Below are 72,089 nucleotides of genomic sequence, written 5' to 3' on the forward strand. Positions count from 1 at the left end.
ACATAATTAAACTTTATTTGGAGTTCTACATGTGCACAAAGTACATTTTTTTATATTAAGCCTGAAATGTGTTTTAATGTCACTAATGACGAGGATTGTATGATATATATTTTTTTTTTATGATATCAGCGTTTAAATGCAAGATATTTAAAATGTAGCTAAAGCATACTTGCAATAGTTCCACTTTAGCACGATCAAATATACTTCAGTGGACTTCAGCCACACAATTAAAGTGCATTAAGCACAAAATATTTTTCCAAATGACTTGAAGTATACCAGTTTAGTATAATAAAAGTACAAAGGTATTTTATTAAGTACATGTAAATGTATGTCTAGTATACTTAGCACTAGAGAAAACACCCAGTTTTCTGTCACTAAGAAATACATTATGTTATGTTGTAAGATAAAAAGTTGAATACAGAAATGTATTAAGATAAAAATTATATTTGCACACTTTCTAAATTTCTTTGTGGAATATGTAATATCCAGAATGAGTGTGTTGTGCTACATCTGTTGTTTCTCTGCCTGGACATCTTTGTGCACTGGAGGGCAGTTTATTTCATGTCCATTATTAAAGTAATGTATGGCAAAAATGGTTCATATAAGTGGTGGTAGATCTGAGAAAAACTCAGATGTCACTTAGTTTGATGCAGTAGAATTAACACATTTGTCCGATTACAGTGCCCAAATAATTGAAGTTGTAATCAAATCATATGCGTAGAAGAACAGCTTATGTTGTCTTTTTTTCCTGCAGTCTTCTGAGATTTGTTTCCAAATTATGTTTAATTTAAATGATTTAAAGTTCCAATAGGTGTTAATCAACAAGCTTTCTACAGCCCAAAGACTACGAAATGACCATAAACAGGCCTTCTTTATGTAGGTCATTCTTTATTATTAAACAAGATTAGTCTGAGTCAGCAGGAATCACAAAGCCTGAATCCCCCAAAGATGAGGTCATCATCCAAATAATTGTGAGTATTCACAGGTTATCTTGAGTCTGTATTTGTTATTGATTGTGTGTGTGTGTGTGTGTGTGTGTGTGTGTGTGCGTGCGTGTTGTGTGTGTGTGTGTATGTGCACTTTGATGGACACAGAGCATTGAGTTTGGTGCACTCAGCTTCAGCATCTGCTTATAAATTGGATTTTTCTTAGTAGTCAATATATGTCACAAGCACATATCCTGACATTATCCTGTCATTTGTGTCCGTGAAAAAAAAAAGGAAAAATAGCTTGAGCTGCAAAATTGTGTATCCCACACAAGTCACAAAAAAAATCAAAATACAAAAAAGAGCAATTGGATGTTTATCGCCAATTAATGAGACTTTTGTAGCCAACTTTAGTTGACTAAGAATGTGATTGCTAAATATTTTCTACAAATATCCATGTTTTAAATTTATTGAATATGGCCAACTCAAAAAAAAAGACTTAATGAAAGTTAGTGTAGCGACTCACCTTTTTCCCAGCATCTTGAAACCAACTATTTAAAAGGTTAGGATTTATGTAAAGGATACCCTTCCTTGCGGAGTGGATAGTCTGGCTAAATGAACAGATGTGGACATGGGAGTGCAGTTTAGTCAGTATATCTCTTAACACAGCTCTCAATGGTCCATTTGCCTGAGTCCCAGTTATCTACTTATCGACCTTTGTCACCAGTCCATAGCATTGACTCACACTTTGTGGATGTGTTTGCATGACTGGGTGTGTCTGTGTATGAGGGCTGATTAACTGGGAGAGGGTTACAGATTAATTCTCCAACATGTTCAGTTTTTGTCCCGTGTCCCATAGAGCTGTGCTCCTCAGTGATTTTTCTGTATTGATGAGTCCTTTTGATTTGCTTTTCTCCTCTCCATCCGTGCACTGCTACTGAGATCAGGTATGACTTTTACCAATCATGTAGTTTTATATATGAAAGCAAACTTTCTCAGTGTAATAGCTCTTTTTTTATGGAAAATGGGACGATCCATTGAGCAGCATGAAACATAGGGTTATGTGACCTATAACGTATGCATGTTTTTATCTGCATTTGGGTTTTTTGTGTGTCTCTGCTGCCTGTGTAAATCATTGTTTGCACTTTTAGTCATCATAACCTTGTGTTTTTCAGGTAAAATGTTATTGCTCAAATGTCATTTTACAGATATGGATTACTGTGTACAATGTTACAAAAGATTTGTATTCCATTTCAGTTTTTAAACCTTGATAATAAGAGTTGTTTTTTTTTTTAGCACCAAATCAGCATATTAAAATGATATGTGACACTGAAGACTGAGTAATGCTTGCTGAAAATTCAGCATATTAAGTATTTACTACTAAATATAGTAGAAACTTAATTTTTCTGTAATGTAAAAATGATTTGTAATGATTTCGTAAAAAGCGATATAAAAATAAACTTGAATTTAATTTAACTTAATTTAATTTAACTGAAAATTCAGCTTTGCAGGAAATAAATAGCATTTTTAAAAATGAGTTAAAATCGAAAGTACTTATTTTAAATAGTTTATGTAAATGACAACATTTTTGATTAAATAAATGCAGCCATAAAGAAAAACTATTAAAAATTCTTACCAAGCTCAAATGTTTGAACTGGAGTTTGTGTAGAATAAAAGTTAGAAGTAGAAGTGAAATGATTTAAAAATGAGCGATGGCATTTATCTGTACTCATTTTGATGCATGAGATAATTTGATAAGACAAAACACTCATTATTACTGAATCGGATTTTAACATGATGAATATATTCATGTTCCTTGCTTCCTATTTAAGGGGTTCTGTGAGCAGGACCTATTGCATGCATTTTAATCACTGCAAGGTTTAGTAAAATGTTTATTTTAATAGCTTCATCCAATGAAAAGTAAAATGTTCATGGTGAATTAACGCTGACATTACTATAAATCCGAGTGTTGCTCCTAAACTAATGAGCAACTGAGAGAGTGTGAAGGAAAATGTCCAATTAACTTTTGTCAGTGTGGGTCTATATTTTGGCAAAAGGCGTAACATGAGAGAAAGAGAGCCAGGAAGACACTGGGCCAGTGCTGTAAGTGGGTTGAGTACAAATGGGGACCCATTGATTTGAGCCTGTGAGAATGGCCAACAGCGTTTCTCTTTTCCCCTCTTTCACCATTGTTCTCTCTCTCTTGCTCTGCTGGCCATGGGGTGTGAAGGACACCAGTGTGACAGCTAATTATCCCATTTGGAACCCAACAGAGCTAATCAAATGCAGCACCATGCTTCTTATTGTGATCTACAAGTTTACGCTTCCTCACTTGATTTTCTAACAGATTTAATGTCAGTGTTGAAATTAATGTAATGATTTTGTATGAATATAAAGTTCAGAAGAACAGCACTTATTTTAAATAAATCTTATGTAACGTTATAAATGTATTTACTGTCACTTTTGATCAGTTGAATGGATCCTTTCTGAATAAAAGTGTCACTTTCAAATGCTTCGGAAGGGTAATCGGTTTTATTTAAAAATTGCACAGTAATTACGAAATTAAACAATTTACACTGTGTAGGGTTCACAAAAACTCTGCTGCACATTTACTGAATTGTATCCATAATATTTGTAAAATCCTGAGGTGGTAATTCCACTTCATAATTGTAATTCAATCAGAGTAATTCAGTGCATAAAATGTATACGTTTAATTTGTGCTCAACAAAATAAGTGTATATGAAAATCATAACCTGTGAAATGATTCTAGTGGCTTTACAGTGAAGGGAAAAGACTGGCCTTGAGTTTTCCTCCTGGTCGTGTAATTATGTATCTTTCCATCGGTCATTTGCTCTGTTAATTATTTCACTATTGATCTGTTATTGGCAGCGATTCAGCAAGCAGCTCAATGCCCAGTGTGTGCCAATGCTGCCCGTCATGCCCCTGACCTTCTGTTATGCATGATCAAAACTCATAACAAGAAAAAGTGATGATCTGAAATATTTGCGATAGGTTACAGAAATACGCACTTGGTTTGCATTCTTTCTCACCAGTATTAGATCATGTTTTTTGTATCATCTCAGGATGGACCATGAACGAGGCATGGGCAACAGTCGTTACCGTTATGAGGAAGAGGAGGGTGAGTAGCCTTAGGCATGAAACCACACACACAAACAAAAATACAAGAGCTGAGTGATTAATCAGGCAATCAGCATGACGATAGTTACATGTGTATGTTGGGCTAATTGGGCCATATGCAATATTAGAAGTCAGTGGACTATCATAATGATTTGAAACCAATATTTCCAAGTGAAAAAAAAACATACATTTGCTTTAAAATGACCGTCATGACACTAACATGAAATTACAGCAATAGAAAAAGACAACGATCCAATCAATTCCAGATGGACTAAATTCTGCCCTAATGTGTGTGTGTGTGTATATTTTATATATATATTTTTTTTTTTTCTCCAAGAAGCCATTTAACTCTGATATACCCCTCTTTTTACCCACTTACTTTTCTTTCCATTATCTATTCATGATTTTAGAGACACAATTGAAGAAATAAAGTGTCGCATACATCCAGCAATTTTGCCTTCTCAAAGAAATAGAAAAGCAGACACTGCACAAAGTACATTATGTCCAAATTGGTGAGGTTATTACTGCACCAGCAGCTAAAAATATTTGTCCTCTTACTTTCACAATTAACCAGACAGTTTTATCGTCCTCCTCTTCACATCTCATAAAACATACTGTACAATAACGTGAGGGATAATTATATTCGAAATGACAAAAGTAACTGTTCGCCGAGGTGGAAAATACAATACAATAATACTCAAAAGGTCTGTACATTTTTTTGTAATATTAAAAAATATTATTAGAAATTTGAAATGCATGCTTTCTATTGTAATATATTAAAACATTTATTTTAGTAATTTGTTCCTGTGAAGACAAAACTGAATTTCATCCGCCATTACTCCAAGTCTTCAGTGTCACATGATCCTTCGGAAATTATTCTAATATGCTGATTTGGTGTTTAAAAAAACATGTCGTCTTATTATTAATATTGAAAACAGCAATATTTGTGTGCTCATATTTGTTTTTTTCAACAATTGCTTAGCTATAACAATTAGATTAATTATCATTTGTGAGTTAACTGGAATAGACGGCATATGGTTTGCTTACGGCTAGATATTCTCCTTTAGTAAGTGTTTGTACTTTGACAGAACTGGAAGCTTGAAGATTTTATTGCAAATGAATAAAGGCAATCTATTGATCCTACAATGTCAGTATTGAAGGACACTGTATCAATAGTTGAACCAGATCATGCCAATTTGGTCACTTGGTCCCATTTACTTGAGTGAGCAGAACATTTTCTGTGGAGCATGAAATTACCTTCCAAAATCAATGACATCCAAGACATTGAACAACATGTCATTAATCTTCTTATCAGAAAGTGTTCTGCCTTTCACAGACCATCAGTCTATCTACATTGGTGTGCCAGTGCCCCGCGGTTACCGGCGCAAACGCAGGAGGAGACGTACGTCCGTGTTGAGTCATGATGCAGACCCAGAACGAAGACTTCGACATGACCATCACAGACACGAACACTACGACTGTGATGACAGAGACCGCTACGATCTGGAGGCGGAAGGCTTGGATCAACCAGAGCACAATCTGCCACCAGACATCAATAGAACCAGTGAGTCCTTAATCAGCTCTGAAACAGAGTTAAAGTCATTCAAATAAGTGGTTTGTGAGTGTTTCCTGTATTACATAATTTGATTATACATATGAGTGAGCAGGATGCAAACTTAAACCTTTGCCAATACAGAACTTTCCACATACTTCTTTATTGCCAATATGGTGATCCAACAGACTTGTGATCCAAAAAACAAAAAATAGGTATAAAACTGCATATAGGTGCAAGAGATTGGAAACGGTTAAATTCAAATACCCAGTGAGGCAACAGACTCAAAGAAATGTATCTGAAAGTTAGAATGCAAATTCAAGGGGACTACAGGGAGCAATACCGCCATATATTTCTTTGTTTGTGTGTGAGAGATGGAGTTGTGCCGAGTTTATCGGATATACCCCGCTCACTCACTCTCAATCTCTTGGTGAGCCGAGGGCAGAGCCGTCACTGCAGAATAGAAGACCATGAAAAACAGTTATGGCTATGCATCTCTAAACGCATGAGAATAAACAACTAAAAGTTGCATTCAGCACAGAATAGAGAAATAAGACAATACAATTTCATTTGTTACTTTTATGCTGTATTAGCCTGTAAAATGGGCCATATTTTAGGTCAAAACAACATACCATGCTACACTGGATTATTTATGAGTTCTGATGTATAAGTTACATTCAGAATAGAGCTGATCAGTAATCCTAAAACCCAGAAGAAAAAAAAAAATAGCCTTGGATTTTCTAAGGATTTTCCAATGGGTTTTTAGAGAGGATGTTTTTGATTTTATGAGGAAAATTAGCTCTTTTATGATATACAGTCATACCTCAAACATGAATTTAATGGCTGTGGCTGTGTTTTTAGATGCTAGCAGGTGTTATATTGATATAGTATTATAACAGTTGTGTATATTTTCAATTAGCTTTTATTTGTATATTTTCAGTTTGGATTTTAATTTGAGTTTTTAGAATGTTTATATAGATTTTCTTTCTTTTTTTAAGTAAGTGCACATATTTTTTTAATAAAATAAGTATGGAATTAAGTCACTGCTACTTAACTGTGTTTTGTAAAATTAGCAAAGGAAATAAGTCAACTTAGCATGGTTGGTTTGGGTTTGATGAGTTAGTTCTACTCAGGTTTCCTCTGCAATACAATCACAGTTTGTCAACTTTTCTCAAACAATGTGGCACTGAAAAAAAGCATGCTATTAAAGTATGTGGTTCACTTACAAACATGTAAATAAGCAACGGCATGTTATTCTTTTTAATGTAATAAGTCTACTCAACATAGTTATTACCCGAATGAACACAGAGACCTCAAAACTTGGTACACAATATTTTGAGTAGAAATTGAACTCCCGATGTCAAGTAACTAAATCATAAAACACTGTAAATACAACTCAAAAACATTGAAAAATTTAAGCTTATTAATTATTCATGACCCAGCATGATGGGAACAATGGCATCATAACTTTGGTATTTACTTAGAGAATCTTTGTAAACACTTTATTCTTTCCTGAACTAAATTATTTAATGTAGAAATTAAATTGTTTTGCTGTAGTATTTATTTACTTCACTAAAAAATAATTTTTATTCATGCACTGCAGCTTCAATAGACATCACCATTTGTTTCAGTAAATATTTCAAAATAAATCTTTCATTACTGAAATCAATGCTGGGTTTATGCATTAATGTACTTTGTAACAGTTTGGCATTTATCTTTAATTTAGTCGACAGCTTCTTAACTAATCACGTGTTAACATTTCATACTGCTGAATTATGTTAATTGGAGTTTCCATGACAGCAGCAAATTTTGCATGTTTGCCTCTTGCCCTTTTAATGAAGCTGTCAGTTCCTTTGTCAGCGGTGTTCTCAAAGTTGAATTGAACAGGCTTCTCTTCACATACAGTATAATGGACGGGAGGTTTAAGGACCCTTCTCTCACACGTGTCTTCTTGAGGTATATCTTTTAATCTTCTGGAAGCATGTGTGTGGATGGAGGCAAAGATGATCAAACTGTAGTTGGAAATGAAGGTGTACCTAACAGGTGTTAGAGCTGAGAAATGCTGAGCATAGAAATGAAAACAAATAAAGAACAGAACGACCCAGACGTTGCCACACACTCCCTGGCATCACCTCAAACAAGCCCAGAAAAACAAGCACAGTGCAGCTTCAGTAACAGCTCACAGCTTTAGTCCTCACACTGAAAATTAATGAACAATGGCTTACGCCGCGCCAGTTGTTCCTCCAGGCGCATTCAGCCTTCACAACACCGGATCAAATAAACCTAGTGGGTGTCCTTGTTGTTTCTTCTCAACTTTTGGGCACATACTTTCGCCGCGTGTGGTGCTGCACTGCACTTTTTATTTATGAAGGCCATCTCATTCTGCCATCTGACTGAGCGTAATCCAAACAGGCAAGTTTTCAATCACTTCTCTTCCTGTTCATCTCACAGTGTCCCCAGCAGCAGAGCGACTGCGCTACATTTTGGGGGATGATGAGGAAACCATGCCCACACCCACTCTCTTCACAGAGATGGACACGCTGCAACACGAGGGTGACGAGCTGGAGTGGAAAGAATCAGCTAGGTAGAAAAACATACACACAAAGGCATCACCTATTGGAAATAAAATATTAAAGTACTCCTGCCTCAGTTTAATATGCATCAGAGATTGTTAGTGAACCGTTGATCCTGTGTCTCTGTGGCAATTGCTGAGCTCTGTAGCCATAAAGCTACCATGCAGGGCTAGTATTGTTAAATAAAATAAAAACTTTAACTGTTATAAACATTTCTTTTAAATGAAATAAGGCTAAAATATAAATATTAGATAAAAAATAAACTAAATGAAGGTTAAAAATGTTGCATATTTCTGGCACTTTATCCTAAAAATCTGCTGTAGTGCTGTAGTGAGACAGAAACTTCACATTTCATCTTAATATAAACAGCATTTGGACCTGAACAACATCAACATCAGAAGCTCGCAGTTCCTTTTTTCTCTGCTTGACTTCAGCTTTGTGTGTGTGACTGCGTATCTGCAGGTGGGTGAAGTTTGAGGAAAAGGTTGAGGAAGGTGGGGAGAGATGGAGCAAACCCCACGTCTCCACGCTCTCCCTGCACAGCCTGTTTGAACTGCGGACATGCCTACAGACAGGCACCGTGCTGCTGGACCTGGAGGGCTATTCACTCCCACAGATAGTCGGTGAGCAACCAGCCTCTTCATTGTGGGTGCTTGTCCTCTAACAGGGGATGCTTTCTAAACAATCTCAACCTTTGTAGCGCACATCGTCTTGCATACTGAAATGTTTCTTTTTCATGTTTTTTTTTTATGCATTTGAATGTTTTGCACTCATACCAGTGTACTTTTCAAAGCAAACCACTTGAACTTTTGTTTCCTGTAGATGACATCATCGACCGTCAGATAGAAGAAGGGTTAATCGGTCCCGAGCTGAGAGACAAAATCAGCTTTGTCCTGTTGAGAAAGCACAGACACCAGACAAAGAAGCCCATCCATCGCTCCTTTGCCGATCTGGGCAAGTCTGGCTCTGGAGGCAGTGAGTGTTCAATCTTTAAAACTGGTTCCTGTCTCTCCATCCATCCCTACACATATTGTGCACAAGAGGTTGAAAAATGAAGGAATACATGAACAATAACTAAGCATTCTGTTGTCAATTTGCAGATGTTTCTGTGCATCTTCAGGTTTAATGCAGCCTAATTGCTTGTTTTTCTTAAAATGACATTTCATCCGAAAATGATCATTACCTGCTCACTCATAATGTTCTGCAGAGCCAGCAGAACATTCAGGGTGCTCTTTTCCACACAAAATGGGTATCAGAATTTAGGAAAGGATAATTTTGTTGTTTATAAAAGACTGACACAGCCTTTGCTAAAAATTCAACCTGCTGAATTTTATGCTGAATAAACTGATATGGGCTTCAGGTGACATAAGGGTGAGTAGATAATAGACTTTTCTGGTGAACAGTCCCAATCCCATTTCACTTATTTCAGTGGGTTATTTCATTCCTTTCCTTTTTTCACAGTTCATTAACATCAACTTATATGCTAATGAACTTATATAGAAAACCATATTGTCTGCTTAATAGTTCATTTAAAAAGTTGCAATGTTGCTTGTATCTCAAAGCTCGGAGCCCAGGCCGATCCCCTGCTGCTGGAGCAGATTTTATCCGCTCAACAGAAGATCTGCGAAGCAAACAAGCAGCCAGCTATGGCCGACTACGTGAGTCTCATCTTTGATCCTTGTCTCCATTTTTTATTATTCTACTCCTCTAGAAAGTATCAGTTATCTGCTAGTTTGGTTGAAACAAGTTGAGGAGCTCATTCTGCTTAAGATAACGTGATTGATCAACATTTCCTGTTTTAAATAGCATTTTATATAAAGCTTTTTCATTAATGCTGCCCAGCAAGAGTTTGTAATTAGTGAGTGGTGTCAGATTAGTTGTCCAATAGCTAGCTGGTGAACTAAGACTTAATGAATAATTTTGAGGAAATATTTGAAATGACATTCTAGTGTATATTTGTGCATGTGTGTCTGCAGGCCACGCTCAAAGCAGGAGTATGAATGACATTGCAGAAACACCAAGCACCGACCAGGTGAGTCACATGCTTTTACAGTCTGTTTGCATCTATTCATAGAAAGAAGCCACAATTTGGCAAGGCACAAAAGCCTTTGTATACTGTAGCTCACAACAGCAGCTGAAAGGATCTTTTGTATTTGCTTAGAAGCTATTTTACAGAAACACTTGAACAAATCACCAAAATGAGAAATTCCCGCCATTCCTTTATATAGAATAGACATTTTACAATTCATGTCAAGTGTATTGCTGTATTTGACATACGGTAATGTTGATTCTGTCTAAGCTGTGCTTGTACTAAAAAGTAAATTACAGCATATTTGCTAGCATGTTCTTATGAATAGGTCACTGTGATTTTGTGTGGGTCTGCTGATCTGATGAGCTATGCTTTGCCGTGGCCTGGTGTCTGGGTCAGTATTGATCTGCCATTGGGGAAACGGGCCATCTGACTGTGTGGTCCTCGTGCTGGGCTCTCACATGCAGAGGGATACCCGCGAGCTGCGGCCTGATCCCTCTGGAAAATGGTGTCACTGTCTCAGTTTCGTCCATGGGTGCACAATGTTCTAGACTATAGAGTCATTCCGTGTCAACTCAACCAGAGGTCCCCAGCTCAAATTTTTGATTTTGCTAATATTTTTTTCTGAAGAAAGATTGACATGTAAAAGGGGGGTCAAAATGGAAATTTACACCTGCGATTCAGAGCCAGATTACAAGGGGGGAAATGACTTCAGAAAGATGGCAGGACCCTAATGTAATTTTTACTCAGAGATTGGTAGGTCTGTTGGTAAAATCTGTTGACTTTAGCAATCTTTGTTACATTATGTGCCAATGGTGACCAATCAAATTGGGGAAACAGCACTTTTCAAGTTTTTACTCCAAAGTTTGCATGTCTGTAATTTAAAAAGTAGTAAAGATATTTAAATGCCTGAGATGGGGACATTTCTGAAATTTGGTTGATTTGACAAGGAATGACCCTATAGCCATCTGTCATATAACTGTTCTGCTTTTGTACACAGATATTTCAGCAAGACTAAAACAACATGATTTTGACCCTAAAGGCTGTCACACACCTGACGAGAAGCGCAGTGTTATGCTACGTTTTAAAAGTTCATACACATTGTTTTCTATGAGTGTACACACACCAATGGCACCATTTGCCATTATTGAGTTCCACATTCGTATTATTGGACATTAGTACTGTATTTTTGACTAAATTAATGTAGCCTTGGTAAGCATAAGTGGCTTTCTTCAAACACACATGCATACAAAACATTTGACTGATAATGTAAATCTTTTAAATAATAACTGGACATTTACATCAAGACTTTCCAAATTTAAAACCAAGCCTTATTATAGAAATAGGAAACATAATTTCACACCCTGAAAAGGTGTGCTTCCAAAACTATTTCAAGCTGTTTATAAAGATAGCAAAATATAAAGCATTGCTTTGAGGAACTCCAAACTGTTATCATGATTTTTTTTTTTTTTTTTGGAATTGGCCAAAGTAGGAACACATTGAGCTTTGACTACCAGATAAACCAGCCTTTCTGAACTCTATTCTTATGCATGCCTGACATACAACATGAAGATGAGACAACATCATTCTACATTGTAACACCGGGGGACTTGCTTTAAGATTTACCAGAGAGAGAGAGAGACAGGAGGAAAGCAGAGAGATTAATCTAAATCCAGAGTGCATCTTATTCAAGGGCTTCAGATTGAATTGTTCTGTCTTCGAAGTGATAAAGGCTGCAAATGTTTTAGAGCTTAAAGTAGTACAAGTAAATGTGTGTGAGTTTCCACAAGTTTCACAGAGTGTAAATAGCAGTAAATCAACCTGTGTATTAAAATGTGCAGTTTTAGATGGTTGGCACATATAAAAAGCACAATTACAGAACATAATCTATAAAATATAATATTACATTATATTTTAATAGAAACTTTAATTAATAAACAGCAGCACACAGTTAAGGGTTAAATGATAGTAGAAGCATTCTATGATTGTACAGAAGGCATACATGATGACATGAGGGTTCTGTGATGGAATAGTAGGGTTAAAGGTAACATAAGTGTCCAGTGATGGAACTGAAGGGTGAAATGACAAAATAAGAATATTGTGATGGAACAGAAGGATTAAATTACATTATAAATGACCTGTGATAGAACAGAAGATTTAAGAGTCCTGTGATAGAACAATGGGTTAAATGACAGCATAAGGGCTCTACACTGAAACAGAAGGGTTAAACGGCAACACAAGTGCTGAGTCCCAGTAGCATATTATCTGTCCTAAATAGTATTTGAAAATAGAATTAATATGTCCCGAATCATAGTATGTTGAAAAGAGTATGCCAAAGATTCCCGGATGGTCTACTACTTGAGAAAATTTGAAGCTCAGATCGATGCACACGCTGACAATACTGCCTTCAGCACATTGTGCGTTGGAATAAGATTAGATTACAACTACAAACACGCATAAAAAGTGTTTAAAATACAAACATGGCGAATAAGCGTAACCGACGGACAGGCAGAGAAAGGGGTTTGAGTGATAAATAACCAATGTCTAACCTGATTTTAAATATTTAAATGTTATGTGCATTATATTTCATCTGCAGCAACATTGTGAACTTTTATACGTTTGGTTGTTAACTTTTAAATGCATCATTATGCAAACATATATGAAGAGAGTTCTTGTCATAATAGATGAGGATAGACAGAGGTGAATTGGGACACAGCAAAGGGTTCTGTAATGGAAGCGAAAGGTTAAAGGACAACTTAAGTGTCCGGTGATGGAACAGAAGAGTTAAAAAACACAAGGGTACTATAATTGATTATGTTTTTCTTTGTTCACTTTGATTCCAGATGAAGAACAAGTTCATGAAAAAAATCCCCAGAGATGCAGAAGCATCAAATGTTCTAGTGGGAGAAGTGGACTTCTTAGATAAACCCTTTGTTGCCTTCGTTCGGCTGTCTCAGGCCACCACTCTCGGGGGTCTGACAGAAGTCCCAGTTCCCACCAGGTAACAGTTTAGCACATTCAAAACAATATGCCTGCAGAAAGATGATGAAAATGTTGAACGTACTAAAAGTAAGTCCTGAATGTATTTTTTCTACTTGGACAGATTCTTGTTTGTGCTACTTGGGCCTCTTGGCAAAGCCAAATCTTACAATGAGATTGGACGGGCCATTGCCACTCTCATGGTGGATGATGTAAGTTTGAATGTTTTGTTTGATATGCAATTAATATTTGATTCTTCCAAATAAACTAGGCAAAGAAGATAAACTTCGACCAAAAAATGTATTGATTTTATCCACAGCTCTTCAGTGATGTAGCATATAAAGCCAGAGACAGAGAGGATCTGATTGCTGGCATTGATGAGTTTCTGGATGAGGTGATTGTGCTTCCACCTGGAGAATGGGACCCCAAAATTCGCATTGAACCCCCCAAAAAAACTCCCTCAGCAGACACAAGGTAAAGCTTATTCTTCTTGTGCTCATGCTTTGTTCTGCCCATAAATCTTAACATTCATCTTTGTTTCTATGAGAAGGAAGTCTGTGTTTTCCCTCAATGAGCTGGGTCAGATGAATGGGACAGCAGGTGGGGGAGGGCCTGTAGGCGAGGATGAGGTTATGCCTACTCCACATGAGCTTGGAGAAGAGTTGGCATATACGGGAAGGTGGGTTCATCCATCGTTCTTTACCTAGCATTATATAAGGCATACAAACATACAACGTACAAATGTACAAATTGTACTATTCTACTTTAGATGAATGTTAATGATTTATTTAAAATTCATTTTAAATCTGCTTATTTACATTCAAATTTGATTTCAAACTCTGCTTTCTGTTTGCCACCTCAATTCAAAATTCTAATTAAATTCATGAGTTTCATTGAAATATAAAAAAAAAAAATGATATCCACAATTTCTTAAAGGGGGGGTGAAATGCTATTTCATGCATACTGAGTTTTTTACACTGTTAAAGAGTTGGATTCCCATGCTAAACATGGACAAAGTTTCAAAAATTAAGTTGTACGTTTGAAGGAGTATTTCTGTTCCAAAAATACTCCTTCCGGTTTGTCACAAGTTTCGGAAAGTTTTTTCGAGTATGGGTCTGTGTGACGTTAGATGGAGCGTAATTTCCTTATATGGGTCCTAAGGCACTTCTCCCAGAAGAGCGCGCGCTCCCGTATAGCAGAGCACTGAGAGCACAACAGACTTCACTGATCAGCGCGAGAGCATCGCGAAATGTCACAAAAGAAGTGTGTCTTTGGTTGCCAGGTCAAGACAAACCTGCACAGATTACCAAAAAAAAAAAAAACAGCATTAAGGGACCAGAGGATTGAGTTTATTTTTACAGAGCATCAACGGAGTTGTGCAAGTGTTTGTGTTTGTTCCCCTGCATTTCGAAGATGCTTGTTTTACAAACAAGGCCCAGTTTGACACCGGATTTGCACATCGTTTATTTCTTAAGGATAATGCAGTCCCAACGAAAAAGGGTCACAATCGTGTGTTGTAACCGCATGTGGTGATTAAAACTGCTTCAACTATCTCTGTGTTGTTAACTTAGCTATCGGCGTGTAAGCACATCAAGTAAACAACATGCGATGTTGTCATCAAACTGCACTTTCCACATGTACAGCTTAAAAAAAAAAAAAAAAAGACGACATAAAGTGGAACTTAGTCATTTTCCAAAACCGCTAAGCAAATATATACAGTTTCAGTACATACCACATAGAGATCTTGTTGCTGATGCTGCTCTTGTTAAATTTCAGCCTCTGGATCTGTGTCACAGCTTCCACACGCTCTCAACGCAAAAGCCTACTCGCGCTCGTGATTCTTTAGCTCCGCCCACACGTCACGCCTCCAGCCGAGTTATGAGTTATGAAGGATGCAGTACTACTCTATAGGTACTCAAGATTAACAGGATATTGAGTGAAAACGAGCACCCCCCCCCCTTTAACAAGAATGAGCATTTACCTGCTGATCTTTAGTGTTGGGAAGGTTACTTTGGAAAGGTGATAGGTTACAGATTACTACTGAATTTAAAATGTAAGAAGTAGTGTCATTATTTCAATTACTTCATTAAAATAAGGTAATTGATTAGATCTGATTACTTTTTTTTTACTTTTCTAAATTTCTAATGCTTTCGACTGTTAATCATTTTCAAGCATTTAAACAGGGAGGGTTCACTTTACAGTATTATTGACACTGATTATTGTAAGACTTTCAAAAGCCTTCAACACTTGAATTAGGATTATGATAATTAAATTTTAAATCACAGCCACCAAATTGTAATTTTAACACGCCCCACATGTCTACGCCATGATGTGGGAAGATTTGCATAACACCGCCCAAATTTTCACATAAAGAAAGAAGGCGAAGCTTTTATTCTCGCTGTTGCCACTGCCATGTGAAGAAGCTGTGTGTTTTGTTGTGAAAACAAAACTACTAACTAGTAATCAGTGGTTAAGTTTTATTTACAACACTGTTCCGAAACAGTAATGGGTTTTCTTGGTTTTGTCTCATCGTGCTGGGACACGGCATCACACTATGGTAAAGGGCATAACATTTCCATCACAGGTTTGAGGAGTTCGGTTAATCACAACACACTGGATAGCTTGTCAATCAGCATATACCTCGAATTATGAGCTTTGTAAAAATCTATGCATTTCAGAAAGGTGGGACGAAAGAGGAGCAAAAATAATACTCAAAATAACTTTATTTTTTGTAAAGTCATATGACGGCTTTAACATTTTCATAAGAAGCTGTAATTCAAATTCACTTTTGTTTCTCTCAGTAAATGTAACAGATTGCAATCACATTTATATTGTGTCAATAAATTACCTAAATCCATTACATGAGACTAGTTACTAGTTACTGATCTTCAGGGCCTGGTGTTCTTGTACTTTGACCTTGCAGAATCTCTAAAACAATTCAGTTCAGCTATACCTAAAAAAACCTTTAGTTATAGCTTGAGTTCTAAGAGCTCATAGTGTTCTCGCCTTATCTGTCTTTGCAAATAATTGAAGGATAACTCTGAGCTCCGAGGTTCAGGAGAGTTCATATCTTGATCAATATGTCAAAAAAGAAAAAATGTAATGCGCTTTTTGGCACTTGTGCTCGAGGGTTTGTTAGGACGCTGAGATATAGAAAATGGGTACCAGTATTCTGTGCTAATAATCAAGATACAGCTCACCTTTGTCTGTCTTATACAAGCTAAAGAGGACAGGTCCCTGTTGAATAATGGATTAAACATCTGTGTTTACGGGACAGGTTCTGTGGTGGACTTATACTTGACATCAAGAGGAAACTTCCCTGGTTCCCAAGCGACTTTTATGAAGGCTTCCACATTCAGTCCATCTCTGCGGTGCTCTTCATCTACCTGGGCTGCATAACCAATGCAATCACCTTTGGGGGCCTTCTAGGGGATGCCACAGACAATTACCAGGTACAGCTCACAGAACATGACAGTTTGTTTAAATTTGCATGTCATCTTCTCTTCTGGAGCATTTTACAAGCACTCTTGTGACCTAGCTTCATCTATAGTTGTCTTCTTTTATGTCCCTCTCTCTCTCACCTTGTTTCCTTGTCTCTCTCCCTGTTTAACTCTCTGTCAGGGTGTGATGGAGAGTTTTTTGGGCACGGCTCTAGCAGGAACGGTATTCTGCTTGTTTGGCGGTCAACCCCTTATTATTCTCAGCTCAACTGGCCCCATCCTCATCTTTGAGAAACTGCTTTATGAATTCAGCAAGTGAGAGAGCCATCTGCACCCAATCCAACATAAGTCACAATCTATTATTGAGGAAAATTCAGTAAAGCCTTGATTTCTCACTTTCATCAACCCTTAAAAGACCCTCGTAAATCATCTCTATTCATGGATGCAAATAAGCGAGTTCTCTCTTAAGCTCTTGTGTGTTCACTGCTCTTGTATTTCTCTCTCCTGTTTGTTTTTTTAAACGTTCTTTTCCTCAGAAATAATGGGATTGATTACATGGAGCTTCGACTGTGGATCGGAATGCACTCCTGCGTACAGTGCTTTTTCCTGGTAGCAACGGACGCCAGCTACATCATAAAGTACATGACGCGCTTCACAGAGGAAGGCTTCTCTAGCCTCATCTCCTTCATCTTCATCTCTGATGCCATCAAGAAGATGGTGGGATCCTTTAAATACTATCCCATCAACACCGACTTCAAACCAGACTATGTTACTGCCTACAAGTGCGAGTGTTTGGCGCCTGACCCGAGTAAGTCCATTCTAGGTGTAGAGCATGTCAGCACATCAGTCTTAAATGTTAGAGAAGTAATTGACCCTTTGCAGGGAGTAACCAATCATAACGATGAATCTGCAATGCTTGTCAGACATACAAACCAGACCGGAGAGTAGATTAAAGTCTGTGGTCTTGAACTTGAAAGAATAGTGTGTATTGACATCTTTCCACATTTGAAACAAGATACCTTCTGATTTTCATTCATGTTTATTTCTGGCTATAACTTGGAAAGAGAGGATCGGTTCATGTGCCGCTTGAACTGAGGCACTACAGCGATCTGTCATGACACATTAAAGAGCCACAAAACTGTATTTGTTTTTTACATTCCTTTAAAAAAATTACAATATTTGAGAATTGAGACTTCATACCAAAAGTCACCTGCTCTGTCTTGTCTGTCGGCACATTGTCAGTTTCCTCTTTGCTTTGAAATGTATTTTATACTGCGTGACAACATGCGTGGTGTTAGAGCGCCATGGCTTTTCAGATGTAGCAACAGTAACTAAGGTGGGCAGGTCTTTGCGAAGGGTCAACTAGATGTAGAGCAAACATATTTATTGTGTCAGGATTTACATACTTAGAATAATGGTGACCCTGGACCACAAAACCAGTCTTAAGTATCTGGGGTATATATGTAGCAGTAGAAAAAAATATATTGTATGGGTCAAAATTATAGATTTTTCTTTTATGCCCAAAATTATTAGGATATTAAATAAATATCATGTCCCATGAAGATAAAAAATAAATCTTAATTTTTGATTAGTAATATGTATTTCTAAGAACTTAATTTATACAACTTTAAAGGTGATTTTCTCAATATTTAGATTTATTTTGCATCCTAAGATTCCAGATTTTCATATCTCAGCCAAATATTGTCCTACCCTAACAAACCATACATAAATGGAAAGCTTATTAATCCAGATTGATGTATAAATCTCAATTTTGAAAAATTTAGTTTTAAGACTGGTTTTGTGGTCCGGGTCACAAATGGTAACACTCTACAGTGAGGTGCAATTAGTTTATGTTAATTAGTTAATTTTCTATCATTTATTAATCTAGTATTCATTTCTGTTGATTTATAGATATGCTGTTCAAACTAATATTTGTCTGTATGCTATTAAAACTTATGATTTACTAATGTTAATCCAATTTGTACTTTTTACATGTATTAATTTGGCAGACACTTTTATCCAAAGCAACTTACAGTTATACAGTTGAGGAATACAGTAATCTTTTGTTTAGGTTGCGTTTAGTTATCTAATTTAAAATTATTTGCTATTTTAAATTGCAATATTTCACCATCAGGCAATTTGTAAAGCGCTATGAATGGCCATGGGTCTGTTGAAAGCGCTATATAAATGCAGTCCATTTACTTTAAAAAAAGACCAACCCACAAACATTAGCGTATATAATGTAGATCAATATGCTGTAAATGAATGAGTCATTAATATTTCAGTTTGTATCTATTAACTTATGTTAATAAATAAGAGCTTATTGTAAAGTTTTATAGTTTTATATTATCACTTCGGAGTCACTGCACTGTAAGTTTGCATAATTTAACATTTAATTTCTTGATTAAACCAAGTTCCTTTGGGCGTTTGAAAGGGAACTGGCTGAGTGCATGTGATTACTGTAACTTATTTGTGTTATGTTTGTTTTTGCTGCAAACCCCAAACGTGGCTTTCGATTGATGTGAGTACTTTTCAATGAGCATGAGTTTAAATCAGACAAAAGGCATGTTTTTTTTTTATTAGTTTGCACTTAGTTATATGGCTTGCAGCTGTGAATGTAAACTAGCAATGAGGTCCTTTGAAAGTAGTTTAGGCATGCAGAATTGTTTCAAAAACCAAATGATTTCAGAGGAGCTACTACACCTGCAGTCATTTTCAATTGCCAACGCTGGCTTTGATCCTGGATAAATCCTTCTAACACAGTATTATTCAGATTTCCATTTGTTCTGCTCATTTTCCTCTCTGATTCTCCCTCTCTCGGTTTGTTCAGTGGCACCAATGATCTTCGATGTTGTAGTCCCAGTGGCAGATAATTCCTCTGCTCTCTTTGGTGTAAGTGCTTTATGTCTTCACCTCACTCACATCTGTTAACATCTGTGTTAGCATGAGCTCAGATTAGATAACAGCTTTTGAATCCATTCTATTTGCACTAACTATCACTGATTTAATAACCCACAATGATACTTTGTGTTTTTGTATTATATCATTATGAAGGAAATATCAATCTGATGTAAATCCAATGATGTGGATGCTTTCTCACTGATCTTGGTCTGCTGTATTGCTGTATGGTTTTTTGTTGTTGTTGTTGTTGTTGTTTTGGCCCTGTCCTGTTTTATTCTCTTTTTCTCTCTTTTTGTTTTGCCATTTATCCACCTCACAACCCTTCCTTACTTTGCCCTATCTACATCCCTCCTTCCTATCCCTGACTTCTACCTTTTTCTCTGTGTTTGTCCCATCTACTCAGTTGAATGTAACAGCTCTGGACTGGACTCAGCTGAGTAAGAAGGAGTGTGTGAAGTACGGAGGCTCACTGGTGGGAAAATCCTGCAAGTTTGTTCCAGATCTTGCTCTCATGTCCTTCATTTTGTTCTTCGGGACCTACACTATGACTGTCGCTCTGAAGAAGTTCAAATTCAGTCGCTACTTTCCCACAAATGTAAGACTATGGAAGTTTCTTTTTTTTACTATTTCTTACTAAACTCTTGCAGAAACACGGTTTCACACTTTTCTGTCTTTCACTTCAACCTTGCGTCCCATGTCCTAGTATCTTGGACATGTCCTATCCTCTTTTTCTTTGTTATGCCAAAATCCTTAATACTGACCGTTGCTAGTTTAGGATAAAAGTAGGGGTGTAACGATACGCGTATTCGTATTGAACCGTTCGGTACGACGCTTTCGGTTCGGTACGCGGTACGCATTATGTATACCGAACGGTTCGTTGGAGTAATTAATTATATTTGAAAAAAAAAAAAGAGAGAAAAGAAATATAATGATATGCGTTCAACAAGGTAGCCCAATAACCCAAACAACGTAACAGGCAACGCCCCTGACACTCCCGAAGAAGAAAAAAACACCATCTTATATGTTTATGTTAGGCTACTCAGCAGGCGCTCGCTCACTCAGTACGCGCTGAAGGCTCGTTGCAAAATAGCCAATGCGTTTAACAGACTAGAAATGAGAAGATCCTCCAATAACCAACAGGTCTGGTGTTTGGGTGCACTTTGGATTCCCTTTAAGCTATAATGGTGATGGCAAGAGAGTGGTGGATAAAAAAACAACGGTATGTCGCATCTGCAACATGACAGGGTACACCAGCGGGATTACAAAAAAAAAAAAAAAAAAAAAACCAGCGGGAATATCTGGGATATATGCGTCAGTACTATCTGGGAAAAGACGAAAAAAAGGAGAAACATGCACGCAGCAAACTATCCCTGCAGCATTTAGAAACTATAGCTTACAGGGAATCCAACCCAAACACCAGACCTGTTGGTTATTTTAGGATCTTATATTTCTGGTCTGTTAAATGCATTAGACATTTTGCAACGAGCCTTCAGCGCGTGCTGAGTGAGCGAGCGCCTTAGGGGCCGTTCACATATCGTGCCTAAAAACGCATGGAAAACGCTAAGCGCGTCTTTCTCCTCCTTTCCAAAGCACTCGGGCAGAAGCGCTCATGAGGCGTCTGTCTTTGCTAAGCAACAATGACGTGCTCTCTCCATGAGACGCGGAAATTTCAGCGAAGGATAAATGGATTTGCAGCTCTAAAAATCGCTTGCAGTAGCTCTGCTACTGAATTTATTTCAAAATTGCAATCCATATACAACTATGATCAGCTGTTCCTTCATCTTGGCTGAGCTCTCAACGTTGTTACGGGAAAGGATGAAGCTGATTGGTTGGTTCTTGTCACATGACCCGCGGTGCGCTTGCGGCATTCTGAAAAGTTGAGATGTTTTTACATTTTGCTGTATCTAAAACGTATCGAACCGAACCGAACCGAACCGTGACATCAGTGTATCGTATCGAACCGAACCGTGAATTTTGTGAACCGTTACACCCCTAGATAAAAGTGATCTGTATTCTCTATTCTGCTGATGAGATTCAGTAAGATCAGTAGGATCTTTGATAGTGTTAGGAGGAAAGGAAAGGACGTGATGTTTGGCCAAGTATGCTGTCCCATACTTTGAATTTGTGCTCTGCATTTAACCATCCAAGTGCACACACAGCAGTGAACAAACGCACACACACGGAGCAATGTCCAAGATAATAACAAGGTCGAAGTGATAGACAAAATTGCAGGTCTGAAAACCTGTTTGGTTTTTTGCAAGAGGGATTTTTATTATTCCAATTATTTTTTGCAGAATTGATCTCTTCATCTTTGTATTCCTGTAAAGCTGCTTTAAAGCAATCTATATTGTATAAAGCACTATATACATATAAAAAATGCATCCTTGGTGAGCATAGGAGACTTGAATACAAACTGAATACAAGCTCACTATTTCATATTTTATGTTCTCTAACAGGTCACTTGACATATTTAGCTCTCTCAAAACTTTGTAGTAATTATTACAGCTGAAATGATATATATATATATATATATATATATATATATATATATATATATATATATATATATATATATATACAATTCTGAATTCTAAAATAAAGCAAGATCATACAGTATTAACACTGTCTGTTCCTCATAGATACTGTATTGCACGTATATGGCATTTTACATACTCTATACAAATTAATTTATTCTGAGGTTATTCTGTGTAGTCTCCCAGAAATTTGCTTCACTTGTGTCAGAAGCTCAGTCCCTGATTATGTGTCTGCCAAATATAAATAAATAAATATGTAACTAAAAACATTCCAGTTATCGTTTTGACATTTACTTTCGCATTCAAAACTGTCATAATTTGACAAAAGGTGGCAAGTTTGCAGCCCAGTATATTATACTGTATGTAGCTCTTCAATGACATTGTGCTCTATTTCTGCAGCTGCAGCTACCTGTTTTATTCATTCTTTTTCCATATGTATATATATTTTTCTGTCTAGCTAAGGAAGTTGATTAGTGACTTCTCCATCTTCATGTCCATCATGACGTTTGTGGGGCTGGACATGCTAATAGGTTTGCAAACACCCAAACTCATTGTGCCTACAGATTTCAAGGTGAGCGTAAATGAAATTCCACTGGAGAATAAAACTGGAAATAAAATCTTGTTTTTCCTGAAGCTTTTCAGTAAACCAGCTTCTTTAGTTTGTCTCAGTGTTGTTGTTGTTTTTCCTTTTCAAATCACATAGCCCACACGTGCCGGCAGGGGTTGGCTTGTGATGCCATTTGGAAAGAATCCGTGGTGGGTTTACCTGGCAAGCTCTGTGCCTGCGCTCCTTGTCACCATCCTCATCTTCATGGATCAGCAGATCAGTGCAGTCATCGTCAACCGCAAGGAAAATAAGTTAAAGGTATCCATGCAGAGAGCAGATCCTTCTTCACCCGTTCTATTCATGTCCATTGACTTCCTCACACTCTCGCTCCGTTTGCTACAGAAAGGCTGTGGGTACCACCTGGATCTATTGTGGGTGGGCGTTCTGATGGCAGTCTGCTCTTTTATGGGCCTCCCGTGGTATGTGGCAGCCACTGTCATTTCCATCGCTCACATCGACTCACTGAAGATGGAGAGTGAGTCTAGTGCTCCAGGAGAACAGCCGCAGTTTCTAGGTGTGAGGTGAGACAGACATAAACAACTTCTTTTTGGTCTGTCGTTGCCATCATTTCTGACTGGCTCATTACAGAGTCAAAATTCTCTCCTTTAATAACAGCCATATATTATAAAATGGTTATTGAGAGTGGGCTATTAAGACATATTACAGATTTTAATGTCATAAAATCTAATTTACATGAGGAGGCGGACCACATCTAAATCCTAATCGTATTCACTCCACACAGAACAGATGCCAAACCTCAAAACGTAGCTATAAATCATATGGATACAGTTGAAACCGCTGAAATAGATGCATGCATGTACTGTGTTTGGTGTGAATCAGGCACTTTGCTATCAGTATTATGTTTAAAAAAAAAAGCATATCAAGTAAAAGTAAGTAATACACATGATCATAAGTTGCCACTTTTGGTAGTGATCAGTATAGTTAAACAAACAAATGCACTAAAACTATGGCTGTGCAGTACATATCTGAGTTCTGCGCTCACGGTAAGCTTTTATTGTTTCTTTTCTCTCACTCTTATTGCTTCTCTTCTAATTACAGAGAACAAAGACTGACAGGAATCCTGGTCTTTGTGCTGACAGGAGTGTCTATCTTCTTGGCCCCCGTCCTGCAAGTGAGATGCTTGAAATGACAGAGATAATTAATAATGACTAGCTGTATTTCAAATGGGTAAAGAGCAAATAAATGTTATGTACCCTGCCGTTTCAAATTTGGGGTCAGTGCTGCATGATTTTCTAATGTTTGTGCAAGAAGACTCACCAAAGCTGTCTTTATTTGAAAATACAGTAAAAACATTAATATTGTGAACTATTATGACAGTCATGGCCTACTGGTTAGAGAGCCAGACTTGCAACATGAAGGCTGCCGCTTCGATTCCCAGTAAATTAAAATAACTGAATATATAATTGAATATATTTTCAAATGATAGTTTTCAGCATTATTACTCCAGTCTTGAGTGTCACATGTTCCTCCAGAAAACAGTCTAATAGGCTGATCACCGCTGCTCAAGAAACATTTACTGTCCCAATTTTAAAAATACTTTTGAGAAATTGTGATACATTTTTCTAAAATGTAATTCTAAAATTCTTATAATAGGAAAAAAAAAAAAGCATTTACCATATTTACGGACTATAAGTCACACTTTTTTCATAGTTTGGCTGGTCCTGTGACTTATAGTCAGGTGCGACTTATTTATCAAAATTAATTTGACATGAACCGAGAGAAATGAACCAAACCATTACCGTCTACAGCTGCGAGAGGGCGCTCTATGCTGCTCAGTGCTCCTGTAGTCTACACTAAAAACATAAGAGCGCCCTCTCGCGGCTGTAGACGGTAATGTTTTCTCTTGGTGCTTGGTTCTAAATAAATTCGACTTATAGTCCAGGGCGACTTATATGTTTTTTTTCCTAATCATGATGTATTTTTGGACTGATGCGACTTATCCTCAGGTGCGACTTATAGTCCAAAAAATACGGTATTTTAAATACTTTGTTACTAAAAAATGTCCATCACTTGTCCGTTTAATGCATCCTTGCACTGAATACTGAACATACTTATACTGCCTTGGCAGCTGAAGTCTATGTTTTTTTTCTGTTTATAGTTCATTCCTATGCCGGTCTTGTACGGAGTCTTCCTCTACATGGGTGTTGCTTCTCTTAGTGGCATCCAAGTAAGTGCCTTAGGGATCTAACCTTTTCCCAACCAGACTGATTGGAACAGCCCTGACAGCCAATGTACATTTATTGGTTTTGAAACTCCTGTTTTAATATCATACCAAACTTTCAAGCTATACAGGGAAAACATCACAACCTGCAGTTTGCGTGAGAATGTAAAACTCATTTGCATGCACGCCACAACTGCGTTTAGTGATTAGAAATGAGTAGTGTTGTGGGAATGAATATTTGCAGGCTGGCTGAGTTTACTGAGGCAATTTTGAACTGCATTTTGATGAGGCTGTCAGACTGCAGTGACGATCCACCTTCCTGTGTAGTTTGGCAGTGGCCTGGTGCTGCTTTGCTGTGCTCTGGTAGTTTAGTTTAATGTCAGGTAGAGAACAAGAGGAAGACAAAGGCAAACTGATGGACCTCAAGCACTTTTATTAGATGGAAAGAGACACTTGGGTTTGAAATGACATGAGAGTGAGTAAATAATGACAGATTTTTCATTTTTGTCCACTGCGTATCTAATTAAACATCCTGTCTTTTATAGTTCTGGGACAGGATCAAACTGATTATGATGCCAGCAAAACACCAGCCAGATTTCCCATATCTGCGTCACGTTCCGCTGAGAAGAGTCCACCTGTTCACACTGCTGCAGATTGTGTGCTTAGCTGTTCTCTGGATCCTCAAATCCACCTTCCTCGCTATCATCTTCCCTGTCATGGTATGATAACATTTTATATTGCCACACAAAAACATAAATGTATATCATGAGTCAAAACTACATTAAGTTTCCATAAAGCTTTTTGAATATAATCTATTCAGTAAGGGATCAGTGTACTTCAGTATATTGTATGATTTTAACTTGTATTTTAACTCAAGGTTTACCTCAAGAATAATAAATATTAACAATGCATTAAGCATACAAAAAAAAGTTTTTCCCCCCTCGATACCCCAGATACTTGGTCTTATGGTGATACGAAAGATGTTGGACATGGTTTTCTCTCAACACGATCTGGCATGGCTGGATGATATCCTGCCTGATAAGAAAAAGAAGAAAAAGGAGGAAAAGAAGAACACCAAGAAAGACAAAAAGAAAGGCAAAGGAGGGAATGACAGTGAAGAAGTAAGTGTTTTAGTAGTACGATGCAGGCTGCTGGCGTTGTAATGAGAGAAGTTTTATTTGACTTAAGTCAAGTAAAAATAGATCTATTTAAATCATTTTTGACATCCACATTGCTGTATGGTGTTTCTCTGGTGCCACCTTCTGGTGGAAAACCTCAGACAATCATGACACATTATAATCTTCATCCGTTCTTTGACCCATAGGACAAGTATAACCCCTATACAAACTGCTCCCCCAGTGATTCGGACTTGGATCGCAGGTACTGTGTGCTCAAACTACACGTTCCCTACCGTGACCTCTTACAGGCGCCAGACTCCAACTCAGAGTGGGCGGCACGATGCCAACCAGGCAGTCACTACTGATTTCCTTTACAATACGCACCTCCACTACATTTAATAATACTAAAGATTGCGTTCCTATGTACAATCAGTAGAAATAGATGACATAGTTGAGAATATTAAATGTGTAACTGCTAAGACCAATAAATAAGGTCATGCGAAACCTTGCATATGGGTTTTTAGCTTTAGCTTTATCTTTTCATTGCCCTTGCCATGCGCTTTGAAGCAATGCAGATAGAATTGTTTTCATGCAACCACCAGTATTTTACTCTGCATGCTTTTATATAAAAAAAGTGTATTTTTTGGTGTTATGCATATGTATTATTTCTTTTGCTTACATGTTCACACCTAAAGGAACAGCACACATAAATAATAATTACTGAACTTTTAATAATTAGATGTGGGAACAGTTTGTTTATATAAATACTTGGAAAGGAGCCAGGGATTAAAGTTCATATTTGAATTACTTTTTGCAAGCTTTCTAGAATACATTTTCAGTAGCTATAAAGTGCATAATGTAACAATGCATATTAGTTCTCTTAAGGAATTTTGGTTGTTTCTTTCCCTGTATAATTGTGGTTCCAATAAGAGTGCTTCTACAGAATTGCTTGTACTAGATTTTTCTAGGTTTTTTCCCCCAGCCTGGTTCCTCTGAAACTATATTCACGACCATACTTATCCAAATGTGTGCCTCTGTATCATTCTGATGTAAAATCTGCTTGGTTTCTGGTTTCATGTCTGCATTGCTGTTCAGAGGGCATGGTTTGGATGAAGTGTTCACTTTAACAAAGGTTCAATTTGTTCACATTAGTTATTGCATTAGGCATCATTTGGATTATTATCATATTAGACATTATAGCTATTGTTAACTGTTAACGATCATAATACTTTATAATTATACTATTACTATATATTATTTTTATATAAATAGAAAATATATATAGGGTTAGTAAGAAGTCATACTTAAGATTTAACAGTTTCAAATGTATAGTAAAGACTTTCACATTGTTACAAAAATACTAAAATAAATTTAAAACAAAAGTATTTGTAAAATTCTATTTTTCTTATCAAAAAAATCTTGAAAAATGTAGCACAGTATCCACAAAAACGTTTAATATTTTAATAAATAATCGAATATGATTTCTGAACTTTTCCAGCACAGGAATAAATTATATTTGAAATATATTTTGAATTATATATATATATATATATTATTAAAAATATAATGTATTACAATTTATATTATATTATTATTTTTAACAGGAATGGCAAAATATATATTATAAATGTCTAAATTAGAAATGAACATTAACCATAAACCAGAATTATTTCATAATTCCTAATGGATTAACTAATGTTAATGTTCTACCTTGTTGTTAAGGTCTACCATTGTTGCCCTAGTCTTTATCGCATTTAAACACTTTAATTATCTCCTTAACCCAGGACAAGCATACTGAACCTTTCTCCTGCTTTGGGTGTCCTTATCCCAGATCTTTCCCCTGGAGCACTTGTGCGGTCACCTGCAACTAACATCTTAATACAGACTGCTCCTCAGCTGTTCCTCTTTCCTCTCATAGCCCTCTCCTCTTTCTCCTCCTCACTCTTGTAACTGGAAGTTGCCATTCCACAGCATCACTCTGCACCTGAAGATCTCCTGTCCATCATCTCCGGCGATGCCGATGACCAGAGGGATGTCCTGCCCCGTGCCCCAGGTGAAGATTGAGATGGAGTCGGACTATGACGAAACTGATATTAACCCTAGAGGCAGACACAGAGATCACAGGGACATGAGCAGCGAAACAACGCTATAATGTTGGTTCTCCAGTTGTGTAGTGTGTTACACTGCATGCTCCGTCTCAGCGTGTTTGAAGATCCTGTGTGGCTAATACACAAGTTTCTGTTCACTTATGGATCAGACAGCACTTTATGGATACACATAACTGTGACGTGGCATAAGAAGATAGAGGTTGAATTATTTTAAAGGGCAAACATTGAGCAAAAATGTATGATTTATGCAAAGGATGCATTATGCAGGATTTTTGTTTTTTATTTTAAAAGCCAAAACAGCTGAAAATGCAGTCAGTTTTATTAAATGGAAACAATATAACACCATAGATAATGGAAAGGCAGAAAGATTATTTTCTTATTACGAATGAGAATATATTTTAGACAAAATCTGTTTATGTTAATGCAGGACCTTTGATATGACGGTGACAGGGATAAACAACTCTGATTTTGTTTTTTCTCTGTTACTGCTAACTCTGGGTCTAGTAGTGTTGGCTTTCTCCAAACAGTCATGCTTTTTCCTACCTTTCCCTTTCTTTTCCTGCCTAAATCACTCAAAAATCAAAGTTGTGGAAAAGAAACAACCAAAAGAAGAGCTTTGAAATAGCAAAAGGAAGAGGTTTTGCCCTTACATTTTGTTTCCTCCAAAGTTTCAGAAGGCTTGTGTGACTTGTGTTCAGAATACGTAAGATGTACTTTTTCTGTATTTGAATGTGTGTAAATGGAAAGGTTGCAAATGAATGCTACTGGCCGACATGAGATTTAACCTCTGGAGGGAAAAAAAGAGAACTTTTTAAGATGCAATAATTCTGTTTCCTGGCAACTTGAATTTTGGTAAAGGAAATGAGGTGGCAGATTAAAAATATTTACTGAAATTCATGTTTTTTGTACATATATGCCACAGAATTGTTATTCTTATTTTTGTTTATTTTATTTTATTGTACATCTCAAATTCCTAAATAGTAACAGTTCATCCTAAGATGAGACATTGACTAACATCAATAGCAGGTTAAAAACCAATACATTTACAACAAATTAAATATCCAATCAGGTCATTTACACTTAAAACTACCCAATAACATAAATCATCTCCTATACCTTTAGTACTGATTATGAAGAGGGCACCAAAATAATTTTTCTGGATTGCTGACTCATTGAGCAAAGCACCATGAATTAGACTCTCGTAAATTATATCCCATATGGACTGAACAACATCATGTTAAAGAACATGACACATTGCTACTAGTATCGTCAGGCTCCATGCTGTAGCCATCACTGAATCCGTCACTCTCCACTAGTGTGGGTCTCTTACCACACATAGGGCAGAGTTTGTTCCTCTCATGTGAAGCTTGCATCCATGTGATCAGGTCCAGCGTGTGCCTGAGGAGATGGGCAGAGCTCGTGCATGTGCTGGCCTCTGTGAAGCAGAGCTTCAGTTACGTGATGCTCCACTTCCACACACTTCGTCTCACTCAGAGGCACCTAAAACAAACGCACAGGATCAGGACACTGACTGTAAATACAATTTTGCTTGTGCTGCCCACTGTTTCATCCAAAACTGTTAATGTCTTTGTAAAGTAAACTAAAGTGATGTACAATCATGAAATAAAATCTCTTCTTGAAGAAAGTGTTTGCTTTAAGTGTTTTAGGGGGGAGATGAATGGTGAATGTGATATTATTTCATTTTATTCAACATTGTAAGAAGAAGATTATACATTAAATCCGATGTGGTTTCCAAAAGTAAATAACTGACACTTATATGTTCACTGCACATAAAGCCACAGCAAATGATTTCTATATATAAGTTGTATTGAGCATTTTTTCTACCCTATAGTCACTTAAAAAACAGGAAAAAACCTGAAGATATGAAAAAAATATATATACTTGCAGGTTAGGCAAGACTAGGTTAGACAGACTAGATGTGTCTGTATACAGTTAGATAAAACTTGAATATTGAGATATGAAGAAGTTTAACAGGACAAAAAATTGTCTAGGAATTCTCATAAGTTGTTTTCTTAACCATCACATACATTTCAAGCTCTATTATGAATTTTTACCCACAGCACCTCTCATGTCACCAAAGAACAAGTTCCCCACCGTAAAGTTTCTTCTGTAATTTGGCAGTCAACAGAAAACTGAGTAAAGAAGCAGCTCACCTGCCTCTGTTTGGATGAGTTTCATTAATCCTTCCGTGGTTGCATCACTTGAAGTACAGTATTTTACCAACTGTAAAAACTCTGGGGCCAGGAATGACTCCTTGCAAAGGAAAGATGATAGTGTAGTATATCAATAAACGAGTTTCAATCATAGACTACTGAATATAAATACCTGCAGATGATAAACATGTTGATGTAGTGGTGCATCTATCTCCCTAATGGTAGCTGCTCTCACTGCTGATTTAAATTTATGACTCTGGCGTCGATTTCGGCATGCATCTATAAATACACATCTGAATAATAAATAACCTCCCTCTTACAGCCTGGATCTCCATCGTTATGACAGGGGTGATTTCTGCTCCAGAGCTCACTCACCTTTCCAAGCACGTCTCTGAACTGAGATTCAGACACGCAGCCAAGGGATCTCAGGACCTTAAATGTCACGGGTGTTCAGAAGGAAATGGCGAAGTATTTAACATATATAACATACATTTGACTATATATCCCATGACTTAATATTAATAACCACATACTCTTATATATTTATACAGGTGTCAAAGCTATTTATACATACGAGAACACGTTTCGACACAAGCTCCGCCCACTGACTGAATGTTTTGGAACAACCAGAAATATGTCCGTGAAGAAACAAAAAGCGTCGATAAAATGAATAACTAATTTAAATAACCTGATTTAATAATGCTATGTAAATGTTCTATCTATATAAGTGTAAATATTCGAGACATATCTTGCATGAGATCCTATCTAAAAAAGAGCGATGAATACCATAGACAGTAAAAGAAATGGACACAGCGACCCCATTGGAACTCAATTGAGACAAATGAAGCCCAGTTTTAGCGTTTTTTAGCACTTCCGTTTCTGACGCGCAGACTCAAATGGAGCTTGACGACGTCAGCAACCTGTCTGACAGATGTAAATCTTCTAGTAGCTGTGCGTGCAAACTGCCATCGTTAATCTTGCAGAGACGGCGAGCTTGAGCGGGGAGTTCTTTGTCGTGAGTGAGCAGGAGTAAGTATTCTGATTAATTATTTTGTATAGGATTTTAAAATGTAACGCCAGTACTCCATATTAAGTTAATTGCCTGCGAGCTTCTCCTCCTGTCTGTACGGTAATGCGACAGAGAGCCGAGTGGTTATGACGCAATCGTTAGCCTATTTTTTACAAAAACTGTTTATACGGGGCCATAATGTAACATAGAAGGTAATGGAGCCCTTTATACATTGTCGTGTATCTTTAGAAATAAATAATGGACAAACAGAGTCTTTAAACGCCTCAGATGTAAAGTTATTCGCTGTCAAAGTGACGCCAAAATGAATGGGAGTCAATGGGAATGCTAACGCAAGTGAAGTTCTGCTAAAAGATGGCAGCCCCCACCCGACTTCAACTTCCGGTCGAGTTCCTTGCCCCTTGATGAATACCGAGGAAATGTTTACATCCTGGTACGTCACTTAATTCCTTCCGTCTGACTGTTTTTTTATTTGTGTGTGTGTGCGCAAGTTCAAGGCAAGAGTCGAGTTGTAATTGTGCACATTGTTTGGTGCGCATGTATTTATATATTTAAAATGGGATGATTATATAGCGGTGCCTTCTGTTATGTATTTAAACCCTGGGACCGTATTTTGCCAGCAGAATGTTGAGTGTGGACTCGTTGGTCGTGGAAGAAGAGGAGGTGGTGGAGTGCAGCTCAAACAGACTGGGGGACATTTACACGTTTGTTGCCGAGGGCTGTTATCCTCAAACCATGAATCCTATTCGTAAGAAAAATCTCAAAAGATATGCTCAGAAATTTATGATTGACGGTGAGGACAAATCTTGTATATGTTACATTCGTTATCATTTTAAGAAATTTCAGCAATCTTGGATGCTTTCAATGCTTTGCAGTACTTCCTGTAAAAATAAGTCAGAAGGCAATTATTTCTCAAGTTAATATGTTAACTTTGACAGACCAAAAACCTCTAACCTATATATAAAAAACATATCTTTATATGTTTATCAGTATGGCACTTTCTAATTATCATTGGACAATTTTCAAGTAAAAAAAAAAACAAAACAAAACATAAAAAAACTATATTTCCTCCTAATGTTTGAAGTGATTTTTCCCCTCTAATCCAGTCTATTTTGGTATGTAAAACTACTTTTAACCCTCTGGAGTCCATTAACGCATATATGCGTTTTGAGTCATTTTCTCCGGATAACCCCGAAAAGAACTTAAATTACACTCTCAATTTTAATCGTACAGATAAGAGCAATACATCAATCGAATCTGTAAAGGGTCTACTTTCTTTGGATACAGACATAATAACAAAACACCTTTGTGCAACATATCCAATTTCAAAACCTATTTAGTGGTTTAGCTAATCTTCCTGAGTAATTATTCCTTTCTTTATGTTTTGTTATCTCTAATCTTTCTCTATCTACAGATGGTCGGTTGTATTATGTGGGACAAAAGAAAGAAGAAAAGCGAGAAGTAGTGATTAAGGCAGAGCGGAAGAGACAGATATTCCTGGAGTGTCACTTCAATGACACTGGACATCACCTGGGACAGAAGAAGACCGTTCACAGGATTCAGAGTAAATACTACTGGCTTGGCTTTGTCAAGGATGCTGTGGATTGGGTATGCAGTGGATGTCATTAATCTGACTCTTTTAGGAATGGATACGGTCGTGTTTTTTGTTCACACCTTCAACTGACAATCACCGTTTCATCTATTTCAGATTAAGGTGTGTGAAACATGTCAACACGCAGAGTGGAATAAAAACTTGGTTAGAACGGTACGACCCATCAAGGTGGATGGTCCATGGGACATTTTGGCCGTTGAAATAATTGGTAAAAATTTGTAAGGGACTTTTAAGAAGTCCAATTTGTTTGCAGGACACATTTCTAAGGCGTAACCAAATGTCTTCACTTGTGTTTTTCAAAGACAGGTCCATTCCCAGGCACTGCACATAGAGGGAATACACACATTGTTATTATTACAGATTATTACAGTAAATGGGTAGAGGCCTTTCCAGTACAAAAGAAAGATGGTCTCTGTGTTGCGCGATGCATTTCCTCATCTACTTGCAGGTGAGATAATATTGCACCATTAATAAAAAAAATATATATATACTTGCTAAAATGTGACCCCCATCCCTTAGATTTGGCCTGCAGAGACAATATAATTTGTTCTCAAAGCGCTGACTTCTGTAAGGAGGTCAAATGCTTTCTGTCAAAATATACTAACCTTTTATGCAAAACAGGTGATTAATTGTATCTTAACAGCATTTTTATTGATTATATTAGGTTACAAAGCACTTGTGTGACCGGTGGAACATCGCAAAGAGTGTTGTCAGTAGCCCAGCCACAGCAGAACGCTCTATATGATCACAGCAGTAATCTTCTGAGAGATGCCATAAAACAGATGGTGGTGGAGAAACGGGTGGAGTGGGATGATTTTCTCGATCCAGTTTTGGCCACATTTAGGGCATCGGTCAACCCTACGGCAAAATTTATGCCACACTTTTTAATATTCAACAGAAAAGCCAGCCTTTCTAGTGAGGTAAGAGAATTAACTAATAAGATATGATAGTTTTGTGACATGAATGAATGATTTTATGCAACAAATAGTGTGACTTAGTGGAAATAGTTTAAAAAAAAAAAAAAAAAAAACTATCTCACTTTTTCTGTAGTTAATCATGATTTATGGCACCTAATGTTAGAATTTGTAATCAGCAATATATTTTCTCAATCTATCTTTAAATGACAGTAGAAACAAAACAAAGGAGAGCCAGTAGGTGGAGTTTGATGTCCAGCTTCCCTGGACATAATAGGTGGAGGTTGACACTCCAACCCCACCATAACCCTACTACCCTATTGCTAAACATAACTCCACCCATTACATCATTTGGCTCTAAAGTGAGCACTTTTTAAATGAAGATGGTATGTTTGAATGAAGGCAATTCATAAATGAAGTATCATTAATACCAAAACTGATACTGCTGTCTCTGGGAATAAAATTAGTAAATAAAACCATTCAACATTACAGTAAAATTTGTGCCATGTTTATTTAAACTGTTACAGAACATGAAACATATTATAACTTTTAATTAAAGTCAGTTTCACAATCCTTGCCAAAAACCCATTATAATAAATGTATTTTTTATTTGTGCTGTACTTTTGTGTGTGTTATAGTAACATAGTCAAAGTTTCTGTCTCTGTCAGTGCTTTGTGTATGAGAGCTGTCAGTTCATTTTTCCCCCACTAAGTTTATTTTGCACATTCAGTTTCACAATAAATAAGAAAAATGTTAGATATAACATTTGGTATTAATATTTTCATGTGCGTTATGTCGCATATTGCGCCCATCGTCCTTACAAAGAGGTGTGATTGGACTCAGTGGAGGTATTCTACATGCAGCCCACCATCAGCCAAACCCACCCACAGCACACAAAGTAAAAAGAAGTTACACTGACTGAATTGCTATTATAAATCCATTTTTCCCCCTTTTTTAAAAAAAACACAGTTTGATCCTCTTGGTTGCTATCAGGACCAGGAGGACAAAACCCTCAATGAAGAGGCCACAGATGCTTTTCTTTCCTCCTTGCAGGAGCAACAGAATAACATCAAACAGATGGTAAATCTGAGCATTTGTTTTAGTAAAAATCTCTTAGCAAAAATGTTATTTACTAATTGATCATTTAAATATTAAATTATGGTACATGTCTTACAAAAAGCATGTCTAAAAACTTTTTTCACACCATTTTTTTGATGTTTTTTTTTGTCTATACAGGTAGTTACAAATATGAATCTTGCATACAGACAAGAAAAGAAAAATGCAAAACGCAAAGCTAGAAGTATGCCTTCTATCACTCTCGCTGTGACCGACCCATTGTTTAGCACAGAGGAAATGCACTCCACAAAAAAACTCAAAGAAAGCCTCTACCTGTCTTTTCCAGCAGAGACAGTCCTAACCACAGTCCAGAATGTACCTGAAGCCAAGAAAAATGGCTTGGAATATCCTATGACAGACTCTGATGTGCGCTGAAAATCTTTTTTTGGTTTGACTAATCATAAAGCATTATCTGCAAAGTGTATTTGCATAGGCTACAGCTTGAAGACTTGACGTCTGAAGTGAGTGGTTCACAGAGAGCAGGTCAAGCAGACACTTTTTTGTTTCAGCACATAATGTAGCAGATTAAAATATGGTATTTCACCTCAAGGTGTTCATTGACACAAATGATGGTCTTAGGTTTTTTTTTTTTTTTTTTTTTTCCTACAGATCATTATTATATAACACCAAAGTGTTTCTTCTGTCTTTGACAGTGAGTCTGAATTTGCAAACAGCAGTTTTGCCTAATTGTTTACTTAATCACCTGTTCATCCATGTGTATGGAAAGGAAAGGTTAAGGTTCTATGTCAATAAATAGTTGTGAAGTTTCAGGCTTTATCTCATAAATACTTTTTGCTCCGTTATGTTTTAAATGATGATAAATGCTATCCAACAATTAACTTTTTTCATTTTTAATAAACCGATTTGTTTATCAGTTAAAATCGGTTAGTCTGTAGCCAATATGACATCTCACGCAACTTCCTGTTTGCCTTTGAAATAACGAGGGCTGAAACAAAGGTGCAAGAACGTGACCACAGATTGCAGCATATTTCACAATGAGGATGACCTCACCTTGTTACATGTCATGATGTAGACAGCCTGCCAAGTGGCAACATGTCTGAAATAAACCGTTTAGTGTTGAAATGCTGTGTTCTGGTTTAAAATAATTCATAAAATGTTGCATTTTTTTGTTACATTTTTGCTGTATATACAGTATATTTACAATATATATAAAACTAACTTATTGAAGCTGTAAAAATGGTTTTTACGTTCAACTGCACTGGAACAATAGAAAGTCAAGTGCTTATTAAAATGAATTCAAAGCCTCAACTGTTCTTATTTCTAAGGACAGACAGTGTTACTTTTTAGTCATTTTTTTTTTTTATAAAAAAAAATATATATATATATACATATACATATAAACATAAAATAAATGAACAAATGTAGGAATCTTATGAATGCACCATTCCTGGATGTAGCTGGGTGAATGGGTGTGACTTTCAGATACTTAAATGCATGCTATTTACAATTAAATGAAACTGTATTATAGTGCAAACTGATATGTAATAAGTTAATCTTGAAGTTTACTGCCAACTGTACTAATAATTATAGTAAACTAAAATATGCATGTGCTTTTTATTATTTTTTTATTTTATTTTTGCACGTGCTTTAGTATGTTAGTCAACGAATGAAAATAAGTGTGACATAAAAATGAGTATTTAGGTAGTCTTTTATTTGATATGTTAGGTTTTAAGTTCGTAACTTATAAATATGTAACGCAAATACAAACAATTATACACATTCAAAATTTGCCTATATAAAATGTCGAATTAAAATGTCCTCACGTCCTTTCCTTCAAAATATGTAAATACTTGTGTACAGTATTTCATCACAACGTTATCAGAGTCCTTTCTGATTGGGCAGCTGTCACGGAGGCGGGGCTTGAGTACTGTATTCTTTCCCTCTTCCTGTCATTGCATCGAGCCGGTAAGAAGAGGCGATGTATATTGCCTGGAAATTTGGGGATTAAGATAAGTTCTGTTGTCGTACTGGGAATATTGATTTACGAAGGAAATAAGGAGCTGATATTTAGACGGAAAATGCATTTTGTACTGTCCCACTGAATGGGTCTGTCTATGATAATGCCGGTGTAAGCTACGAAAGGCCAGCGAACCAACTTGACAGACGCAGTACATTCACATAGACTTTGTTTCAGGCGAGCATTTTTTAGTAATACACCAGACCTGTCAGTCTGGTTTCACGCTTCTGTGTCTTTAATATGTTTACTCGCCCTATAGAAATCACTAACATTTAGAATTCTTGCTGCTAACATTTACCGAGAGCATTTGTATTTCAGTAGCTTCAAGGCTCTTCAGCAGGTGTAGAAATGAGGGTTGCTGTGATTATTAGTGGCAACCTGGTTTTCACTCTGGTGGATATCGTGGTCACCACAATCTTGTATGTTCATGGATCAAGTTTCGATATATTTTCAGATGAATTAGAAGACTTTGACATACACTGCTCAACTGTGGATTTGTGGGGAACTGTTCTCATCCGGGCCACTCTTCTTTTCGGGGCCACCATCGGGGTGTTCTATAACAGGACTGATGGTCCACAGAGGGTTTCAAACCTGGGGACGTTGGTTTCTCTTATATGCCTTACCATCATGACTTATGCTCTTGCCAAGTTGTTGATGCTTTCCGAGGAGGGAACTCTGATGTACGACCCCTGGTTCCTAAGTTTGTTCTCCTGGACTTGTGCATCAGCAATAGGCATCATGATCTCATGGAAGCTGCTGTCACAGTCTCCCAATTCTGTATCTGAAAGAGAGGACAGCGAGGAGACAGAGAGGCTGGTGGATGGTATCGAGACCGAAGATGAGTCCAGTAAGAAGAGCAGAAAATCAAGGAAAGAGCCCCCCGATTCAGGGGCCACAATCGGCCGTCTCTTGTCGTACTGTAAGAAGGACTCTGGTTTGCTGGCCATTGCTTTCTTCTTTCTTCTCCTCTCTGCTGTGTGTAAGTTGACTCTCACAGTTATCACTTAAATATTGCAGCAGTCATTCCTAATAAACAATCTCATGAAATATAGTGTAAGGTTGTATATGTTAGCATTAGTGAACACAATAACCAACAATGCTTTTAAGGGACTAAGAATGAACACTAATATGATACATGATTTAAAATACATGATTTGATATGATACATGATGCAGTAAAGAAAGATTGTTACTGCATAAGACCTTTGTAAAGTGATATGAAATGTATTTTAAGTATAATGTAAATCTAGCTTTTGAGAGTTCGGACTAGAATGGAAAATTGAAATGTTTTAGAGAATTTGTTGGTAAGTAATCAAAACACACACTTGCTTTCTTTTTTAATAACGTATGCTCATCAAGGCTGCATTTATTTGATCAACAATAAAGCAAAACAGTAATATAGTTAAATATTACTACAATTTAAAATATCAGTTTTTATTTTGTTATAATTTTAATTGCTGTTTATTCCTGTGATGGCAAAGTTGAATTTTCAGCAGCCATTACTCCAGTGTTTGGTGTCACGTGATCGACACTTGTTCTCATCTCTAGAGGTTATCAGCTCATAGTGTTAATATTGGATGTTCCTCCCCACAGGTGAAACTTTTATACCTTATTACACGGGGCGAGCAATAGATGGCATAGTTATCCAGAAAAGCATGGATCATTTTGCCAAACCACTGATTACTCTCTCTATTTTGGCTTTGGTCAGGTGAGCGGTTCTGGATTTCACTTTTCTTTCATTTTTATACACAGTAGAGATTGATTTCTTTTATATACATATCATATAATACCATTTATCTTTCTTTTTTTTTTTTTAGCTCCATAGCCACTGGGTTTCGTGGGGGTGTCTTTTCTGTTACGTTTGCTAGGTTGAACATTCGACTTCGAAACCTTCTCTTTAGATCACTAATGCATCAGGAGATTGGCTTCTTCGATTCTAACCATACAGGTAATGTTATGGCTCCATTTATATCTTCTATTTTCTTATATTTATCCTTATAAATCCTTTTATTTTATATATGTGTGTATATATATATATATATATATATATATATATATACAGTTGCAATCAAAATTACTCAACCCCCTAGAGACTACAGTACTTTATATATTAAAGTACTGTATTTTAAATACAAGCTTTTCTGAAGATCCAGGATTAAATAAAAATTCTATCTATAACAGTACACTGGCATAATAAAAGTGATATTGTCAATATATAATGTAATACTTTTGAATTCTAAGATTTTTTCATAATACTGCTATGTCATAATTATTCAACCCCTATTCAACATTGCTGTTTTTAAATCACTTATTTGCATGGTGGGGAATAAAACAGTCTCAAAACACAATTAAGCCTTTAGAAACTCTATTAAAAACAGAATTAGCTTGAGCCGTTACACATACAGTTAGCCCATGCATGTGTTGAAGTTGAGTAGCAAAAATGTCAACAGAGACCTCACAAAAGCTAAAGAGAATAAATATCGTAGTACTTTAGAAAGGCTAAGGCTATATGAAGATTTCCAAGACATTGAAAGTTCCTAGAGACACAGCTCTCAGCCTTATTCCTTAGCTTAAAGTGTGTTTTACCAGAAAATCTTTGAGGTTGTGGAAGAAAAAGCACAATATTGTAAAATGTTTAATCAGAGCAACTGAGAAAAATCTGCAATGTTAAGCCAAAGACTTGCAAGATGACCCGATGAATGGAGGAAACCCATTTCAAAGCAGTGTGTAAGAAGATCACTAGACAAGTATTGCCTTTATGTTGAGACATCTTGCAGAATACCACTCTTGATCAAGAAGAACAAAGGTCAATTTGAACTTATGAACTTGATAAAATTCATTTGTGTAGACTTGTGTTAGCTCTGGAGGAATGTTATATGGAGTGATGTGACCAAACTGAAACTTTTTGGACCCATGGATCAGCGGTATGTCTGCTGCAAAAAAGGCAAAGCTCATAAGCAGAAGAACACCATCTCCATCCTCAAACTTGGAGGTGGATCAGTCCTATTATGGGGTTTCTTTACTGTAGAAGCAAGTGGAAATCATGACTGTATGAAGGACATCATGGATTCTTTAAAGTGTCAGGCCATTTTGTCAAGAATTGTGATGCCTTTGGTGCAAAAACTGAAGCTGATGATCAATGGACTTTCCTGCAGGACAGTCATCCCAAAGTACACATTCACATCTACTTCTGCTTGGTTCAGGGATCAGTCATAGAATGTACTTGAGTGACCTGTTCAGTCTCCAGGCTTAATTCTCATTTCAAATATCTGGTTGAATTTGAAGAAAGCAGTGGCAATGTGAAAACCAAAGATTATCAGTGATCTGAAAGCTTTTTCAGGTGTGGAATGGGCCAAAACTGTAGTAGAGAGGTGACAGAAGCTTCTAAACACTTACAGACAGTGTTTATTGGTGATTTTAAAGAATAAAAGATTCTGCACAAAGGGGGTTGAATAATTTTGAACATCAATGTTTAGAGCCAATTCGAATTTTATCATGATTCATCAATGTTCCATTCTCAGAATCAGTCAAAAGTGTATTAACAAACTTTCTCTAATACTTTACTGATGCCTTTGTTAAATTGATTTCATAAAATGTTATCCTCCACAGCAAATTGTCTTGCAAGTCAAGGGGATTGAATAATTTTGATTGCAACTGTATATACGTGTGTGTGTGTGTGTGTGTGTGTGTGTGTGTGTGTGTGTGTTTTAAGCAATTCAAGATTTGAAAATCTCTCTTTGAACTACATTTATAGAATGGTCAGCATTCAAACTGTACCCAACAGCAAATACATCACCATAAAATTTGCATACTAAATTGTGGTTGGTTTTTCTCTTTGCATACTTGATTTTTGTATTGTGTTGATTCCTGTGTGCATTCCTGCGTGTCATTATGCACCATTTTATTTAGAGAGAAACCAAAGCCTAAAATCTTATACCTTAATGTTATTATTTGTTGGCATTCGAGGAAATGCAAATCAACATTACTGTGTCAAAGACCTCTCTGTACTGGTTGAAGTGGAGACGACATAAATTATTCAGCTCTCAATGGTTTGCCTTACAGGTGACATTACCTCTAGACTTACTTCAGACACTACTCAGGTGAGCGACCTCATCTCACAAAATGTCAACCTGTTCCTGCGCAGCTTTGTGAAAGCTGTGGGCATCTTCATATTCATGTTTGGGATGTCATGGAAACTGTCGGTAGTCACCATCATGGGTTTCCCATATATAGCTGTGGTCTCCATGCTGTATGGAGAGTATTACAAGGCAAGTTATGCATATGCAAATATATTGCTTGAAAAAAAAAAAAAAAATGTTGTTTATAGCAACATATACTCTATATTGTTTTTGATTTCACAAATGCACATTATAATCGCATTTTTAATGCACTTATACAAAACATGTACACATACATTTTTTATGTTTAACAGAAATTAACCAAAGAAGTTCAGACAGCACTGGCTCAGGCCAATAAAGTGGCGGAGGAAACAATATCAGCCATGAGAACAGTGCGAAGTTTTGCAAATGAAGATCAGGAGGGAGACTCGTACTACAGCCGACTGCAAGAGATGTTTGTTCTTAATAAGAAACAAGCAGTTGCCTATGCCTGCTTCATGTGGTCCAGCTATGTAGGTACCTTGCAAGCATCTTGAAGCCTTCCATATTTGTTCTAACAAGATTCTCATTTATTAAATCAAAATTTTCTTTCCAATATAATGATAAAATTTCTCTTTTGGGTCATTTGAAGTATCTTGTAGATCCAAAAAATAAAAAGCAGCATTGTCAGTCCGAACAACAATGCTAATTTTTGATTCTAATCTTTAGATCTCTGAGCTAGCCTTGCAAGTAGCAATCCTGTTTTATGGAGGCCACCTAGTGGTGACAAATCAGATGAGTGGAGGGACCCTTATATCCTTTATCATTTATGAGCTGGAGCTCGGTGAGGCCCTGGAGGTATGGTGTTTATATTTTAATATGTGTGCGCGTGATATTCATACGATGAATCTGAAACACAAAGTTTAACTTTCTGTTCTTTTTTCAGAGTATATCGTCAGTGTACACAGGTCTGATGCAAGGCGTTGGCGCTGCAGAGAAAGTGTTTGAATATATCGACAGGAAACCTAAACATATCCTTGATGGTCAAGAAGCTCCAGAGACATTTGAAGGGCAGGTGGAATTCAAAAATGTGACATTTGCGTATCCAACACGGCCAGAGATGGATATATTAAAGGTATTCTTCAATGAAAATAGACTTTAAGATAGAAGGTTACCAACTAACAGTAAATTTCAACACCATAATCTAACCAGACTTCTAAGATAATTTATTACAGTTGTGCCCCTGTGTAAAGCTTAAACTGGGTTGCTATGTTTGATGTTACTAGGATGTATTGATGGTGGTTGCCTTGCAATTAGTGTGTTGCAGGTACCTTTGCATGCAACGTTTGTTTGTTTTCTTTTAAACTGATATGCTTGTGAATCAGTAACAGAATTCTTAGACACAGGAAAGAAAACTAAACGCACGTTTTCTTCCCAGAATGTTTCCTTCAGTCTTCGCCCCGGGCAAGTAACTGCACTGGTAGGGCCCTCTGGTGGTGGAAAAAGCTCATGCGTGTGCTTGCTGGAGAACTTCTATGCTCCTCAGCAAGGCCAGGTGCTAGTGGACGGCCGACCTGTGAACAGCTACCACCACAAATACTATCACTCTAAGGTGGGACTTATGCTGAGGCTGACCTGGATACATTATTTAAGAATACTTATGTCGTGAAGCTTGTAATACATTCTACGGTCTTAAGAGGGCAGTAGTTACTGATAATGAAAATGTTTTATTTTATTTCAACAAATTTTTTTTACAGGTAGCACTGGTGAGTCAGGAGCCTGTTTTATTTGCCCGCACAGTTCAGATGAATATATCCTATGGTGTACCTGAAACCTCAATGGATTCAGTCATTAGAGCTGCTATTAATGCCAATGCACATGACTTCATAACAGGCCTCTCCAAAGGCTATGAAACTGGTTAGTTATTATATTATATTATATTATATTATATTATATTATATTATATTATATTATATTTTATTTTATTATATTATATTATATTATATTATATTATATTATATTATATTATATTATATTATATTATTGTGTTTATTGTTGCAAATTATACTATATATTTTTCTTTTGTTTATTTTTATATTCATTTATTAATATCATATAACTAATAATATTATATTATTAATATTATGACTATGTATACTAAAATGCACTTAAAATTTTTACATTTTTATGTGAATGCTTTGTGCATTACAATAATGACAATAGATATTCAAATGCATAATTGCTTGATTTGATGTTTTTTTTTCTTATTTGACATCTATTTGTACCTAAGTTTATTATATTATATTATATTTTTATGTTTATTTTTTAGATTTTACTATATCTTTTTTACATTTGTATATTTATTAATATCTTATTACTTATATTATTACTATAATATCAAAATTATGAATATGTATATAAGTTTGTTATGCTCAGAAACTTATATTTTTCTATGTGAATGCTTTGTGCATATAGATATAGACAATAGATATTTAAATACATAATTGCTTGATATTATATTATATTATATTATATTATATTATATTAAATTATATTATTTGACACATCTGTTTTGTACCAGAATTCATTCTGCTGCTCTGTCCTCTGTTATAGGGGTTGGAGAGAAGGGTGCTCAGCTGTCTGGTGGGCAAAAACAGAGAGTTGCCATTGCTCGGGCTCTTATCAGAAACCCTTGCATTCTTATTTTGGATGAAGCCACAAGTGCACTGGATTCAGAAAGTGAATACATAGTAAGCGATGACTATTACTTTGAAATGATGGCTTTAGTGAACATTCATTTTCAGTCTTGCATTAGACTTCATTTGTGTCGTTACTCTGTTTGTAGGTTCAGCAGGCTCTGAACAACTTGATGCGAGAACACACGGTTTTAGTGATTGCCCATAGACTGAGCACAGTGGAGAGAGCAGATAACATCCTAGTGATCGACAAAGGCTGTGTGGCAGAGCAGGGCCCACATGCTGAACTTATGGCCAGGGGAGGCCTCTACTGTAAGCTGGTGCAGAGGCAGATCATGGGGACTGACTTAGATGCAGATGTTCACAACCCATCGCCAGCCCCAGCATGGAAGCTGAAGGAGGGAGATAAGGAGAGTACAGAGGACTGTAGCGACACTGAGTATGAAGCACGCTACTAAGACAAATATGCTTGAATTTGAAATAGTCCTTAATTCTAGACAGATATTTATTTTATTTTATTTATTCAAATCTGGGGATATATTACATATTGTGCATGTCCAACAGTATGTAACTACTTGACTAGAAGAGTACTACTAGGAGTTCTGCACTGAATAAAGCTTTAAGAAATAAATATTCAAATATAAATATCATAAATAGTACAAACATATCGCCAACTTAATTATGGAAATAAAATGAATTAATGGACAAATAATTGTTTCATTCTTTAAATGTCCCATATACTACTAATACAGTTAATAGTGTGCCGTTTATAGTATTACTTAATATTTAGATCTTTTGTTTTAGATTTATTTTTATTGAATTTAATTTACATTTTTTTGCACTTTAGTTTTAGTTTTCTAATTTGAATTTGTGCTTAATTTTGATTTAATCCGTATTATTTTATTTCAGATTTATTTTAATTAAAACAACTTTTAATAGTTTTAGTTTAACACTGAAGATTGCAAAAAAATTATATAAAACTTTATTTAAAAAAAAAGTATTTTATCTCTTTTATGCAGTGTGATACAGACCTGTATGATTTCATAATTTGAAAGAACATGTAATTATCCTTTTGGAGAAAGTTCGTGAACATCAAATGAAAAAGCCCTTAGTGATGTCCTGGTTGACGTCACAGATCTCCTCCTGTCGTCTTCCGGGCTGAAAATAGGAGCTTTTCCCAAGTATCCCAGAGTGCAGTCTGGACGATGGGGCGGGGCGACACGTTGGGGCGGAGCGACACGTGTCGCCCCGCCCACCTCAGCGGTTATTGGTTTATGATTAAAATGAGCTTATTGGTGTACAGATGAGTGACGATTTTACAACTTATTGGTATAGAGAATTATGACGCTATTAGCAGGATTGGAATGCGGAAGTAGACACTCAGATGAATAAACTTTTAATATAAATTAAAAAGTGAATATAAATGTTGTGTTTTTGCATTTATTGTTGCATTTCCACAACATCCCGTATAAATACAAAGAGTTTTGGATTACGACGAACAGAATAGAAATAAATGGTCTACTCCCTCAATGGCTGTAGTGTAGACGCTACCTCGGCATTACTCGCTGGTTTGAAAATGACACGGCAATATTATGCGAAGTATGGTTATGTAGATAGTCATGGAGTACCTTGATTTATATATTCAAATTATATATACATACATATATGTATATGTATATGTGTGTGTGTGTGTGTGTGCGCGTCGTGTGTGTAACAAATTGTCACCAGTCTCTGAACGTCACCAATAATATTCTGAACATTCCCTTGGCCCCTACGAAAATTTACAATGGTTCTGCTACAGTAACTATAGTAAAACTGTAGTAAAAAAGTGTTTTTATAATTACAGCTCACAGTAATTAATATGCCAACAAATATTTTTACTAAATCCATGGTTACTTTTTGCAAGGAAGGAACTATGCAGGTTCTAAAGAACTTGCCCAAAAACACTTGTTACTTTCTGTTATTTGTTTTCTGAACTGCACTACTGAAAACGTCTCCGGTTACTATCGTAACCTCGGTTCCCTGAGAGGCGGGAACGAGACATTACGTCAGCTAAGATGTATATGGGAACTCTTCCCTTCTCCACTTTCACTGAAATCTTATTGGCTAACGCCAGCTGGGGACAGCTGGCCAATTGACGCGAAGCATGCAAATACTGGCGGGTCAGCGGGCAGTATAAAATGCATGGGCGCGAAAATTACGTCAAAATCACGACTGAACGCTAGCACAGCTGATCAAACAGCGACCGTCCACGGCGGCTAACGTAATGTCTCGTTCCCGCCTTTCAGGGAACCGAGGTTACGATAGTAACCGGAGACGTTCCCTCTCGAGGCGGTAACTCAACATTACGTCAGCTAAGACGTATATGGGAACTGTATAAAATCCCGCCGTGAGAGCAGTGAAGAGAAGCCCTGAACGGAGTCAATCACCCCCTCACATAAGCAGTACAGTTCTAGCCAATGGCCGTGTCGCTAAGAGTGCTTGCATTTGATAGGCGGAACTAGACCAATGAGACATCTGCTTCGAGCCTAACAAAATTTGCATAATTTCAAGCAATATATCCAAATCTGCACTAGCCAGGGCAGACACAAAGCAATAAGCACTCAAGCATGTGAGTTAAACAGAGTCGACGGCGTTTGCGGTGACTACTGCATAAACCATATAATCCATAACACAGAGTTAGCAGCCATGGTAACTACTGTATAGCTGGTTATAACAGAATGAATAAAACTTAACTCACCGAAAGTATATGTGACGCTACAGAGGGTACATCCAGCTTGTAAAACCTGGCGATTGTGTTCTGGGAAGACCAGCCAGCAGCAAAACATAAAAACTGGACAGACATACCTCTAAACCAGGCCCATCAGGAAGCATTTATATTGACCTCGCAGAATGAGCTCTGATATTGAGGGGATAATCCTTCCCCTGGCATTCGATAGCGTCCACGATCCAGTGAGAAAGTCTCTGTTTAGAAACAGCACGTCCCTTATTACATCCACCAAGCACACGAACAGCTGGTCCGACTGACGAAAGGCGGCCGAGCGATTCATATACATCCGTAAAACCCTAACAGGGTCCCGGCGCTCTGAGCATCAGCGTCACGCGAGGCTAAAAGCTCAACAGATAAGGGGGGCGGGAAACAAAACGGTGTATTGAGTGACTTCGGAACGAAACCCGGTCTTGGACTATTGTAATGCTCTCCTGACGGGCCTTCCTGCATGTACTGTCAAGCCTCTGCAAATGATCTAGAATGCAGCAGCGAGGGTTGTCTTCAATGAGCCAAAAAAAGCTCATGTTACTCCTCTCCTCATCAGGTTACCCTGGCTACCAGTAGCTGCTCGCATCAAATTCAAGGTACTGATGCTTGCCTACAAGACGACCACTGGCACGGCACCAACTTACCTAAACTCACTGGTTAAATCCTATGTGCCCTCCAGAAGTTTGCGCTCTGCAAGTTACAAAGCCTTGTGGTGCCATCCCAAAGAAATTCAAAATCACTCTCACGGACCTTTTCCTGGACTGTGCCCAGCTGGTGGAATGACCTCCCAATCTCAATTCGTACAGCTGAGTCTTTACTCATTTTCAAGAAACATCTAAAGACTCATCTTTTTCGCCTGCACTTAACCTACTAACACCAGTACTTTTCCTTTTCTTGTCTTTTTCATTTAATAAAAAAAACAAAAAAAAAAAAACAACAAATTTATATACACCTGGCTATGCGTTCTATACTAGACTAACTGAGACTTGTCATGGCACTTGTATTCTGTTGTTGTTCTTTTGTTGACCTGACTGCTTCTATTGTTCTCATTTGTAAGTCGCTTTGGATAAAAGCGTCTGCTAAATGATTAAATGTAATGTAATGTAAATGTCTTGGCCGGAGAGTGACATTACAGTCGCCAGGCCCGAAACCAATTCAATATCGTTCACCAAAAACTCATGAAGTAGCCATTTAGCCTCCTTGTTAGTGCGTCCGTCTCCCATGCCGGAAGACCCGGGTTTGAGCCCCGCTTGGAGCGAGTGCGAGGAGCATCAGAGAGGACCTGGGTGAGAGGGGTTACATTGGTGCCGTGACCCGGATGGGAGTGAGGTTTAGGAGGGTGAGTGTAACGGAGGCCAGCGAGTAGTGCTGTGCAGGTAAACCTCACTCCCCGATCTCAAGAGACGCACTAGCGACAGACGCTAGTTGCTGTAGCCATTTAGCCTCCTTGTTAGTGCGTCCGCCTCCCATGCCGGAAGACCCGGGTTCGAGCCCCGCTCGGAGCGAGTGCGAGGAGCGTCAGAGAGGACCCGGGTGAGAGGGGTTACATTGGCACTCTCGCGAGGCCATTAGAATAATCATGGGTTGTGGCTCAGCGCTGCTATGAGACAGGGCGAGTGACACAGTGTTGAGTGTAAGAGGAGAAAGCTCTTTTGTTGATTGTGTACATGCTTCTATTGTGGAACTCCCACAAACGGCATTTAAACACACATAGCAATGGTCGCTGGGGGGCGGGGCCTCCCGCGCACTCACTCTTTTACCGTCAGGGAGACGGCTCGATGGCGCGCTGGGTCTCTCGCGGCGCGGTGTCCTCAACTGACCCTGACGTTTCCTCCCAGCCTCTTACCATTGCTGGTTTCGGCCGAAACGAGCATCCGGTTCAGAGCGGGGTGCCACTGCGGTCTATTTTAGCTGGTTTCAGAGCCTGGCGAGGTGCATAATAACCTTGCAGAAGAAGACTGGAGTGAGAGACCGGGCATCACGTGGCTCATTGCCTTGGCGCGCTTTCTGCGTCTCTGAGAAAAGCTCCATGACGTCATCAATGAGGCCGGAGGGAGCAACTGGAACGTTTAGGGGTGTCCTACGGTCCACGTCTTTCAGGACAGCTAGGGTAAGCCATAGGTGCCTGTAAGGACGACCATGAGCCCCATGAAACGGCTGAGCAGAGCGCTAGTAGCCACCAGCGTGAGATCAGTTGCCGCGCGCAGATCCTTGATGACGTCAGCGCTACTGTGCCGCCGTCTGCCTGAAACACCTTGAGTATTGCCCTGGCATGAAGAACAGAAGCGGTCTTCCCTCAGAAGTATAGGCTTTGTTCATCTAAGGGCCGTGAACTGCACGGCTTGGAAGGCAGGCTGTGGTCCGAACCTAATGCAGAGGGAGACGGGCACAGGTGCGGTAACGGTCTCCTCGACAGGGGGAGGGTTTCCGCCCCATCCTCGTGCGTGAACATGGCCTGCGTAGCAGAGTGGGTGCGCGCCGATTGGGGTGCAGCCCACGACTTCACCACGAGCTCTTGCACGCCTCAATGCCGTCTGGTAGCAGCTCGACTGGAGGAGCCACGAGTCCAGTTACCTTTCACAGGCTCGTCAGGTGCGTTGTAAGTGAGACCCAGCTCCGTGACGGCCTTTCCGATGACCCTGATGAGCTCCTCCTGGAGGTCTGCAGGGCCCTCTTGGTCGGGGCGGTCTTTTTTCCAAACCTTTTCCGATGTCGAAAGCGACATGGAGTCGTTTTCCTCACCAGCTCCGAAGAGGACGAAGTTCGCAGGGCGGAAGCTTATCGTCCACCACGCCTTCGGGCGGGGGAGGGCCCACCAGCGGCTCGCTGGCGGCAGTGGGCCTCATTCCCGCCATTTTCCGAGCCACTCTGGCTCTGAGGGCGCGCACTGGCAGCTCGGCACAGTGGGCGCACGTGTGGTCCGTGTGAGAAACCCATTGGCAGATCACACAGAACTGGTGAAGGTCCGAATCTAGCATTAGCAGCCATCGGATGCGGAGAGGAAAAACAGGGTGAGTAGTCCTCTATTGCAACTTCCACAATGACTTAGATAAGACTTCTAGCGTGAAGAAAGAGATTCTGACGTAATTTTCGCGCCCATGCATTTTATACTGCCCGCTAACCCTCCAGTATTTGCATGCTTCGCGTCAATTGGCCAGCTGTCCCCAGCTGGCGTTAGCCAATAAGATTTCAGTGAAAGTGGAGAAGGGAAGAGTTCCCATATACGTCTTAGCTGACGTAATGTTGAGTTACCGCCTCGAGAGGGAACCTCATTAATCCTCACAATCCTGTCACAACTAAATTAAGAATCCATTATGAGCAATGCATAGCAAATGATGTTATCATCAAATATGAGAAACCTTAAAGAATGATAGACTGATGTAAATGACTGAAACCTGTTGTCATGCACGTGTTTTCCATAGCTTTTTTATTAAAACATTATACACTGCAAAGTTTAACTTTAAATGACATCAATTAATACATCAAAACCAGTTGATCTCAGTCCATTCTCTATTTCCCTTCAATGAACTTAACACACAAATGTGTTTCATGCCACAAAAAAAAAAAACAGGCCTTGGAACAAAATCCTGTGTAAACAAAAGCCCAGAAGATCACCATGCCGGTCTCTTCCCTGTTAGCCTGACTACGTCAGACTTCCTACTTCCGCTCAATTTCATTTTGCTTCTGTACTCAGTCTGATACAGCGTCAGAGCTTTCTGTTTGCCACCGGTCTGGAAACAGCCGGGCCAATCAACGAACAGAGGGCGGGCTGAGAGCAAGGGGCAAGGAACTCGACCGGAAGTTGAAGTCGGGTGGGGGCTGCCATCTTTTAGCAGAACTTCACTTGCATTAGCATTCCCATTGACTCCCATTCATTTTGGCGTCACTTTGACAGCGAATAACTTTACATCTGAGGCGTTTAAAGACTCCGTTTGTCCATTATTTATTTCTAAAGATACACGACAATGTATAAAGGGCTCCATTACCTTCTATGTTACATTATGGCCCCGTATAAACAGTTTTTGTAAAAAATAGGCTAACGATTGCGTCATAACCACTCGGCTCTCTGTCGCATTACCGTACAGACAGGAGGAGAAGCTCGCAGGCAATTAACTTAATATGGCGTACTAGCGTTACATTTTAAAATACTCTCTTTAAAATATGGCTCTCAGCCATAGACAGTAAAAGAAATGGACACAGCGACCCCATTGGAACTCAATTGAGACAAATGAAGCCCATTTTCAGTGTTTTTTAGCACGTCCGTTTCTGACGCACAGACTCAAACGAAGCTTGACGATGTCAGCAACCTGTCTGCCAGATGTACATGTTCTAGTGGCTGTGCGTGCAAACTGCCATCGTTAATCTTGCAGAGACGGCGAGCTTGAGCGGGGAGTTCTTTGTCATGAGTGAGCAGGAGTAAGTAATCTGATTAATTATTTTGTATAGTATTTTAAAATGTAACGCCAGTACGCCATATTAAGTTAATTGCCTGCGAGCTTCTCCTCCTGTCTGTATGGTAATGCGACAGAGAGTCAAGTGGTTATGACGCAATCGTTAGCCTATTTTTTTTACAAAAACTGTTTATACGGGGCCATAATGTAACATAGAAGGTAATGGAGCCCTTTATACATTGTCGTGTATCTTTAGAAATAAATAATGGACAAACAGAGTCTTTAAACGCCTCAGATCTAAAGTTTTTCACTGTCAAAGTGACGCCAAAATGAATGGGAGTCAATGGGAATGCTAACGCAAGTGAAGTTCTGCTAAAAGATGGCAGCCCCCACCCGACTTCAACTTCCGGTCGAGTTCCTTGCCCTCTGGGCTGTACAGGGACATAACATACATCTAAACTAAACTTTATTGTGATGCTAACTTTTATACATTATTTTAATCATTTAGACATATTTTTGGTTGTCAGTAAATAAAATATAAATATTTGATCCATTAATCTATTAATTGCTTGACTGAAAATGGATGTATTCACATCGACTGCATTTATTTAACTAGTGTATATATTCATGTATAGCTGTGTCACAAAAGAAAATACATTTGGCTTCTTTTACTAAAATTAAATTTTAAGAAAAAAAATTATATAATTATTGGTTGGCATTTATCGTTATTATTGCATGGTAAATGTTGGGGTGGGCAAAAGATGCAATTCATTATGGGGTAATGTTAATTTTCGAGTAGTAATACTTACATTTTTAGAGTATCAAATCAACAGTCTTCTCCAAAGATGAGATCTTCAAGCAGCTGATTGAAGTACACTTTGTGCAGATATTCCAGTCGCTGTGAGGTGTTTGTGCACCTGACCCACTTTTTTATTATTATTGCCAAATTATTACATAAAAGATCATGGTAAGAGGTTGTATCTGACAATAAACAATCATAATGCCATAAAACAGTAAATAAAAAAAATATGTGTTCATAGTATGAGATGCTATAACGTTTTTCACGTAAAATTATTTAAAAAATATTCAAGAGATAACGATTTTGGGTTTTCTAATAAAAAACAAATGTTTTAAGGATAACACTTGATCACATTAGTGGAGTTAAATATATATATATATAAAAAAATCAACAGTATTGGCTATACTACAATCACAAAATAAAAAGGCAGCCGTTTCTGCAACGTTCTTCATTATCAAGATAATTACAAATACAATAATTAAACCTGTCACTTATATCTTTTACGTTTTTGTGCTTGTTAAAACTTTGTAGGTCACATGATCAACATAGCGGATGATGATATACAATTTGGATTCATACTTCGTACATACGCATTTAGGCTGTAGAGTATAAACTCTTTTAGCGCTCCTTAAGTTAGTACTTATTGAAATTAAGTGCCTAATTAAAGGGTATGCGGTTTCGAACGCATCCCGACAAAATCTCGTTTTGAGGTCTCGCGTGGTTCTGTGTGATTTGAACAACTTCAAGTTACGCCTCCTACTTCAAGTTACGCCCCCGTCTTGCAGTCTGCAGACAGACCCTTATCGGTGAATTTCCTCCCCGACACGTGTCGCCCCGCCCCGATGTGTCGCCCCGCCCCATCATCGTCCAGACTGCACTCTGGGGTTACTCGCTTTTCCTGGTCAGACCGCGATCTACAGACACATTTCAAAGTGTGACAGATAACGCGGTGCCAGACATGGCTGCCTTTGAGAATAAGTTGAGATCTTATACCTTAACTCAGTTAAACGAACTGCTCGAAGATGACGAAAAACTCAACAAATTTATCGACGACTCGGAAGAGGTAAGTTTCTTTTACTCGTGAAGAGAGTGGCGAAGTTACCGTGTCGAGTTAATGTGTATTTGAAACAGCACCATTTTATACAGAGGGAACGTAGGCCGTGTTTATTTTTATTCTTTAAAATAGTTTGTTTTACCATTACGAGGTAATTGACTTTTTTGGGGGAATTGTCTTAAACGTTTCTGCGTGCCAGTTTGGTTTGTTTTATGACGTCGCGGAATGACTAACGTTAAGTGATGTCATTCGTTAACCGACCGTGTAAAATATTGCCCATGACTTGGGAATATTCATTTCCTCTATAGAATTTGTTTTGTTTGTATTTCACCCATCAGTGAAGCAAGTCATTTTCTCGTGATCATGTTTTGTAGAAAGTAACACGTTGGACGTTGTATTTTCTATTTTTTATTAGTGATGTATTTTTTGTAGAGCTTCACTTTTTTGTCACTTGTGAAAACATCTCTTTTGACATGTGTAGGATGAAACCCTGGGAATCAGAGCATGAGTCTTTTTATGCACATTTTAATGCCAAGCACTAGTAATGCTTACAGTAAACATTTATTGATAGTTTCCATAATACATTTTACATTTAAAAGAAACGTATTTTTTTTTTTTTGTATTTCAGTATATTTGTGTACTATTTTTTTTTATTAAAACAGAACTTTGACAGATTATTTTTGGCCATTTGATTTTTAAAAAATGTTTTTTATTAAAGTTTCATATGAATTATAATTGCCGATGCATGACCATAAATGCATTCACATCTCATGAGACCACAAACTGAGATTTGCCAATGCACACAATATCAGTACCGCTCAGTTGCGTTTGCATAATGTCAAATAAATAATACTCTGCTCTTGTTCACAGTTCTGAGTTGATTTGACCTCCAAATTCATGGAAAGATGTTAACCTTGTATCAGTATGTGTCAGAAGAGCATGTTTAATCTGGCAGCAGGTGATTTTTATTTACCAAGGCAAAAAAAAAAAGTTATACAAGAGGATTTTTTTAAAACTGCTTATCTGTTGCCGTTTAAATAATCATCTTTCTCAAACATATGCATTCTTAAAACTTGGCTTTCACTGAAATTGGTGACTAAAAGAAATGTTTTTTTGGTGGCATGGTGCCCCAGAAGCCATATACAGTAACATTTCATATAGACTGTAATTATTTGCCACATAAAAACAATAGTTGCGGACTCGTACACTGGTCAACATGTGTTTTAGAAGGCTATGTGCATGTATGAGGTATTTGAGATTCATGTGTAAGCTCTCACATCGTCCTGCTATGCGCTGACACATGATCTGTAAACAGAAACTGCAGAAGTGTACCTGTTTGAAAGGGAGGAGTCTGGACAGTTAAATACTGTTAAATGTTCCTCATCATGGCAGTCACAGGGTTGTGCGTCACTAGAAGTGGCATGTTGCAATGTATTGTGTTTTTTTTTTTTTTATGAGGTTCTTGGAAATGGGATGTGCTTCCTGAAGACAGTTTTTGTGATGTGTTTCTCTGTGTTGTGTACGGCTGGAACCCATTACCATTGGGACTGTAATGTTGTGCCTCTGTTGCAGCGGTTAAGTACATTGTGATCGTCCAGTACAAGGATAGGCTTAAGGTGGGGTGACCTATATATCAAAGGATAGCTGATTCAAATCAGTTTGATTATAATCAGTGATAGTCTCTACACTGGATGCGGCACATCATGACAGCACAAATCCCTTACAGTAAACTGCTGTGTTCTATTTATGACGTGCTGAGTGACACAAATCATAGCGCAACTTCGTGATGTCTATCAGCCACTGGCGATGGACGATGGCAACGTCTATTGGCCCAACCCTAATCCCTACCAAATAGGCGACTATGACTGAAACTACCTGAAAGATCTCCATGCCTCTAACTGAACACCTTCGGGATGAATTGAACTGTGAACCAGATCATCCCATCGACCATATCGCCGCCTGACTTCTCTTCTCTATTGTGTCTGAGTGGGAGAAAATCCCTCCAACTTTGTTTAAACATCTACTGGAACATCTACCAGCGAGTGGGAGTTTTTATAGCAGCAAAGGGAGGACCAACTCCCTATTAATGCTTGTTTTACATTTAAATGATTACATATGAGTGTGGTGTTAAAGTTTCTGCCTCTTTTTGGTTTTGTGGTGTTTTTTGATTGCATGCTTTTAACTTTTGTAATTATATTGGGTACAAGACCAGAAATGGTCAATGATCATTTACATAACCTTGTTACTTTGGCATTTGAAAGGCTCAGTTTTGGAGCCCCCCACACACATATATGCTGCCCTTTAGTAATTATGAAAGTAATGTACATGGGTTATATGTTTAACTTTAACTTTACACTGCCCTCATACCATGTTGTTCAAGCTTAGAAATGTACCTGACAGTTAAGCAGCTGCAACATGACACTGTGGGACATTTTAAAAACTGTCATGCGAAAACATTTAAGGCTTGTTCACACTGGGGCATATATCAAGCATGATTATCGCCGACATTTAATGCCTTGTGACTAAACAAATTGCACCAATGTGAGTGACACACCGATGCACAAAACGCATAAAAAAATAAATAAGATCTGCTGATCTCATTTGTGTTTGAACACAAAGGGCTTTATGACAAACGTGAAAGCGACTACAAAAATCTCGATAAGAGGGAGTTGTTATAGAGAGGAATTGCAGATCAAATAGGATTCGATCGATGTGTACTGGGGTATTTCTGTTTTTCATTAAGATCCATCTAATGTCAGGGAGTGAGTTTGCACGTTCACTCTGCAAAAATTGCTTGGGTATGAACTAAAAAAAATTCCCAGGGAACACATGATATGTAAAAATTGATAGCCTGATTGCACTGTTAGTCGCTTTGGATAAAAGCGTCTCCTAAATGCATACATTTTAATTTTAATTTAATGTCCCGGTGTGTACGAAGCTTTACTCTTGTGACAGATATTGTAGTGATTCTGCAACTTTTCTTTTTCTTTCACATGTTCATCATAACTGCATTTATTTAAACAAAAAATACAGTGAAATCAGAAATATTTTGAAATTTTATTAATATGTAAAATAACTGTTATCTATTAGATTTTTTTAAGTGTCATTTATTTCTGTGATGTTAAAGTGTCACGTGATCATCCAGAAACTATTCTAATATACTGATCTGCTGCTCAACAAACTTCTTTTATTATTGTATTATGTATTGTTTTAGAAACTAAGATAGTATAATTTTTTTTCAAGATTCTTTGATGTATAAAAAGTGCAAAACAACAGCATTTATTTGATATAGAAAGCTTTTGTAACAATGTTGAAACTTAATATTTTTGTAGAAGCGGTGATCTTTTTTTTTTTCAGGATTCTTTGATGAATATAACATTCGAAAGAACAGCATGTATTTGAAATATATATATTTTTGTAACAATGTAAAAGTATTTACTGTAACTTTTATCAATATGTCCTTGCTGAAAAAAAAACATCTTACTGATTCAAAACTTTTTATTGGTAGTATATGTTGAAATGTATATGTACTCATTGTTTACGGAGTTAACATGTTCCTTGTGTTTTCTCAGATTAAAGGACTACAGCAGAACAAGGAGATGACCCTGGCTAGTAACCGTCTTCTGGCTGAGCAGAACCTTAAACTGCAGCCCAGACTTGACCACCAAAAGAATGAACTGACCGGTCGGTACCGGAGCCTACAGGAACAGTTTGAGGCGTATCAGCTGCGAAAGTCTACTCTAGGTAAAATACTGGGAATAAAATGTAACATGTAGCCTTTCTGTGTATCATATGTATCTTACAATTACAAACTTGTTTTGTATATTGAGGTTATGTCCTTTATGGACCTGGAACTATTTCTACAATATGTAATTTTGAAAAGCTACAAGTGAAAACTGTGTGAAGCGTCCCTCTACTTGTTTATATTGCTGTGGCATGTGAACATATGAACTTAGTCATCTTTTCCAGCTATAAGATAACCCCCTGAAGGGCCTGTTTTTCAGGTTTTACTTGTAATTTTCACAAATTCTTAGGCTTTGTGCACTACTGTATGCACCACTTCCCCTGTATGTCTTTTCCTCATGGAAACAGCGGGCAGAACTAAATGGTAGCAGATGACTGTCACAGCTGAGAAGGATCTGTGACTTTAAATGAACAGGGAATGGTATTCCGTGTCTCTCAATGCTCCTCTACACTGTGTGTGTGCTGATCATGAATAAAATGCTGTCGCTGATTACTCACTGATGACGCAGTGGTTACTTGGAAGCTGATTCCAAACAGCGGACTAACACACGTGAACAGGACTTGGGTTATAAATTGATGATTCATTGTGTATTGTTTAAAATGTGATGTCATTATTTATTTATTTTTAAATGAGCTTTTGTGCCATTTTAGGTTTTGGGACTAGTTTTGCAGTACACTTCTGTTCAAGTGCGGCATCAGTACATTTAAAAAAAAATATTTTATTCAGAAAGAATGCATAATATTGATTAAAAAAATATTTGTAATTGAATTTATTTTTTCATTTGTATTAATATTTAACGATATTACTGTATTTTGATCACTTAAATTTGTTATTGGTAAACAATACTTTTTTCAAAAGCATTTAATATATATATTATTGCTGCCTTACTTTCGAAAGATAGCATATATTTCATGAAGTTTCAGTAAAATATTTCTTATAAAGTAAATGTTCGTTAATATTTATTGTTATTTTGAAATATACATGGAAATAATTCAAAAGCATTCTTTCTTAAATTATAATTCATGTATGCAGTTAAAAATCACCCATACTCAATATTTTAATTATAAAAACATAAATATCAAGATGTATATGAAATATTGTAAAAAGGCTAAAGAATGTATTTATATTTAGTAGGGCTGCCATGATATTAGATTTATCGTGATATCTATAGAAACCTTGGGGGGTGGGGGGAATATACAAGTCAAATGATTTTTTTACTTTGTTTGAGTTTTTCTTTTTCACCCAACAAACATAAGGATACTGATAAACGCAGGGCACAAGACTCTGGCTTTCTCTGTCTTCTTTGAAGCTCCTATGAAATAACAAGAGAGAAAATTCTTTCAAGTTCAACAGTATGATGAATAAATATTAATGGTAAAGCTTTACAATAAGATGTCATTTGTTAACATTAATGTATTAACTAACATGAATGAAAAATGAACCATACGTTTATTACACAATTTATTCATCTTTATTAATGTTAATACAAATTGAGTCATTCATTGTTCATGTTAGTTTACAGTGCACTAATGTTTACAAAGGCAACTTGTGATTTAAAAAATGCATAAGTAAATGTTGAAATTAACATGAACTAAGATTATTCATTATATTTATGTTATTTATATATGTTAACTAATGAACCTTACTGAAGAATGAACGCAGATGGGGCATTAAGGGGGGGTGAAATGCTATTTCATGCATACTGAGTTTTTTTACACTTTTAAAGAGTTTGATTCCCATGCTAAACATGGACAAAGTTTCAAAAATTAAGTTGTACGTTTGAAGGAGTATTTTTGTTCCAAAAAAACCTCTTCCGGTTTGTCACAAGTTTCAGAAAGTTTTTTTAAAGTATGGCTCTGTGTGACGTTAGATGGAGCGGAATTTTTGTTTGTTCCTTGCATTTCGGATTGCACATCGTTTATTTCTTAAGGATAATGCAGTCCCAACGAAAAAGGGTCACGATCGTGTGTTGGAACCGCATGCGGTGAGTAAAACTGCTTCAAATATCTCTGTGTTGTTAGCTATCAGCGCGTAAGCACATCAAGTAAACAACATGCGATGTTGTCATCAGACTGCACTTTCCACATGTACAGCTTAAAAAAAAAAAAAAAAAACACAAAGTGGAACTTAGTCATTTACCAAAACCGCTAAGCAAATATATACAGTTTCAGTACATACCACATAGAGACGCCTTTGCTGATGCTGCTCTTGTTAAATTTCAGCCTCTGGATCTGTGTCACAGCTTCCAAACGCTCTCAATGCAAAAGCCTACTGGCGCTCGTGATTCTTTAGCTCCGCCCACACGTCACGCCTCTAGGCGCTCGTGTTTTTCCGGGAAAAATCGGTACAGACTATCTTTCTCTTATAAATATAATAAAAATAAAGACTTTTTGGAGTTATGAAGGATGCAGTACTACTCTATAGGTACTCAAGATTAACAGGATATTGAGTGAAAACGAGCATTTCACCCCCCCTTTAAGTGCATGGCACTGCGATCAACTTAACATTTTATAGAGTTTAATGTAGCAATGTGGTCGCTCTTTTTTTTTTTTTTTTTTTGAAGTTTTCATAGTTCAGTGGTGCCTGGGGCAAAAGAGGGGAGGGGAAGGAGGGGGAAGTTCATCAGGGAGTTCAGCTTCCTGACAGCCTGGTGGATGAAGCTGTCCTTCAGTCTGCTGGTCCTGGCCTGGAGATTCCGCAGTCTCCTCCCTGATGGCAGCAGGCTGAAGAAACTGTGTGACGGGTGGGTGGGATCACCTGCGATGCAGAGGGCTTTGCGAGTGAAACAGGTTCCGTAAATGTGCTGGAGGGAGGGGAGAGAGACACCAATGATCTTCTCAGCTGCTCTCACTATGTGTTGCAGAGTCTTCCGGCAGGACGCGTTGCAGGCGCCATACCACACAATGATGCAGCTTGACATGATGCTCTCGATGGTGCCTCTGTAGAAGGTGTACATGATGGGGGGTGGGGCTCTGGCTCTCCTCAGTTTGCGGAGGAAGTAAAAACGCTGCTGTGATTTCTTAAGGCGGGCGTACACGGTGCGAATTCGGATGGTCGGAAGATAGTATGTCCACGCACACGGCACGAGTGAGTTTATCTGAAAATCGTACGGACGAGATGATATACGACACAATTTTACAACCTGCGAATTCCAGAAGCAATCGCACAAAGTTGATAGACGCGTTCGACTTGAAGCACCGCTGCACACACAGAAGGTATGACATTAAATTACCGCGAGAGCGCTAAGAGAGGACACATGTCCAATGCATTCGAATCGCTCTTGCGGTACTTTGATGTCATACAGGTGATCATTCTGTGCAGCGCTGCTTCAAGTGGAACGCGCCTAATATAACTGCTCTCCCTCTCTCATAACTGCATATTAAATATTGATACGAGCCGTGACTGTTTCCTACACGTACAGGTTTTTTCAGCAATAGGAAACCGGGACGTTTGGTTACCCTGTGTGTGTGTGTGTGTGTGTGTGTGTTCTTGTATATGGTTTATAAATATCTGAAATAGGTATTACAATGTAAACATGGTATGTGAAGACAATTCCTGTGCCCTCGTAAACCAAATGGCTTTAAAAAATACTATACAGTGTTTAATATAAATTTTAGACATGCATTTTCCGTGATGGATAGAGGTAGTGTATGGGGATATACAGTATAGAATACCGTTATGTATATGGAGAGTCTCTGTAAACTGCATATGCGTGTGTGAGAGCGAGAGCGAGAGAGAACTAAAAAGGCATTTGAACACGTTGCTAGAAACATACAGCGATGTTTGTCCACATTCGCCGTGGCGCTGCCGTCTTCGTTCTTTTCTTCTGTGGTTTTCCTAGTTCATGATTGGTCAACGTCAGATAAATCAACAAATCGGCTCGTTCAATAGCACAAATGGCACGAATTCAAATCGATAACTCACAAACTTTTTAGACATGTTTAAAAATGATCGGGAGGTCGGGAAGTGCTCATAAGCCACTCTGCTCGGCTCGTAATTCATTGCAAATGATACGAGACACGACCATACGAGAATACGCGATTTCCACACGATTGAAAAAAAAACACATGCAAACTCGTACGACAGCAAAAATCGCACCGTGTACACCCGCCTTTAGCCAGTGCTAAGGTGTTGTCGGTCCAGGAGAGGTCCTCTGTGATGTGAACACCCAGGAACTTGCTGCTGTTCATCTTTCTGCACAGTCGCACCGTTGATGGTCAGAGAAGCGTGCTGAGTGTGCGCTCTCCTGAAGTCAACAACAATCTCCTTCATCTTTTCTACGTTCAGAGAGAGATTGTTGTCCCTACACCACCCAACCAGGCGGCTCACCTTGCTCCTGTAGTTTGTCTCATCTTTGTTGCTAATGAGACCCACCACAGTTGTGTCATCCGGTCAGACTTGATGTGGTGCATGACTAGCCATTCAAGCACTTCATGAGGGTGGGAGTAAGTGCAACAGGACGATAGTCATTGAAGCAGGATGGAGATGGCTCCTTCTGAACTGGAATGATGGTGGTTAAGTATATGGACACAGAAAACTGCTGTAAACAGGTTATAACGTTTCCCATTATATGTCTAGTAAAATAATGGCAACCTACTCTGACCAACACTGCTCTCCTCGGAGTAGCTGCAAGCGCTGTCGTCTTCTTGTGTGACAGGTGTCAGCGTTGAGGCACAATTCTGCCACCTGGGAGCTCAACCAGGTACCGGTGATGGAGTATTTACATGTGGTGTTATCATAAGAGAACTGTTCATTTGAAATATTGCGGTTATTGCTAATGTCAGTATATCGTCACACACTTAATTAACACAATATCGATAATTGTTGCTTTGAATATCACAGTTATAACCAATACTGGTATATTGCGACACCCCTAAGATTTAGAATGTTCGGCAACCTAAATTATTCGACCGAATAAATAAAGAGGCCAAATATTATGTACAGAAAAATGACTAACGCAATCAAATAGAGGCACGCACTAATGCAGCAAACATGTTGGCATGTTTCTGACAGTGCTGCACAAGCTCACGGCGCCAGGGTTCAAAGTCCAAAACATTTTATTTTTTATTTTTAAAGGCATATGACAATGTGATACGTGCGACAAACATTTTCCCAAATTCGTAATGAAAATCATTTATAAATTTGCATGTTGTTGTCAACAAAAAGAAGCACTGAGATCTTCCTTCCTATTTTGGCGGGTTTCTGCCAAAATAAAAGCTGAGAAAAAGCAACAGCTCCATCAACATTCATAAATGATAGTATTGTAATTTTACTGTTCTGTAAAATAATTAAAAAAAACATAATAATGATAACAGTAATTACCCTACAACAGCTCTATTAATGCATTCATTATAACACTTCAAATTGGGATCTATAATATATTCTAATAGGGCTGGGCGATATGGCCTAAAAATAAAATCTCCGATTTTATTTTTTTTAATTCGATTTCCGATTTTTTTCCGATTTTTTTTCCCCCCTACTTAAGGAAAGCAATAAGTACAAACAGCAGACAACTTAAAACAAATTTTGCTTTTATTTAATCAAAAGTAGGGCTGATCCGATCGTTAATGCGCATCTCGTCAGTAAAGCCGGTTCTCTAATCAGCGGTTAATTCCATCAGGTGCGTGATTTCACATCGAGCAGCTGTTACTACACAGAGCTGTTTGTTAACTGAGGAGATGCGCAAATAAACGCTGAAAATGAAGTGGATTTGTGCATCTTCTCAGTTATGGCTCCTTGTAGTAACAGCTGCTCGATGTGAAATCCCGCACCTGAGGGAATTTACCGCTGATCAGAAAACCGGCTTTACTGACGAGATGCGCATTAACGATCGGCCGATCGTGATCGGAGCAGCCCTAATCAAAAGCAAGACAAATGTAACCCCCATTTCCATATTCGGCTGGTGCCTGCTGCTTTTGATTGCGATGGGCTTTAGGCAGCGTGGGGTCTCTTGCTCCACGTCTGTCGCAGCAAACCCATACCAGTTCCAAACAACAGATGATTTTATTCCTTTCTTGGGAACAAACTTCCAACTCTCACCGGTAGCCATGTTGTCGCTTGCTGTTTCATGTGTGCTATGATGTTGTTGTTGTTGCTTGCCATACTGCCATGTGAAACTAACGCTACGGAAGCTACGGGGAGCCAAAAATGCGCCATTACACAAAAACTTGATTTACTTATTTTTTAAATAGCCTGTAACAAAAAATACGAATTAATTCTTTCAATCAATTTTTCGCCCAGGTCTATATTCTAATCTTTTAAAAGCAGTCTCTTCTGCTCAGCAAGGCTGCCTTTATTTGTACAGTAAAAAATGCATGACTGATTCAAAATGTCCAGAAAATATTATTTTAAGTTAAAACTATGCTTTTATTAAGTTAAATTGTGCTTTGTTGGCATAATGTCAGCTAGAATATAAAAAAAAATGTTCAGTGTTAAGTAAATATGTTTTAAAAAATATGTTTTATTTGAGAAGCAGGACAAAACAGTAAAAAGCACATTTTGGCCATTTAATTTATGCAATGGGGGGAGGGGTGGGCAAAAATAGGCCTACATGGGGGAAAATGCGTGTTTAGTATTCGGCCTTTGTTCCCAGTGTTTCATATTGTTTGGCCAAGAATTTCATTTCCGTGCATCCCTATTATGATGAGTTTTCATGTGAAACTTTCTTTTGTTTACATGCATGTTTCACTTTTCACTTCCAGCCCTTCACATCAGAGCCCCCAATCCCCACCACCCCACCACCACCACCTTGAGGTATAGTTCCTGTTTTTGTATAGAGGAAATAAACCCGATGAGCTGAAAAGAATAATAGTGGCTTAGGTGAAATGTAGGTTACCCACTTTCCCAGGCTGGGGTGGTTATCTGTCCCAGATAAGGATTTACTGGATCTGAGCAGCAGTAGCAGCCAAAGCAGCAGTGCTAGTGCATCTGGACAGGCTGGCCAGTCAGTCATTCACTTGACCCAGATAAACAAAAGCCCTAGTCTTCAGGCTAAATTGTGTGGTGAGGGTCCTGTGTGTGCATTAACCCACCGCCACCCCCATTCCCAAAGCTGAGCCATAACAACAGAGCAGCTCCCTGGGGGTGTTTCAGCATGACGGCCCATTCTGATGCTGCTGTGGAGCTGATCTCAACAGTAACAGTGTGGCTTTGTGCCCTGAGCAATGTCTTGGAGAGGGGGAAGGAGTATGCCCACACACAAACACGAACACAGACATTCAGTATTTTCTCTCTTTGTCTGCTCTGTCACACACTTGCATAAAGCACAAAGTAAGCTGAGCTGGCTGTAGACCGATAGCAGTCTCATGATCGGCAGGATGTTTGCAATGAAATGCAAGCAATGTATTTTGGGTTACAGTATTTCAAGCATTGTGCTTTGTTGTGTAATGTTTCTTTAGGCAAATAAAATGGGTCATTTGGGTATTTCGAATGTAAATGAAAATTTGCATATTGTGTTCATTTGTAGTATGGTAGTATGTGTATGTGCACTGCACCCAAAGGCTGATTGGGAATGGAAGTCAAGAATGGGCAAAATTGATGAGTCATTCTACACAAAAATGGTTTTATTCTGGGCAGAAGTTTTATTTGCTCTACACTTTACATAAGGTAAGTTAAAAATTAATGAAGTGGGCACTTGTTAACTTGGAAAAACAGATGTCATTCAGGCGGCCACATCTTTCTGTCTCTAATGAGCCCAAATGTCACAACTTGTTTCATCCGGAGTTTAATGCATTGTTACTTTATCCCGCATTAATAGCATATTAGTGATTGGGTTAGTGTATTAAACACAAACCTTTGTTTAAAAGGCCCTGCCCCTCCTTTCTTTCCTGCTCCATTTCGATTTGTCTCATAAGAGGAACCGTTTTTAGGTCAGTCTCGGTTTGTTGTTGAAGCATGTATATCTGTAGTCAAAGTATGCTGATTTGTACAGTTGATGTCTGACTGTGACTGATTATATTGTATTATATGTGCAAACAAAACAAGTTGGCGAAGACTTATTACCTGGCTAAGTGGCTTTACTTACTGTAGAGTTAACAAAAGTTATGAATATTGTAATGTTTGAAGCAGTGCTGAAAAGAGGCTAGGCTAAATATTAATAATAATAATAATATTATGAATTGCGGTGAATTAGCAGTATATTAGACTTTTTCAGAAAAAGCAATGAGTCAATCATAGCCTGTCATTCAAAAGAGGACAGCAAAAAGACATTGGTAAATGACAGTTTTTATTTGACTAGTAAAGAAACACAGCATTACTCAGAGTTGAGTGTTGTAGTTATTAATAATGTGATAAACATGGCAAGAGCAGCCTGTTAAGTGGTTGGACGACATTTAGAATTATAGACGGTCTAATACAACAACAGCAAAACATTCCTGTGCCAGGAAAATAAATGTAAATAGATGTAAATCAGTGAAGAGCGCTAGACTGATATGGAATGGCATATTCCAAGCCGTCAAAATGCCGTTTGAGATGTCCGACAGCTTTAATCTATTATTTAATCAAAATAACAATTAAATTGTATTTATTTATGTATTCCATTATATGTATGCAACATTGGTTTCTGATTTCAAATCTTTTTTTTTTCTCAAATTAATTTTCCTCATCTCTTGATCATGAATTGCTGTTGTGTAATTTAAGCATATTAATACATTAAATACATTTCTGACGCAAATGTCTGTTGACCTCTGAGAATTTCTGACAGGCGTGTCCAGTTGTACTGTGAAATCTGAAGCCATGGCTCCTGAACTCAATGGTGAAACACACCCTGTTGTTGCCTTAGCAAGTTTACTGAAGGCAAGCACACCAAGTTGGCAGATTTATATTGCTGCCTTTGATGTTGCACAATGGCTAAAGCCAAAAGGTGCTGTTTTTCTTTACCCCTAACATGTTTCATTAACTTTTCCGGCAAATTTTCTAAATTCCTACATTATCATTTCAGTATCAGATTTTATATTATTTACATGTACAGTAGTGCATTTGGCAGACCATTTTATCTAAAGCGACTTGCGTTGAATTATTTGGGAACTGAAACCATGACCTTGGCTTTGCCAGCACCATCCTTTACTACTTCAATTGGATGGCAGTATTTTACTGTCACAATTTTTCAAACATCTTAATTATAACACATTCTGCTTTCCTTTTTTTCCCTCACAGATGACCGATCTGGAAACACTTCCTTGGACACACTCCTCGCACTCCTTCAAGCAGAAGGTGCCAAAATCGAGGAAGAAACTGAGGTACATCCATAACCACGCAGCTTAAACCGCCTTTAAAAAGTTGCATTATATATCTGCTTGGGATTGTTCATCATCTGATGGACTCATTAGTCAATGATCATGCTATTATTTCTCTCTTTTTCAAATCAGAACATGGCTGATTCGCTCCTTGATGGCGTGACCCCCCTCGACACCTTCATCGATGAGTATCAGAGTAAGAGGAAGCTGGCTCACATGCGGAGAGTCAAGATAGAGAAGCTTGAGGAAATGGTGCTGAAGGGACACCACATGGCTCCAGCTGCACCTCAGCCCTCTTGTACTCAGGACCTTCCCTCCAGGCCAGCCGCTCTCCATAGAGAGGTCAATGGTTCTCCCATGCAGATGCCCCGGCGGGCTCCTCCTCTTCCACCTGTTAAAGTCACCCAAACTCCTCCTGCTCTGCCCACCGCAGCCGTCTCCTACCCTCCTACATCTCCATTCGCTGCGGCCTCTCCATTCACTCCCACTACTCCATACCCCCCTATTCCCCCTAGAGTGGGAAACATGCCACCCACTCTTAACCAGGGATACCCCAGCATGTACATGCAGCAATACGCCCCACCTTTGCCCCAGAGACCCCCCCCACGCATGGCACCCCAGCCAGGCTTCATTATGCAGTGATCATGAAACATTACTGTCTATGGAGAAAAAAATGATATGTACACTGGTCATTCATTCAAGCCTTTTGTAGATCCTTCAAGCTGCATGTTATAAAATATTGTACGCCAAGATGGAGTCTTGTCAAGTGTAAAATTAACAAGACTTTTCTGCAATCAAAGCGGCATCTGCAACAGGATCTTCAGTTTGCACTTTAGACTACTTTTGTATTTGATCAGTCATGGCTGGTTATGGAGTCATGCTGTTCCCGTTCTGACCTTCTCAGTAGCCTTAGATCAAGTAAAAATAATTCACACGGACCTCAGGGGCCCCCATACACAATGAAGATATCAAAGTTCAAGAAAAGGTGTTCTGTTGGCCATCTAGACCGATATGAAGAGCTACGATTTGATGTTTTAATTTGAGTTGTCAAGTTCATGCTAATATGTCGGTTCAACCACTTTGATATCTTAAAATTTAATTTCATATCTGAAAAAAGCTGCTTTAACACAACAGTAAAGCCTATGCAATCAGACTGAGACCGAACTGTGCCGAGTTTTTTAGGGGGGGAAGAAACAACCATTTTTGCTCTTCAGGTTTTTTTCGGACCTGCAGCCAAAGATGCTATTTGTTTTTCCAGTGGATCCAGTTTTGTGCTGTAGCAGAAAAACTGGGAGATTTAATACAACACTGAGTTAAATGTGGGTGAAGTTATTTGGTACTGTTGTGGTGGATGAGATTGGGAGATCAGAGCTACCGCTACAATGGAGAGAGCCTTATGTCTCAGATACAAGCAAATTCACGCTGGAAGGAGCTTCTTAGCTAGAATTCGAAAGGAGTGTGAGTGAACGGTAGTATGTGTGGAGAAAAGTGTGCAAATTAGTTTTTTTAGGCTTAAGTGCAAACATTTGTGAAGCATACGTGCTTGCACTGTCATTACCATGCATACTTAAACTAATGCTGATGCATAATTTATAATTTTAAGGTTTGTAACTAACACCATAATCCTCCTCCTGTTTATTTTTGCCATCTCATGTTCATCGGAAATGTACTTCCTTTCCATAAGCCCCACATTTTAATTGATATTTAATATAATCAAACTAATACAACCATACTATTTAACTCAGAAATTCAGTGGCAAAATTGGACTTACCTTCACCATCAGGTCTGTTACATATCACATCTTGTTTTCTGTAATTAATATGTAGTGTAACCTTCATTCATGCCTTTTGTTTTCACCCTGGATCTGTTTTCAGTATGTATGTTATGGTCTCTTCAGGTGTTTGCCGCTGAAATAGCCACTTTGTGCCTATGCTGGGTATTAAGATGAAGACTTGTTCACTGTGGTGAGGTGTGTGTGTGTTCTTCGTATTCCTCCTTGCATTCCCGTTCTAAAACAGATTTCTATAGCAATTAGAAATGTATTTTTCAATATATATTCTGTTTAGTGTTTACACAGGTACATCTTTACAAGTGCTCTTTACTTAAATATCTATTATGTTTTAACAGTTAGAGCCATAATTACGTTGCCTTAGATTCAGGAAGTTGACATGATAGAAATGTTTAGATGACACACTAACTTTAATCACTGGTGCTACTACATTCATTAAATGAGCTGAACCAAGATGTTAGTATGCAGGCTCTGTTTGAATTAAATCGCTCCGTGTTTGTCAGACTTGGGTTGGGTGTCTATTTCATGTTGATGCTGATGGAGGTAGAATTATCTGGGTTCCTCATGAATCAGGCTGCATTATGTCTAGACATTGGCAAACTACCTGTGAAAACCATTGTATACTATGACAGGATTGCCAACCATCTGGAAAAAACCAGCTTCCACCCCTGAAAACTGTTTGTTTGTTTGTTTGTGTGTATTAACATGGTCTTTCTTTGTCTTAAAAAAATAATAATGATCACTAGGTTTGTAAAAGATAACTTGGCTGTATGCTTTCCTAATGTAAAATATGCAGACTTAGTGCTAGGTAATGTCTGTTCAAAGTGGTAGACATGGTAAATGGAACGGACATCTCTATTTTAAAGATAAATAAATTATATCCCAATACTTTTCTTTGAGTTTGACCTTTTCATGTCTTTCATTCAGGAATGAGGCTTATGGTCGTTTTAATTACTGAAGATAAAAAAATATATATATATATATATATTTTTTTTTTTTTTTTGCCTTTATTTCAACAACATTACAACCAAACAAGGTACATGAACATATTTTCAAAAAAAACTGAAGATAAAAATATTGCTCTTTGTATAAACCCAATAGGCTCTAACAAAGAATTTGCCTCCCCCTGGTGGATGCAAGTATGAGTACACAGTCATGTCATACTCAACATTTTGAATTTGTGCTGTAGTTATGACAAAGCTGCTTGTGTGCTGAGGCCCCTTGTTGAGCAACTTTTTCCACCTCATTTTGCAGTTGAAGCTTTCTGTTTTATGAATATTTGAATGCTCTTAGGATAGAGGAAAAATAGCAGTGATGTGATATATATTCATGCTGTTTGCACACATTGAGAGTATATAATCATAATTAATTGATTATACAATTTTTTATTATACAAGTGTTTATACAGTAAATGTAGTGGGTTTTGCACTATATTTAGTAACCACTATGCATATACAGTTGGTTAAACTGTTGGTAGCCACAGTATATATGGGTAAAATTTAATGCCGAAAAAGGTGAAAAGCATGCCAGGTTGCTGATTTTATAATTCACAGCTTTAACACTGAAAATAAATCCTTAAAAATATGATGAGGAAGATATTTAGTTGTTGACAGCATACAAATTTAACACTTTACTTTTTTTTTTTTTTTTTTTTTGTGGAAGCATGGCAAAAAAAGTGAGAAAAAATATTAGGATTAATAATTATTGATTTTAACCAGTTTTAAGAGTTACTTTTATTGTAAAACAAAATTGTTAAACATTCAAAATGTCTTAATTGCACTTTAACTTTAACAGCCCAGAAAATAAATTGTATAACAAATAAATACAAATGTATAATAATAAATTTAATCATTTCAGCACCCCTTGCTTCCCCATGTGTGTCCCAACCCCAGTTTCGAAAAACAGTGATTACCACAGAAACCACTTTAAATGACATTTTGACCCCAAGGAAAAGATCCAAACTCCTGCAAATGCTCATACAGTTTGTTACCCATTAATGGCATGAAGAGGGCAGCACATAAACTGACAGTCAAAATGAACAGTGATGCTATCATACAGTTTCCCTTAAACATCTTGACAAAGATGTCCCCTAAAACTTTTTCCTTTGTGGCAAGAGACCTACAGTGTGGTTTTAAAAGATAAACGTCACACTTTTCAATGGACTGCTTTCGCCTTGTAGTTTTTCTGCTTTCTTTTTCAGAGATGCCCATCCAAGCCGAGGGACCCCCAGCACGACCCATTTAACCATCTACATCGCACGTGTCATTTTACGTGCCACGTCACGCCTACGCCAGCGCGTCGAGGGCTCAGCTCCGCCATATTGCAGGAAATCCTTCTGAGGTTTAGAGATTAGCGTTTAATCTGAGGAGCTGGGAACGAGAGTGTGATTGGAAGTTACTGCTAGCCATATGGTTAGCTCGAGTGGGCGGGTAGGTCGCGCAATCGCTGTTCTCACACGACAGGACATATGTTTATTAAGACAAATCGCCGTGGTTCGGCACGTTATTATTATGCCGAACTCTCTTATGAGAGTCTAGCTAAACTGGAGGGTTGACGTTCTGACTCTGAAAAGTGGAAAATCGGATTAACGTTCAAGATTGCGCACCAAACCCTAATCATCTTGTGTCGCTGGCTCCAGTTGCTACGAGCCCAAGGTATCTGATAGAGAAAAACGGATAGATAGATAACGTAACGTTAGGTCAATGTCGGCAGGAAAACACAGATACCAGACTCGATTCTACTAACGTTAGTTTATCGGCGACGATCGGTGTTAGCGAGGGCAAGCGTTCGAGTCCGTGTGTGTGCTGGCGATGTTATTATGCTGCCCTGTGACCCGTGTACCCAGCTGTTGTTCAGTGTTGACTAAATTAGCTGTGTTAGTGCGTTAAACCTGCCCGCTGGTCTGAATTTGAACAGTTCTCGGACCCTTTGGAGTCACTGGCCGCTTTGCGATCTCTCCTTCCTCGGACTGGCAGCAGCAAACAAGCAGGGAATCTTTGCTCATTTGCTGGCTAATAAACCTTGACTGAACGGTGAGAAGATGTCGACTAAAGAGCCAAAAGAAAAGCTGTCGACCACCGAACGAATTATTAAAAGTAAGTTCATTTCAGTTTGAGTATTTAGTGTCTAGACTGGTAATTACAGTGGATTCTAAAGGATTCGCACTCTGGTGTTTTGGTCAATCATTTGATTCATCTGAATCATTTCTTGAGAGCCTGACGGATGGATGTTCCATGTTTTGTTGATTGATTGATTGATTGATTGATTGATTGATTGCCTGCACTGTGTAATTCGTGATAGCGACTTGTGGATCGCCAATTCCAACTTTTCAAACCGCTTTATTTTTAACTGTGCCACTAAATTGAATTAGAATTAAATTGAATCTCGGCACGAGTCCTTTTGAATTAACATTAAATGATCCTGTTGCACCCATTGCAACTAAATGTAGGACATCCTCATTTATTATAAATACTAATATAGAATTTTACAATACAGGCGATTGCATTTCAACTATTAATTAGTCAAATTGCTCATTAAATAATTTGGCATTTACAGCAGCTTAAACCTGTCTGGGTAAAGCTGTGGTTGTTTTGGAGCTCAGCCATGTCTTTAACTGTGAAGGTGGGAGTCACCCTTGATTCTGGCTCATACATGTAAAATACGATTTTTCTTTCTACACACCTGGTGTATGAGGTCAAAATCATTCATTATTATTATTATTTTTTAAGTTTTTATCTTTTTTTTTTTTTTTGTCTCCGGTATAAAGCAAACTTGATTTCAAAATCCAGCAATGTGCTTCTGTCAGCCAGTCTTTGCAGGGGCTTTTCGTTACTTGTGGTATAAATAATATGGAGTAAATTGAAACACATGCTTCACATTACCTGTTTGGATCAGTTTTGAGAACTTTCCTAGAGGAAACCACGAGAATTAGCATGCAGTAGTAGCCTCCTCTATGTCTTAGCATCAGCTAATGCTTTACAGGCAATAAACCTTAGTCAGTTCTTTAATATGAATATTTATACCATTTTCATTTAATATATGTAATCTACTTAGTATATTCATTATAATATAATCAGTATGCGTCGAGTCTGTGCAATACTGTGTAATGAAACTTTTTTTCAGAAATTTTTCAGGATTTTTACTTTTTTGGAAAGAGGCATTTTCAGTTTTGCATCAGCTGAATAATCAACAGTGAGGTTACTTCACAGCCTGTTGAATAGACTTTACACCTGTCACTTACAATTTGGTTGTCATTTTTGTGAAAAATCAAATCCTTCTAACTTCGGTTATGACGTTAGCTAGACTGAAACTCTACTGAACACTTTTTAATTCGAAACAGATTTCAGACAGTGTTTTAGATTCATACGTGATTACATAAGTTTCTTGCTTTCTGGAAACTAGCGTAATGGGAAACAAAAGTGTTTTGCCTTTTAAGAATAATGATCTAAATAAGAATCACTGTGTTCATGCTTCATCATGACCAGGTAACCAGTTTACCCAATAAGGTCAAACCAGGTAAACCTAGTCCAAATCACATTTCATCAGAAATGTAAAATCAGTATTTCTGTGGCCATATGAGTCATTGATCACCAGATTTTACACAAAAATAGTGTCACAGAA

General features: G+C 37.8%; 3 protein-coding genes and 1 long non-coding RNA gene across 7 annotated transcripts; 3 read left to right on the forward strand and 1 right to left on the reverse strand.

Moving 5' to 3' along the window:
* Positions 1-1,836: 1,836 nt before the first annotated feature.
* Positions 1,837-28,369, forward strand: LOC113079333 (electrogenic sodium bicarbonate cotransporter 4-like). The gene is made up of 26 exons (XM_026251584.1): positions 1,837-1,873; positions 4,010-4,065; positions 5,401-5,628; positions 8,068-8,200; positions 8,652-8,812; positions 9,012-9,164; positions 9,752-9,847; positions 10,166-10,221; positions 13,062-13,219; positions 13,322-13,409; positions 13,517-13,671; positions 13,748-13,876; positions 16,475-16,649; positions 16,819-16,952; positions 17,174-17,445; positions 19,495-19,529; positions 19,942-20,133; positions 22,530-22,643; positions 22,776-22,937; positions 23,022-23,200; positions 23,739-23,811; positions 24,799-24,867; positions 25,407-25,580; positions 25,815-25,982; positions 26,186-26,241; positions 27,951-28,369. The coding sequence occupies exons 2-26, from the start codon at positions 4,011-4,013 to the stop codon at positions 28,129-28,131; spliced, it is 3,396 nt and encodes a 1,131-aa protein (XP_026107369.1). The 5' UTR covers positions 1,837-1,873; position 4,010; the 3' UTR covers positions 28,132-28,369.
* On the reverse strand, positions 25,465-31,062 carry LOC113079334 (uncharacterized). 4 transcript variants are annotated; one of them, XR_003281691.1, is made up of 8 exons: positions 30,836-31,059; positions 30,637-30,693; positions 30,434-30,540; positions 30,262-30,361; positions 29,418-29,587; positions 27,780-28,078; positions 25,810-25,896; positions 25,465-25,572 (listed from the first exon to the last, which is right to left on the reverse strand). It is a non-coding gene; the product is annotated as an uncharacterized LOC113079334 (long non-coding RNA). The 4 variants fall into 4 exon arrangements; XR_003281690.1 differs by lacking the exon at positions 25,465-25,572 and having other exon boundaries at positions 25,763-25,896; positions 30,836-31,057; XR_003281693.1 differs by lacking the exon at positions 25,465-25,572 and having other exon boundaries at positions 25,774-25,896; positions 27,964-28,078; positions 30,836-31,062.
* Positions 31,063-36,840: 5,778 nt separating this feature from the next.
* Positions 36,841-44,409, forward strand: LOC113079335 (ATP-binding cassette sub-family B member 9-like). Its single transcript, XM_026251586.1, has 11 exons — positions 36,841-37,887; positions 38,501-38,615; positions 38,725-38,855; positions 40,970-41,175; positions 41,340-41,537; positions 41,734-41,862; positions 41,951-42,139; positions 42,443-42,616; positions 42,762-42,921; positions 43,618-43,754; positions 43,850-44,409. Exons 1-11 carry the CDS (start codon positions 37,257-37,259, stop codon positions 44,156-44,158), a joined length of 2,379 nt encoding a protein of 792 aa, XP_026107371.1. The 5' UTR covers positions 36,841-37,256; the 3' UTR covers positions 44,159-44,409.
* An 8,093-nt stretch (positions 44,410-52,502) lies between these two features.
* Positions 52,503-68,365, forward strand: LOC113079332 (vacuolar protein sorting-associated protein 37B-like). The gene is made up of 4 exons (XM_026251583.1): positions 52,503-52,711; positions 56,275-56,446; positions 65,601-65,683; positions 65,813-68,365. Exons 1-4 carry the CDS (start codon positions 52,607-52,609, stop codon positions 66,320-66,322), a joined length of 870 nt encoding a protein of 289 aa, XP_026107368.1. The 5' UTR covers positions 52,503-52,606; the 3' UTR covers positions 66,323-68,365.
* The last annotated feature ends 3,724 nt before the right edge of the window (positions 68,366-72,089 follow it).

The sequence above is a fragment of the Carassius auratus genome, unplaced genomic scaffold, assembly GCF_003368295.1.
Source record: "Carassius auratus strain Wakin unplaced genomic scaffold, ASM336829v1 scaf_tig00027652, whole genome shotgun sequence".
In the NCBI taxonomy this organism is placed as follows: Eukaryota; Metazoa; Chordata; class Actinopteri; order Cypriniformes; family Cyprinidae; genus Carassius; species Carassius auratus.

Excerpts from the sequence above, each read along its gene's own strand:
- LOC113079335 (XM_026251586.1), top strand. The coding sequence starts at position 37,257 with ATGAGGGTTGCTGTGATTATTAGTGGCAACCTGGTTTTCACTCTGGTG. Across the intron at positions 37,888-38,500 it reads TCTTCTCCTCTCTGCTGTGT|GTGAAACTTTTATACCTTAT; the intron begins GTAAGTTGACTC and ends TCCTCCCCACAG. Across the intron at positions 41,538-41,733 it reads GCTTCATGTGGTCCAGCTAT|ATCTCTGAGCTAGCCTTGCA; the intron begins GTAGGTACCTTG and ends TCTAATCTTTAG.
- LOC113079332 (XM_026251583.1), top strand. The coding sequence starts at position 52,607 with ATGGCTGCCTTTGAGAATAAGTTGAGATCTTATACCTTAACTCAGTTA. Across the intron at positions 52,712-56,274 it reads TTATCGACGACTCGGAAGAG|ATTAAAGGACTACAGCAGAA; the intron begins GTAAGTTTCTTT and ends GTGTTTTCTCAG. Across the intron at positions 56,447-65,600 it reads GCTGCGAAAGTCTACTCTAG|ATGACCGATCTGGAAACACT; the intron begins GTAAAATACTGG and ends TTTCCCTCACAG.
- LOC113079333 (XM_026251584.1), top strand. The coding sequence starts at position 4,011 with ATGGACCATGAACGAGGCATGGGCAACAGTCGTTACCGTTATGAGGAA. Across the intron at positions 13,410-13,516 it reads CCACTCTCATGGTGGATGAT|CTCTTCAGTGATGTAGCATA; the intron begins GTAAGTTTGAAT and ends TTTTATCCACAG. Across the intron at positions 17,446-19,494 it reads GTGTTTGGCGCCTGACCCGA|TCCCAGTGGCAGATAATTCC; the intron begins GTAAGTCCATTC and ends TCGATGTTGTAG.